This window comes from Coregonus clupeaformis, chromosome 24, assembly GCF_020615455.1.
Source record: "Coregonus clupeaformis isolate EN_2021a chromosome 24, ASM2061545v1, whole genome shotgun sequence".
NCBI classification, from domain to species: Eukaryota; Metazoa; Chordata; class Actinopteri; order Salmoniformes; family Salmonidae; genus Coregonus; species Coregonus clupeaformis.
Window position 1 is genome coordinate 18596481 of NC_059215.1, and position 60948 is coordinate 18657428.

Sequence of the window (60948 nt, forward strand, 5' to 3'; positions counted from 1 at the left end):
TTCACTCACTCAGCTGCCATTTGCTTTGATTCCCATCCTCACTTTCACCAGTTTGTCATCCCTCATGACTGAATTTGCCAGTGGATTGTATGTATACCGGGAATATGGTGAAAACTATAAAATGTTAGCTACATTAAATTGTATATTTTAAAGAACATCATATGATAATATGAGAAGATTAAACGTATAATTTTTTTCATACGATTGATTTCTGTTGCTATCGCCATTCTTTCAGATTTTGGAAGATTGGGGGAGGAGTTGTGATCTTGTTGGTGTGTTGTATCAACATGTACTTTGTAGTCATCTATGTGACCGCTCTGGACAGCGTGTGGCTGTATGTGCTGGCTGCTTTTCTTTGTATAGGATATTTGGGATTTGTAGGTTACCTGGTAGGTATTTATTTAAGTTAAGGCTGTTTTCTTTATTACTGATAGCTTTGTGTAGTCATTTTTAAAGGTTTTTCACACTTTGATTTCTATGTCCTTACGAAGCATACCAAACTAAAATGGTTATTTAGAGGACCACTTTAATCTTCATCCATTGAGTCGGTTATTAACCATTTGACAAACTTTGCGTGAGGACAGTTCTATGTTTAGGAATGCCGTCCTGGCAGTAGAATGATTATACATTGTACTGAATCGCTCTCACACCCCTTTCTCCCCTCTGTCTCTCCGTCCCTCCCTCTCTCTAGGCGTGGTTATGTCTGATAGCACTAGGGGCGTCCTGTCTGGATGTCACCGGCAGGGTCAGGAATGACACCACAGTTCTGATACAGCAGCAAGCAGTGTTTGACTCCTGAGCGTGTGTCTGTGTGTGTCAGTGTGTCTGTGTGTAGCTATGACATTTGTGTGTGCCTTTCTCGTGTAGCTATGACATTTCTAGTGACTCCTGTGTGTTTTTGTGTGTGTGTTTGTGTGTGTGTGTGTGTGTGTGTGTGTGTGTGTGTGTGTGTGTGTGGCTATGCAAGGAGCCTTGGGATATTTTAAGGTGCTACTGTACAGGTTGTACACATTTTTTTAATTGACATTTTTAAAGTTTATACAGACAAGACATCAAACCCATCCCAACCCCCCCATGCTCCAACAGAGCCCCACCCCAATACCAGAATTTAATTAAACAGGCATGACATAGAATTAGAAGTGATATAATCAAATAAGGAAAATATATAATCAAACAAAAAGGAAAGAAAAGTAGTGATACAAATTCTTATTTAGGTTAGTTAGTGGAGTTATTATATTATCTGTGTCCATGACTTCTACAAAAGATAGGAAAGGTTGCCAGATATACAAATTGTATGATTTTTCTATTTTTCTTTTTACTTGAAATGACTGTAAAGTTTTGTAAGGATATTTCACTTTATGACAATTGTTCTTTAATGAATATGCATAAGTAAAGAACATTTATTAAGTAAATGTAATGATTAATTTATCTTTGTATGTATTGCATTTTAAGTTAATTGACATATTAATGGTAATAGGACTTGCTTTGTGATGAATCTAGAAAAGGATCGGGAAATGGTACTGTAAATGTCAATATATTATTTATTCACTTAGTGACTGAATTACATCTTGAAATTGTTAACTCAAATAGATGCTCCTATTTTTTTATGTGGTGGTCAGTGAGATCTACCATGGAAAAATGGTTTCATAACATATGTGGCTTGACAGAAGCCTAGCATTCCTCAACTCCTGAAACCATTTTTCCATGTTAGATCTCATTGACCATCACATCAACAATAGGACCATCTATTTGAGTTTGGGTTTGATGTGCTAGGGGATCCGTGTGTTTGCCCTCTATCTGTTTTGTCTGTATAATCTTTAAAAATATCAAATAAAAAAACCTTTATTACATTTTGGTATCGTACAATTTGTGCAGTAGCACTTTCAGGTAGCCTGGCGGGTAGGAGCGTTGGGCCAGTAACCGAAAGGTTGCTGGATCGAATCCCCGAGCTGACAATCTGTTGTTCTGAGCAAGGCAGTTAACCCACTGTTCCCCGGGCGCCGATGACGTGGATGTCGATTAAGGCAGCCCCCCGCACCTCTCTGATTCAGAGGGGTTGGGTTAAATGCGAAAGATAATTGCATAGCCTCAAACGCACAGGTTTCATAACGCATGTGCTTGACAGAAACCGAGCATTCCTCAACTCCGCCACAGGAAGGCACTGTCGACTCAAACTCACGGTAATGTTTAAAAGTACTAGACTACCAGCACTGTAGTCTGAACAACAAACATTCAATGCCATGAATTTTTACATATTGTGAAAGTGCATCACTATTTTTTTAAATCTGTAGATCCACCATGTTCATCTTATTTCACCTCGAATATAAGTCTTGATTGCTTCTGGATGCAATTGCTACCATTATGTATGCATCAAGTTCACATGCATAGCTCATGTTTTTGATTGGAATTATTATGCTGGTATGCACAATTATGTCATTACATTTCTTTTAGAAGACTGATAGAGTCACTGTTATAAGAGTTTAGCATATTTCAGTCCGCAAGTGCCATACTGTGACTATAAAATAGAGCGCCAAACAGGTTTTCTTTGCATTGTGGTGGCTGGGAACGTTTTCCTGTCATGGAGGCAGCAACCTTATGTAAGGAGGAGGGAGTTTTTGTTTTTCTCTATGAGCCAATCTTTCCCTGCATAGGCCTCTCTTACAGCCTGTCCAGCAGGCCCCTTTCCTGGAAACATAGCCCAGCAGAGGCCACAAAGGGGCAGGGGAGGGAGGAGGGAGGGGAGGGGAGGGGGGCTTCCAGCAAATCACATGATTGTAGACCTAAAGTCCCAGTCCTACATAAAGCTCAGATGTGATCAATCTCCATAGTCTCCATAGCCAAGTATGGAGGGGGCAGACATTGGACATGTATGCTAGATTTACAGAGTCTGATTGGAGATATGCAATAATTGTATGTTAATGTTTATTCTGAACAGTGTATTCTCAAATGAATATTGTATTATTATTGTGTTACATTTAATTATTTTTAAACAGAATTTAATAAGATTAAGTTTGATGGTGAATAGATCATTATCTGCACATTTGTATTGTTTTGTACAAAGATTGATGGATCTCTGATGCTCTGACCTTGCTCTTTTCAGTTAACTAAGATTGGAACTAAAGAATTAGATAGAATATTTCAAATTACTTTGTCTAATTATTTATTTAAAAAAAGCTTTGCTTGGAACTTCTCATCATGTTTATAACACAATTTTATAACATAAAATGTTAATCTCAATTATCTTTCAGTGATTATTTGGGAAATCAATTGCTGCTGGGCTGTTTTGCAACATCATGTAGGCTACTTGTATATTAGTTGCAGTATTAGTGTGACACCATAATGGTTAATTTGTAATCTACATAATTTGAGTAAAACTAATAATAAAAACACATTATTTAAAGCAAGGTCGCATGATGATTTGAATTACCCTTAGCTTTTTTTCATTGTCCTTAATCCTCTCTCCCTGCTCCACTTCTAATGTTTGTTGAGTGAATTTTTGTCAGGTCTCACCAAGTTGTGAAGTTTGTTTCCTACAGGAAGAACACTACTCTCTTTCACTAGTTAACAATTGGGTTTCATCTTTTTAAATAAAGATGCCAAATTGATGATAGATACACTACTGCTGCTAAAAATGGAAACGATAGCATGTAATCTGAGTGTTTGAACCTGAGCTCTTCCATTACTGGACACTGAACAGTACTTATACCTGTTGTGCCCTTGTGTGTCACTTTGCAATTCATAGTCTAAACAGGGCCTCAGCATCAGCTGCCCTTCTCTCTCTTTCTCCATCTTCCTCAGTCCCTCTCTCTGTCTCTTTCTCAGTCCCTCTCTCTGTCTCTTTCTCAGTCCCTCTCTGTCTTTCTTTCTCTCTCTCTCTCTCTCTCTCTCTCTCTCTCTCTCTCTCTCTCTCTCTCTCTCTCTCTCTCTCTCTCTCTCTCTCTCTCTCTCTCTCTCTCTCTCTCTCTCTCTCTCTCTCTCTCTCTCTCTCTCTCTCTCTCTCTCTCTCTCTCTCTCTCTCTCTCTCTCTCTCTCTCTCTCTCTCTCTCTCTCTCTCAGCTCTTATAGCTTGGAGGAATGCAAAGACAACATGACCAGGAGAGAGCCACTTTAAAGGCAGACAGACAAGAAGCACCACCAGAAAATAAGCACAGATAAACAATTTCAAGTTTCATTCGTGTAATCAGTGGCCTCATTTTTTACGTTGAGCCTCATGACATTTTCCAGGTCATCCAGTTGATGCTAATTTGACATACATTCACAATGCATCTGTGTTGCTGTGTAAAAACAGTCTGAACGCAGGAATGCAAACAGCTGTGCCATTCTTGTTTATGCCTTGGTTTTGTGGTTCGGGTTTTGATCCGGATCCATGATTCTGGCAGTAGGGCCACAGAGTTTCTCTCTCTCTGCTCCAGTGTTGTTAGTTGGGTTAGTCATAAAGAAACATCATCTTCCGTCTTTTGCCTCCTCTGCTCAGTGCTCCTGTTAGGACACACAGGTTGGCTTCCAAAACATCCCGCAACCAAAAGAGATGCAGAATTCCCAAATTACCAGCCAAAAGAGATGCAGAATTCCCACATTACCAGCCAAAAGAGATGCAGAAATATCAAATTCCCAGCCAAAAGAGATGTAGAATTCCCAAATTCCCAGCCAAAAGAGATATAGAATTCACAAATTCCCAGCCAAAAGAGATGTAGAATTCCCAAATTCCCAGCCAAAAGAGATGTAGAATTCCCAAATTCCCAACCAAAAGAGATGCAGAATTCCCTGATTTATGTCCCTCTCTCATTTCATCAATATGTTATCTTATTTCCATTTATTCCCACTCACAGTATACACCTGACTCACATCACACAGAGTCAGTCGCAGCTTAATGCGCTCAGCCCTTACTGCACTACAGGGGTTCTGAAATTCACCCTCTGTTGCTGTTGAAGGTGTTATTGTTACACCTCAGCATCTCAGCGTCAAAAGCATTTAAAAATGATAAGAAACACATTTGTTCATCCATTTCAGTGTGTTCTGTGGAGCTGGTGAAATTTATTTTTAGACAACAATCAAAAATGGAAACAGTGCAACTCAGGAGGTACAGTGCATTCAGAAAGAATTCAGACCCCTTCACTTTTCCACAATTTGTTACGTTACAGCCTTATTCTAAAATGTATTACATATTTTTTTCCCCTGATCAATCTACACACAATGCCCCATAATGACAAAGTGAAAACAGTTTTTTATTTTTTATTTTAGCAAATGTATTAAAAATAAAAAACAGAAATACTTTATTTACATAAGTATTCAGACCCTTTGCTATGAGACTCGAAATTGAGCTCAGGTGCATGCTGTTTCAATTGATCATCTGTAAGATGTTTCTACAACTTGATTGGAGTCCACCTGTGGTAAATTAAATTGATTGGACATAATTTGGAAAGGCACACACCTGTCTATATAAGGTCCCACAGTTGACAGTGTATGTCAGAGCAAAAACCAAGCCATGAGGTCGAAGGAATTGTCCATAGAGCATTGAGACAGGATGGAAGAAGTGGAAGAAGTTTGAAAGCACCAAGATTCTTCCTAGAGCTGGCCACCCGGCTAAACTGAGCAATCGGGGGAGAAAGGCCTTGGTCAGGGAGGTGACCAAGAACCTGACGGTCACTCTAGAGTTCCTCTGTGGAGATCTTCCAGAAGGACAACCATCTCTGCAGCACTCCACCAATCAGGCCTTTATGGTAGAGAGACCAGACGGAAGCCACTCCTCAGTAAAAGGCACATGACAGCCCGCTTGGAGTTTGCCAAAAGGCACCTAAAGGACTCTCAGACCATGAGAAACAAGATTCTCTGCTCTGATGAAACCAAGATTGAACTCTTTGGCCTGAATGCCAAGCGTCACGTCTGCAGGAAGCCAGGCACCGCTCATCACCTGGCCAATACCATCCCTACAGTGAAGCATGGTGGTGACAGCATCATGCTGTGGGGATGTTTTTCAGCGGCAGGGACTGGGAGGCAAGTCAGGATCAAGGGCAGGGACGGCTTGTTCAATAGGGCGATATGGGCGACGCACTGCCAAACGGGAAAAGGAAGGGATTTTTTTTCTAATCAATTATATCACGGCAACAGCAGTTATCAGTGTTCACGTCTGATCTGCCAGCCACTAAATGTCAAATCAGGCTAAAGTCGTGCTTCAAATGGCCCGCCCGTTTTTGGGGCGTTTCAGTCAAGTTGAAAATCGCCCAGAAGTCTCTCATAGCCTGTCATGTAAAATCTATTTTTTCACATTTCAAAGCTTTCAATACATTCTCTATGGGTGTCTGTGGGCTTGCACTTACGGCGCTTTCGTCATACGTGACGTAGCGTTGAACGTAACTAAGACAATGGCGCTAGAAGCGTCTCTGTTGCGACCTGCAGTGCGGCGTTATTTTATGTTTTTAATTTGTAGACTTAGTTTACAAACATTCTGCCAACCATGGATTTCCAGTGGTTGGTTTTGGACTGATCTTGTTGATCGTGTACATACCCGCTACTGAACGGACTAAATAATGAAAACGCTGCTGGCAGCTGAATCCCAATACAGCTGGGAGACTTGGCTGGATGAGTCCCGGACAGAGAAGTGGAGCCGGCCACCTTCACCCTGGTCAGACCGCGATCCTGGTAAGAGAGCGACTCTGTACCCCGACATTGAACTGCTTTCTGTGTCATTGCGACCTTACTATCAATTCAATTCAATTTAAGGGCTTTATTGGCATGGGAAACGTGTGTTAACATTGCCAAAGCAAGGGAAGTAGATAGTAAACAAAAGTGAAATAAACAATAAATATTAACAGTAAACATTACACTCAGAAGTTTCAAAAAATAAAGACATTTCAAATGTCATATTATGTATATATACAGTGTTGTTACAATGTGCAAATAGTTAAAAGTACAAATGGGAAAATAAATAAACATAAATATGGGTTGTATTTACAATGGTGTTTGTTCTTCACTGGTTGCCCTTTTCTTGTGGCAACAGGTCACAAATCTTGCAGCTGTGATGGCACACTGTGGTTTTTCACCCAGTAGATAAGGGAGTTTATCAAAATTGGGTTTGTTTTCGAATTCTTTGTGGATCGCTGTAATCTGAGGGAAATATGTGTCTCTAATATGGTCATACATTTGGCAGGAGGTTAGGAAGTGCAGCTCAGTTTCCACCTCATTTTGTGGGCAGTGTGCACATAGCCTGTCTTCTCTTGAGAGCCAGGTCTGCCTACGGCGGCCTTTCTCAATAGCAAGGCTATGGTCACTGAGTCTGTACATAGTCAAAGCTTTCATTAAGTTTGGGTCAGTCACAGTGGTCAGGTATTCTGCCACTGTGTACTCTCTGTTTAGGGCCAAATAGCATTCTAGTTTGCTCTGTTTTTTGTTTGTTCTTTCCAATGTGTCAAGTAATTCTCTTTTTGTTTTCTCATGATTTGGTTGGGTCTAATTGTGTTGTTGTTGTTGTTGTTGTTGTCCTGGGGCTGTGTGGGGTCTGTTTGTGTTTGTGAACAGAGGCCCAGGACAAGCTTACTTAGGGGACTCTTCTCCAAGTTCATCTCTCTGTAGGTGATGGCTTTGTTATGGAAGGTTTGGGAATCGCTTCCTTTTAAGTGGTTACTATCTGCCCCGTGAGTTCCCCCAATTGTTTGTTACCGTTGTGTACTGTTGATAATCACAAGTTTACTGGAGAACTGAGACCAAGTAGAGACTTTGGACAGGGTGGATATGGTATAATAAAGGCAGTTTATTCAGAGGTAAAGATATCTGGAATCGCGTGCACGGACTCGTGCACGTGTGTAGGTCACCTAAATCATCAGAAAAATTGCCCCTCCTGAGAATTTTTTCAGGAGCCGCCACTGATCAAGGGAAAGATGAACGAAGCAAAGTACAGAGAGATCAAATCAAATCAAATCAAATGTTATTGGCCACATGCGCTGAATACAACAGGTGCAGACATTACAGTGAAATGCTTACTTACAGCCCTTAACCAACAGTGCATTTATTTTTTTATAAAAAAGTAAAATAAAAAAACAACAAAAAAGTGTTGAGAAAAAAAGAGCAGAAGTAAAATAAAAATAACAGTAGGGAGGCTATATATACAGGGGGGTATCGGTGCAGAGTCAATGTGCGGGGGCACCGGCTAGTTGAGGTAGTTGAAGTAATATGTACATGTGGGTAGAGTTAAAGTGACTATGCATAAATAATTAACAGAGTAGCAGCAGCGTAAAAAGATGGGGTGGGGGGGGCAGTGCAAATAGTCCGGGTAGCCATGATTAGCTGTTCAGGAGTCTTATGGCTTGGGGGTAGAAGCTGTTGAGAAGTCTTTTGGACCTAGACTTGGCACTCCGGTACCACTTGCCGTGCGGTAGCAGAGAGAACAGTCTATGACTAGGGTGGCTGGAGTCTTTGACAATTTTGAGGGTCTTCCTCTGACATCGCCTGGTATAGAGGTCCTGGATGGCAGGAAGCTTGGCCCCAGTGATGTACTGGGCCGTACGCACTACTCTCTGTAGTGCCTTGCGGTCGGAGGCCAAGCAGTTGCCATACCAGGCGGTGATGCAACCAGTCAGGATGCTCTCGATGGTGCGGTTGTATAATTTTTTGAGGATCTGAGGACCCATGCCAAATCTTTTCAGTCTCCTGAGGGGGAATAGGCTTGGTGTGTTTGGACCATGATAGTTTGTTGGTGATGTGGACACCAAGGAACTTGAAGCTCTCATCCTGTTCCACTACAGCCCCGTCGATGAGAATGGGGGCGTGCTCAGTCCTCTTTTTTTTCCTGTAGTCCACAATCATCTCCTTTGTCTTGGTCACGTTGAGGGAGAGGTTGTTATCCTGGCACCACACGGCCAGGTCTCTGACCTCCTCCCTATAGGCTGTCTCATCGTTGTCTGTGATCAGGCCTACCACTGTTGTGTCGTTTCAAACATAATGATGGTGTTGGTGTCGTGCCTGGCCATGCAGTCATGGGTGAACAGGGATTACAGGAGGGGACTGAGCACGCACACCTGATGGGCCCCCGTGTTGAGGATCAGTGTGGCAGATGTGTTGTTACCTACCCTTACCACCTGGGGGCAGCCCGTCAGGAAGTCCAGGATCCAGTTGCAGAGGGAGGTGTTTAGTCCCAGGATCCTTAGCTTAGTGATGAGCTTTGAGGGCACTATGGTGTTGAATGCTGAGCTGTAGTCAATGAGTAGCATTTTCACGTAGGTGTTCCCCTTGTCCAGGTGGGAAAGGGCAGTGTGGAGTGCAATAGAGATTGCATCATCTGTGGATCTGTTGGGGCGGTATGCAAATTGGAGTGGGTCTAGGGTTTCTGGGATAATGGTGTTGATGTGAGCCATGACCAGCCTTTCAAAGCACTTCATGGCTACAGACGTCAGTGCTACGGGTCGGTAGTCATTTAGGCAGGTTATTTTAGTGTCCTTGGGAACGGGGACTATGGTGGTCTGCTTGAAACATGTTGGTATTACAGACTAAGTCAGGGACATGTTGAAAATGTCAGTGAAGACACTTGCCAGTTGGTCAGCACATGCTCGGAGTACATGTCCTGGTAATCCGTCTGGCTCTGCGGCCTTGTGAATGTTGACCTGCTTAAAAGTCTTACTCACATCGGCTACGGAGAGCGTGATCACATAGTCATCCAGAACAGCTGGTGCTCTCATGCATGCTTCAGTGTTGCTTGCCTCGAAGCGAGCATAGAGGTGGTTTAGCTCGTCTGGATCCTTGATGAAAACCTGTTCCAGCACCCTGGACCTCAGACTGGGGCGAAGGTTCACCTTCCAACAGGACAACGACCCTAAGCACACAGCCAAGACAACGCAGCAGTGGCTTCGGGACAAGTCTCTGAATGTCCTTGAGTGGCCCAGCCAGAGCCCGGACTTGAACCCGATCAGATGCTCCACATCCAACCTGACAGAGCTTGAGAGGATCTGCAGAGAATAATGGGAGAAACTCCCCAAATACAGGTGTGCCAAGCTTGTAGCGTCATACCCAAGAAGACTTGAGGCTGTATACGCTGCCAAAGGTGCTTCAACAAAGTACTGAGTAAAGGGTCTGAATACTTATGTAATGTGATATTTCCGTTTTTTATTTTGAATACATTTGCAAACATGTCTAAAAACCTGTTTTTGCTTTGTCATTATGGGGTATTGTGTGTATATTGGTGAGGAAAACAAACAATTGAATCCATTTTAGAATAAGGCTGTAACGTAAAACAAAATGTGGAAAAAGTGAAGCGGTCTGAATACTTTCTGAATGCACTGTATGTGATGTGTGCAGCACTGCATTTTAACTGCATTTTACAATAAAGACTTAATTTGCTACCTCTTCCTACATCTGTATATGATGAAGTGTTGTCATGTTGGAGTGCTGGAAAATTACAACAAATCAACTAAACAGATGACCATTAGTTATGATGGACATAAACATTATATTTAGCAACAAATGTACATTTATTTGTAAGGAAACAATCTACTGTGGATAAACTGTGGATAAACTTGAATGATTAAGTTCGAAGTGCAGTTTTTTTCTTTGTCATTACTGCAATTACTGAAGTCCTTTGTATCTCAATTAACTAAAGATTTATAATATTATCAATGACAATATCAATGAAAACATTATTATTATATTATTATAATGATGATATATTGAAGAAGAAAAGTGCCTAATTTAGTAATCCAATGTATTACAATCATAAATGCTTATTCAGTCGTAACAAAACCAGCGCTGGAACATATTTCTGGTGTGGAGTGTGCAGAATAGAGAGGAATGCCTTTGCAACTCCCACTTTTCAAAGATCCAATCCAAAACGAGCAACGGTTTCAAGGCGCCCTTGGTGTCCCATTCGAAGAAAAACAAAGCCCCGAAAAAAACAAATACATCTCACATTTAAAATCGAATTCTATTCATAACCATTTCTCTTTTTGAGAAATATGTCCGCCGATGTAATCTGTTTTCTTTTCATCCTCTCGGTAATAGCATTTTGACGGTGTTGTTTATCTGTAGTAAGGGGAACTTGAAACCGCCCCCTTGCCCCATTTCCTCGGTTGTTTTTCTTCTTTCGCATGTATTCTCCATGTTGTTGGAGCGAAAAGTGAGGTCTTCGCAGAGACAGGAAGGGGCCGTTCGGTTCAGAAATATACTAGTGATAAAGTAAACTGAGACGCGCAGCCGAGGGAAACGCAAAAGACGAAAACATATCCAAGCGCCCTGCCCCTCCCAGAAGAAGCAAGAAATAAAGATGCATTGTTGGTGATGAATTGTAGCGTCTTCCAGATCCAACAAAGCCACGGATGACAGTTATCAGGGCAATCATTTAGTAACTTGTCAATATAACCTAATGAAGGCTGCTTATCTCTGTTTGGGGAACGGATTGGATTTTGAGGGCTCTGTGCTTGTCAGATGGAAAGTTCTATCATCACTCAAGTGCAGAAAGAAGACATTCAATTGTCACCGAAAACAGGTAAGAATAGGATATGTCCCCGTTTTTATTGTTTGTTCTGATTAAACATGGGTTTAATTATAATTGTATAGTTATGATATGGAGGAGGTTCGTTAAGTAATCAAATGCAAGCACTCTAACGTTGACGTAAACATGTTCCCAGCGCGTCCATTTGACAGTTCCAACGTCGCCGATATTGCGCGCGACATTCTAGAGCTCACTGCTCTTCTTGACGGTCGGCTATGTACACATTAAATTTGCGTATAAATAGACTACGGTGAATATCAATATTATATTTCATGATGATTCAAGCCGCCACATGCAACTGATGCCGAACATGGCTTAGTTTTCAAAGGTGTTATGGAACACCTGCATAATTGGAAAGGGAAAACCCCTCTGGTACAAACACATTTTTGACAATGCAAGAGTAAAGGCTATTTGAAAAAAATGTATTTTGTCATCACGAATGCAAGGTTGCCAAGAATATTCAGTCAGTGTAAACAATTCAAATCAATATTTATTTCCCATTTTACGCAAATGATTGGACTTTCAAGGCCATCAAATGATTCAGTAATGTTGATGCTACAGTATTTATATGGATCAAAACAAGGCTACAACATCCAATGCCATCATTCTAAACATTTAGGCATATGATTATTAGCTAATAATTATAATTTCATTAATTGACAGACGAATAATTTCGCGTGTAAAATGTTCAACCAAACCACCCCCGTATTTAGCCTACCCTGTGTTTATCATTTGGGATATATCTTATCTTCCAGCTGTTGTATGTCGCCGTTCCATATATTACTTTGTCACATCTGTCTCTAGGCTGCCATACACACAGCACAGCCATGTCTTGTTTTTGTTCGCAGGCTCAGGCTAGAGACACATCAAGGCAGATCAATGCGCGCCAGTGTGGCACACTATCCGAATGTCATTATAAAAATACCACACCACAGGCCTATACAATACAAAGATTGGCAGGTGTATGATATACAATTTGCTGTTGGAAAATAAACCGAAAACCGTTGCGGATGAGAAGCAGAACCGTAGAAATGCCAGGTGCCGCGGTCGATATTGACAGTGGAATGCACAAGCACACCCCTCAGCACACGCCCTCCTCCCTCCGCCGCCCATTGTAAAGCGCGGTTTCAAAGATTCGTTGTTTTCGTGCTTCTGGCAGTCCGGTTTGAATTAAGGGGACGGGTACTGCTGTATGGTTATGGTTGATTTACAATACCAGATTATGTGTGATAGGATAACCCTGCTGCTCCTATGTTTGCTCAACAGATACAAATCTAATAGATTATTATAGATTGTTTCTTTTCTAATTTATTCGAATTTTGTTTTGATGTATTCAGAAATAGGCTATCCTACCCTTTAAAATGGCATTTTGGCACTAGCATGTTATGTTTGTGTTGATACATGATATCCACAACATCAATAATTGTAAAAATTACATGTAACCTGCTGGGTAATATGCCTATACATGTCAGCCCTAAACAATTTCGGTAACACTTTATTTGACAGGTACCTACATAAGGGAGACTTCATAACACATTCATAACGCATCCATAAACAATACATGAGCATTTCATAAATGCATATGCCAACAACCACATGAATTAGGGATGGACATTTTAATTTTTTTGACCTTTCAAGTACTAGCATGATTTCTTTTCGAGTACTCCAATGGAAAAAATTATCTATTTTTAGAACACAAGGCCTGCACTGGAAAAACATATGTGTACATTTATCTATAGGCCAATGCCAACAGTGTGCAACAATGCCTCATTTATCATAACCATTACAGATAACAAATCCTAATTGCCATATTCAGTCAATAAAAAAGCAAGTGCCATTTAAGATTAATTTATTGAAACCATACTATCAACTGGTTATATTATATCGCGGAACACAATCGTTTTAAAAAGACACACATATTGTATTGTAAAGAAAACATGTTATATAACAAATTACAGAATATTTTTCCAAATGAAAAAAGTTGTCAGTGTAAGGTGATGCGCATTTCGAGTCTGGAAAAGTTATTCTCAAAGAGTGATCATTTGAAATGGGGCTGAATTTGGCAAGTTGAAAGACAATTTTTTCAGGGTTACAATTCAAAATCTGTCTTTTCGATATACAGATGTTCAATTTAGTTTATTATGCCTATTCTTTGGAATTATTTTAATGGATTAACAATTTCACATTGAACACTGCATGGTGATGAGTGCTTAATGATTCTGGTGATAATATGCTCTTTGTCTTTATCAAACTAATGTTTTTGCATATTTTCAGTGTGGAACCTGTCTATGTTTAGGGGGGTTATAGCCTAGGCTAACTCATTTTAAAAGGAATCAAGTAGATGGGACACAATTATTCCTAATCTGCAGCTTGTTGTTGGAACACATATTTTCCTACATCAATCAACCAGTCCATTTTGAATTTGTGATAAAACTGTCACCATTTGGCAAGGAATATAGCTTGTGTATCCCATCAGTTAGATATGTTTTTATAGGCAGTTATTTCTGTAGGCCTAACGGGAGCTTGTGTATCCCATCAGTTAGATATGTTTTGTACGGGCAGTATGGTTGTATGGGCAGTGTGTACGGGCAGTGTGGTTCCTGGTGCTCGCTCCCGTGAGCGGCGCCGCTGGCTCTGCTCTCGAGGCACCAAAATATTAAATTAGCTGAAGTCTTGACCGGCCGACACACATGGTTGACCAATGAGCAGAGTTCATCTTGTCAACCAATGTTTTAATAACAACATTCGAGCTGACAACAACCAGGACCGCTGGTCTCTACACAGGTAGGCAGATTTTCTCCCGGTTCAATTGCCGTTTACCGTGGCCCGTCCGTAAGTGCCTTTATGAAGTCCTTATGTAGGTACCCTTCACATAGTGTTACCACAAATGCTTTAAGTAACATACATTTAATTATTTACTGCTTTTAACCTGTTACCCGTGGCATATCTGTTTCCTGTGACCCAGGGAGGGGCTATTCTATATATTCTATTCTATATGTGTTGAACGATGTCACCCAGGCCAGGGCCTAGGGTCCTGTATCTTTATATAGATAGACCATGGTTGTTTACAGGAGTGGAATTGGAAAGAAATCACTCTGTAAACTCACCATGTAAAATCCTATAGAATTCCTAGAGGAATTCACCTTAAAACACGTTAAAATTATTACATGTCAAAATGATTTCTATTGAGTTCCCATATGTTCTTCCCCAACTCCTTGGTTATGTACACTATATGTACAAAAGTATTCAGCTATTTCAGCCACACCCGTTGCTGACAGGTGTATAAAATTGAGCAAACAGCCATGCAATCTCTATAGCCAAACATTGGCAGTAGAATGGCCTTACTGAAGAGCTCAGTGACTTTCAACGTGGCACCATCATAGGATGCCACCTTTCCAACAAGTCAGTTCATCAAATATCTGCCCTGCTAGAGCTACCCCGGTCAACTGTAAGTGCTGTTATTGTGAAGTGGAAATGTCTAGGAGCAACAATGGCTCAGCTGTGAAGTGGTAGACCACACAAGCTCACAGAAAGGGATCGGCGAGTGCTTAGGCGCGTAGCGTGTAAAAATCAACTGTCCTCGGTTGCAACACAGCACAATAACTGTTAGTCGGGAGCTTCATGACCAGGTGTCGGTTGGAGTGGTGTAAAGCTTGCCGCCATTGGACTCTGGAGGAGTGGAAACGCGTTCTCTGGCGGGATGAATCACGCTTCACCATCTGGCAGTCCGACGGACTAATCTGGGTTTGGCGGATGCCAGGAGAACGCTACCTGCCTGAATTCATAGTGCCAACTGTAAAGTTTAATGGAGGAGGAATAATGATCTGGGGCTGTTTTTCATGGTTCGGGCAAGGCCCCTTGGTTCCAGTGAAGGGAAATCTTAACGCTACAGCATACAATGACATTCTAGACGATTCTGTGCTTCCAACTTTGTGGAATCAGTTTGGGGAAGGCCCTTTCCTGTTTCAGCATGACAATGCCCCCGTGCACAAAGTGAGGTCCATACAGAAATGGTTTGTCGAGATCGGTGTGAGAGAACTTGACTGGCCTGCACAGAGCCCTGACCTCAACCCCATCAAACAACTTTGGGATTAATTGGAACGCAGAGAGTGAGACAGGCCTAATCGCCCAACATCAGTGCCCGACCTCTCTAATGCTCTTGTGGCTGAATGGAAGCAAATACCTGCAGAAATGTTCCAACATCTAGTGGAAAGCCTTTCCAGAAGAGTGGAGGCTGTTATAGCAGCAAAGGGTTAATGCCCATGATTTTGGAATGAGATGTTCAACGAGCAGGTGTCCACATACTTTTGTAGTGCATCATCATTCCTATGGCTGCAGACACCCCCCCAAAGATGTAACAAAGAGAATGAGGGAAGGTGGGAAATTAAAAGTTAGGATCAAGGGTGGAGGTTATGAATCAAGAGACTCATAATAACTAACACTCCTTCACAAAATATGACAAGCATGTTGAGCATGTTCAAATGTGTGAACAAGGCTCCTGAAGATTTGCATTGAAACAATCACCTTTTTTCTTTTTGAATCCGTTGTTTAAAATGAATCCCTTTGATATCTTTAGTCAGTACAGCCATCAGTGTTCTGTATATCAGAGCCATCCATGCATTTGATTTTTATATGAACCCTCATACATGCATATCCAACCAAAGAATAGATGCTATTTGCCTCCTGTGGTGGAACCTTTGTGAACTATGACACATTTTTACATTGACTGATCAAAAGGGGCTTGGAGCATTGAGGTGTGACTGGCTTCAGCTCACTCCATACCAGCCAGAGATCTTGTTCCAGGAGAGTCAGTGAAACGGTTGGAATGTTTTCTGTCTGTGTTTTTTTTCTACAGCAGAAGGTTCTGACTGTGTCCCAAATGGCACACTACTCCCTATATAGTGCACTACTTTTGACAAGGGCCCTGTAGGGAATAGGGTGCCATTTGAGACACAGTCACTGCCTGGTGAAGAGTGTGGGTTTTCCCGCCCTCTCTGTGATTATATAACATGTACCAGCCTCTTCCAGCTTCCAGCAGCAGCAACCTCATTAAAGGCCAATTTTTATTTGTGTTTGAGTGTGTGTGTGTGTCACGGAATCAGCCGAGGCTGCTCCTCCTCCTTGCTCGGGCAGGCTTCGGCGTTCGTCGTCCCCAGAGTACTAGCTGCCACCGATCTATGTTTCGGTGTTTGACTTGTTTTGTCCTGATTGTGTACACCTGTTCCCCATTATGTTGTATTGTATTCCCTATTTAACCCTCTGTCGTTCATTGTGTGTTGTGTGTTATTGTATTCGTCATCGGCAGTGTTCGTGTGCGGGTTGTTTTTCCTCCTATTGTGGAGATTGTTTTCTACTCTGGTTACCTTCGAGTAAAGTACGTTTCCAGTAAGCTCTGTGTCCTGCGTTTGACTTCGCCTACCGCATTTCACCGTCGCATTCTGACAGTGTGTGTGTGTGTGCGCAACTGTGCGTGTGTCCGTACGTGCGTGTGCAGGCTGGCTGGCATCCCTGTAGTGTAGAGGGAAGCCTTTCGTGAAGGGAGCACGGAGTTAGTTCTACATGTGTGCAGTAACTATGTCTCTCAAAATGGGGGAAATCCTCCTTACTACTTTATGGGAAAATCTTGTGAAATTCACATTATACATTTCCCTAACCCCATGCATCTACAGATGTAGGATCTTAATTTGAGCCAATTTGCTACAGCAGGAAAATAATCCTGCAGCAACAGGAAATGTGGATTATAATTCATGGACATTTTTGTAAGGGTTGATACATTTTTCGTATCGTAAGGGAAAATCAAGTCTGAAATGCATTGCAGAAAAGTTATCCTGCAACAGGGTGAACAAAACATCTGTACCTGGATTATAAGAACCTTCATTGCAGGTTGAATCACCATAATGTGTTGGTGAATAGCATTTTCATTTGGGACAAAGCCATATATCACTCAGAGTTTGGATCAAAAGCTTGGTTGTGTCATAGGCCTACAGCATTCTTCCTTTTGGTCTTGTGACAGGCGAGGTGAGCAGGTCTTCTCCGAAGAAGCCTAGGAGCTGTAACATCTTCAAAGCACTCTTCTGTTGCCTCAGAGGAGCACAGGATGCCCCAAAACCACCATCACCTTCACAAGATGCCTTGCTGGAGCCACAGGACAATGGGGATGTTGTCAAGGTAACAGAATATATTCCTCTCAACATCTCAGCAGCATTGTTGTTGTAATTATCCATATCGAAAATAGAGCGTATGGGCTGTAGTTTACTGTATTTCAACCAAGTGTGGGACTATTATGTAGCCTAAAAAGTGTCATTTTCCATTTTGTTATGTTTGCTAAGCTTGTTTGGACCGTTTCCTCAGATTCAAAATAATTGTTTTTGCCACAAAGTTTCACACATTGTAATTTGCCCAGTCATAGAGTTTTTTTACAGGACATGAATCCCGTGTGTACAGTTTAGCAAAGTATTTTTAAACCCAAATAACTGTCAGGCTTAGCTCAGTTCTTATTTATTTTACAACTGTCAACTTCCTCATCATGTGTTTAACAACTCTGCCATAATTATTACAGGAAAGTAATATCTTTATATAAGACAATAACTACACAAGTGATTGATAGCTTTCCTATCTTGAGCAATACCCTGTGAGAATGTGTGGGATTATTGCCCGTTGATGTTATGACAGCATGATGCAATATAAAATGGCTTCTGCACCTGTTGGGAACATCTTGAACACTATAACCATGACTGTTGGCAGATACAGAGTAGTTTAGGTCTGTTCATATTGATCTCATATGATGATAAGACAGCTGAGTGCCTTGCAATCCACTAAGGCTAAACAGAGGTGCAGTGGGCCTACAAAGAGTGGATAATGTGATGTGCATGTCAGTTCATGTTGGAGACATTAGATATGTACAGTATTTGGTACCTGGTGTTTCGTAACCGAAGTTTACAGAAGCATGACAAGGTGTGTGTTGCCCACTGGCCACTAGTGAGGCTGTCAGTTGTAGGGGCGCTAGCACCATGTGAAGGCGTCCACATGCGTCCCATCCCAAACAGTTCCTGCATATATTATGACAACATTTTGTGATGTTTTAGTTCGTTTTGGTCTTCGCCAAGGGTTTTTTCAGCTGTTCGTGCACACAAAAAGTTTTCCTGACGCAAGCCGAAGTTCAGTAGCCGAAGTCTATGCCCCTTCGTCGGTAATTGGTCAACCGTAGGAATTCTTCAATTAATTTTTTTGTTGTCATTCAACGAGAGACGACTCGTTTTCATGCAAATATTTTCACTTGAGAAATACTGCACCAAACATCTTAGTTAGATGTAAAATTGCATGACAGACCTCCTCGGCAAACACGTAAAAATGAATTACATATATCTGGAGTTATCTTAATTCGGACTATATTGAAGAACTGGCTTTGGCATCTCAAGAGGGACAAACAATACTATTGCCTCTTTTTTGTTCACGTTGCTAAATGTCCTCCAGGCAGCACTGGAGCAATGAGGAAGCTGTAGCTGATGTGAAGCATGGGTATTGTTTGGGTCTCTGAATTGAATCTGATATTCTATTCTTACAGTATTATTACACTGTTAGAGCTCTTTTACCCCTACGTACATATTACCTCAACTACCTCGTACCCCTGCACATTAACACTGTACCGGTATTCCTTGTATATAGCCTCGTTATTGTTCATTTATTGTGTTCGTATTTCCTTTTTAAATTTAGCACATTTTTCTTACTTTTTAACTCTGCATTGTTGGGAAAGGGCTCGTAAGTAAGCATTTCACATTAAAGTCTACACCTGTTGTATTCCGCGCATGTGACAAATAAAATTGATTTAATTTCAACTGCAGTTATTCTCTGTGCTTGTAGAGTGAGGCACTGTGTTTATGAAGCATAAGAAAAGCCTAGTAAAAAGGGCAAGATGTGTTGTTCTCCATGAATGCTCTGCACAGTCATGTACTGTACTCTGTAGTACTGGCTAAAGATAGTGACCGTGTATGTCCCCTGTCTTCTCCTCCACCACAGCTGTCATCAGGGCCCAGCCTGCTGCCTGAGATGACACCCCAGGACCAGGGGAAGATATGTGTGGTCATAGACCTGGATGAGACACTGGTACATAGCTCATTCAAGGTAGCTACCGCTTTTTCACCCACTCACTGTTACATGTGGTTTTGTAAGGGGTGTTTGTATCAAATGCTAAGTTAAAAGAGGACATTTCATGAAGTGAATTATAATTTTGAATGACATGACATTTTTTGTGTATTGTTTGATTTATGGAATGATTTATAGTTTAGCAATTTGATCCTATGTAATTACATACAGTATGACTGTAAAGCCCAGGAGCATCATAACAACAATCTTCCACGGTGTTCCTTCTCTCCCTCAGCCTATCAGTAATGCAGATTTCATAGTGCCTGTGGAGATTGAGGGGACCACACACCAGGTACAATCTCTCATCTGGATATGTTATCTGTGTGCTTGTAGAGGTGGTTGGGTATTGTATGCGTATGTTATGTTCGGTGTTTGCCAGGGTTAAAATGGGATGGGTCTCAGGACAGATGTTTGTTATGAGCGCTATATGAGCCCTCTACTGGACAAAAGTGGAATGGGAAAGGAAGTAAACAGTTCAATACAGCTTAGTCAGTTCACCTTTCAGAAGATTTTGCTCACCAGAGGTAATATTTGAACTCTATGTATTGAAATGTACTGGAGCCTGCTGTACATGCAAAACGACATGCACTTCAGGTCAACATGAGTACTGTTGTGGTGTTTGGGATTCTTCTCCATGGGCCTCTGCATGGTTCAAGTAATCCAGGATAGGCTGGTTAACACCTGCACGGCCTATTCTTGATTACTTGTTTCAGGAACCGGCCACCAGCAACTGAGATGGACACAAAATGGACACAGCAGAGAAAGAAGAGTTAATGTTTGCTTCCAAATATTTTCTTCTAGATACTTTATTACTGTTCAATTATAAAGCAATTGCTGAAATACTACGTAACAAGTATAAATGTCTGTGTTACTAAACAGGTAAAAGAGCAACTTAATGTAAAGTGTTACCAAAGCTTCATGCCAGGTGTTTGTTTTCAGGTATATGTGCTGAAGAGGCCATATGTGGATGAGTTTCTACAACGAATGGGAGAGCTGTTTGAGTGTATTCTGTTCACTGCCAGTCTTGCCAAGGTAAGCTGAAAATACCTTCTAATGAAACCTTATCTTGTCGTGACATTTGCCCTGTTTTTTTGTTGTTCTTAATGAAAAAACCTATTGTATTCTAGTTTAGAAAGTCTTTAAAAGTTTTTCTCTTTCACAATCCTCCGTAGCCTTTTCCCCATGCACAAGGTGACCTTTGTAGTACCAAAGCCTGCTTTGTAGATTTGCATATTATGAGCTAGCATACATTGCATAATGTAACCCATAGTTACATTATTAGTAGCATGAGTGCCTTGATGACACCTTGTTAGTCCTGACCAAACTCCCTTTCCTTCTTCCTCTTGCCATTTCCTCCCTTCCCTGGTCCCCGTCTTCTTCCTTTTCTCCCTCTTCCTTGCCCGCCCCCAGTATGCAGATCCAGTGACTGACCTGTTGGATCAGTGCGGGGTATTCCGGGCACGGTTGTTCCGGGAGTCCTGTGTGTTCCACCAGGGATGCTACGTCAAAGACCTCAGCCTGCTGGGCCGAGAGCTCCATAAGACCCTCATCCTAGACAACTCTCCTGCCTCCTACATCTTCCACCCAGAGAATGCTGTGAGTTTGAGTTTCATTCAACTTCTGTCAACTCAAATGTGAACTCTTTCAGGATTCAAAGTGATTATTAATATGATACTAGTTCTGATTCTACTGAATTCTGATTCTATTCTATTCACTTTTTTGAAGTTTAACCTTATATTCCACTTAACTTTTGGATTTAGTACAGTTATATACGACAAGAAAATACAGTTGTCAATACCTCAACACTGCAAAGAAAGCATTAGTAAGTGAGTGAATGGTTTCTCTGATGCTCCCTCAGGTTCCTGTGGTGTCCTGGTTTGATGATGTGGAGGATGTTGAGCTGCTCCACCTGCTGCCTGTGTTTGAGGACCTGAGTCAGGCTGAGGATGTCTACACCAGACTGGGGGAGCTACGAGCACCATGATGGAGGACCCTGCTGACGAGCACTTCATGACATTCTAACGCCATTTCTCTGACTAGGAGCATCTGACTGTCTGTCAACCACTGTCTGATAGTTCTGAGCGAGAACTGCCAAAGTACTGTAGAGTACTACAGTCACTCCAAATGAATATGAATAAAGTGGTTATTTTTGCCAAATCAGAAGCCTGCATGGCCTGATCTGACTCAGGACACTTGTATCTTTGTGCCTTTTTCCTAAACAAACACAAAAACCAAGCAGCTCAAACTGTTTTTATTTGTATTTTGTAAAGTTTTTTCTTCCATTCTCACTATGCAATCCTCTTCTGTAGTCACGATGAACTACAGTGCTACTTGTTATACGGTTCACACAGTCAAATCCAGAATGCCAACAGAATGTATCCTTACATTTTCCTAGATATATGACCAGTTAGTATATGCTCACGTACTAGACGTTTAATTGATACGTAAGTATTTGCATTATTTACTGTAAAATGGCTAACAAAGCAAAATGCCACTCCATTAAGTACTGAATATATTAGAATAAATAACGTCTTCATCAAGTTTTGGAGACTTTATATACATTATAGCAATGTATTTTTCTGAATACCATTAATAGCATGCATACAGTGATGTTATAAAGCTTTAAAAAGCTTATTGATTTATCATTTGGGACCACATTTTGTAAGATGGATTTCTTTCTAGTCACTTGAAGGCAGACACACTGGATGCCATGGTGGTAGGCTACTCAGCACAAGTATATTATATTGTCGCTCTTAGAATATTTGGTCCAGTCTAACACATATGTTTTTCTGTTTTTCTTGGATTACTAAATGACAAAATTGCACTTGTTGTTTTTATAAGTAAGACTGTGACAACTGTACCTTTCAAATGCAGTTAGAGACATCGTGCACAGTAATGCCATACTGAATGTGGTCAAATACTGTATTTAAAAAAGGATATGTAGTTGTGGTACTCTTAATTCTGAAATGATATGTTTTTTTTCATATACATATATATTACAATTTGTGTATAAATTTGTATATTATTTGCCCACTGCAAGTGAGGGTATAAAAACAACAATATTCAAAACATCTGCCAAATTATAATTTGTGCCAAGAGTTTTTGGGTTGTGTAAACAAGTTAATCAAACACCACTGATTATTTTCCTCCAAAGAGTGCCTTTCAAACACAACTCTTAACCTTCCAATGCCTCCTCATATCATCATAGATGATGACATTGGTTTATCCAAAAAGCAATAACCAAGTTCAGGGGGTAGATCAATGACAAATAACTAGCAAAATCTGGATTATTTTATGTGGGTACAATCAAGTTTGTTTTTATAATGTTAAATGTTATTTTTATTGTGTAGCTACATGTTGACCACTTAAGAAATTTGAATGAATGTTTAACAATCCTAATGAATAACCAAAGCTATCTGGTTGTTGATATTGTGTAGATTAAGTTGTCCTCATTGATATTGCTATAATCAAACAAAATAAAGCAAAATGTAAATTGTAAATCAGTAACACATATAGGCCTATACATTGTTTTTAGTGCAAGGGCAAAAACCAAAACGTCCCCAGGACCGAGTTTGGGATACGCTGTAGCTACTTTTAATAATATTGGACTATTTTTAAAGAAATACATGTCTTTTGTAGCCAACCTGGTCAAATTTTGCCAAATAAAAGTTGGATTATATTTCCTTGTCGGTGTGTGTTTTTGTGGAAATAGTCAATAGTTTTGTATAAGGAATTTACGATATTTTCATCATTTGGGGCGTAGAATAAAGGTCAATGCTATCTGGAATCATTGGGACGTCCATACCCTAAACCCGAACCTAAACAATTTTAACGTCAACTTCGATGCGGGGATGGACGTCCCAAGGATTCCGGATTTCACCGACTATAGAATAAATTGTCAATGAGATTTACTTCATTTTTTGCAATGTGATGATGTCACTACGTAGCGACGCTCGATCGAATGACACGTACAGTTAGTAAACAAGGATAGCCATAAAGTTTTTGTCGAAGGAAAGAAAAGACAAGGAATAAAGCTAGCTGGCTAACGTTAGTGCCAAGTACGTTTATGGTATGTATTACTATTTTCTTCGTTAACATTTTATGCTGTTTTAGCTAACGTAACTATTTGAGTTTAAATTCTGTCTAAGTAACGTTAGCTAGCTAGTGTAGTTAGTTAACGTTAACTAACGCACAGTCTCGTTGGTAACTTTACATGAATCTTTGTCATTTCCTTGTTTTTAGATCTGCCAAGATCTCAGAAACCTGACACAATATGAACGTGTTTGACCGCAGCATCAAATTGGATGTTCTCCTCAAGTTCTCCCAAATGTAAGCAGAATGCAGATAATAATGCTCTGTATAATGCAGCGCCATACCAAGGATAATTACAACTAACCCAAGATAGTTAATCTGTTGTTTTCAATGGGAACAAATGAAACATAGTGGATAGAACAAGTAAGGACCTGGGCAGAGCCAAGCACGAACTAGCATGTATTTGCATTTTTATTTTCTTTAGCAAAAAAATCATTCTGTGGAGTGCGTGTGTAATAACTCAATTCGCCCTTACACTCCTTCCAAAGAACGCAATTTTTAGAAACTTTGACATGGGTCACGTCTACAAAACAGAACTGTATTGAGATCTGGCTTTACTTTGATGAGAAAATCAGCAGAATGCCAGCCCAGTTCCATCTCGCTCCATACTCTCCCACTGCCAGCCACTGACTGGGCTTCCTCTCCTCACCATATTTGATGGGGAATGGAAATTCCAACTGGATGCTTCAGATTTATACATCCGGTGAAACCTTGTTCTATCTTTCCATACTTATAGTAGCTAGCTAAGTTACTGAGATGACATGGTTAACACAATGCTTTTCCCAGTTCCCAATCTACCCAGTTACACCTGAAGAATGTCTACTCCAGCTTGGCAGTTTGCATGTTCGTGGCTGCAGCAGGCTCCTATGTCCATGTTGTCACACGGCTCTTTCAGGTAAACAGCAAGCACACCACCCGATAATAATAGACAAACATTGGTAAATACAGTAACGTTCAGATAGATTTTAGGCAATGGTGAAGCTATAACTACTAAAAAATACTACTGGCTTTATCCTATTCCACTAGGGTGGTTTGCTGACTCTTCTGGGTTCCCTGGGCATGGTGGTTTGGTTGTCCATGACGCCACACAACCCAGAGACTGAGAAGAAGAGACTGGCTATCCTTGCAGGGTTTGCTTTCTTCACAGGTAAATTCAGGGCTCAAGACAGACAATTTTGTCTCTTATTGACTGTTAATTTGTCAGTCATTGGGGGAAAAAAACTAATTGTTATAAAACAGGTTGTTTGGATCCTGGATGCTGATTGGTTGATAGCAGGGAGTTAGTTATTCACCACAATCCCCGGGTAATGCCAGTTAACAGTTCAATGTAAATGATCAATGGGCATCCACTGTCCATTGCAATTCACAGCCAGGCAATTCATGAACTTAATCTCCCCTGAAGTCAAATTGACTTTTTCTTTCTCACCAGGTGTTGGTCTTGGACCGGCAATGGACTTTGTCATCACCATTAACCCAAGGTAGAACATCTAGGCCTATGTGCTATTAAATATTGTTGGAAATAATTTCTTAGGACTATTTGTTATTCAATTGAGTCAAGAAGACTTTGTCCTTAAATTGTGTCTTTGTCTGTCTGGTCTCTCTCTAGCATCATTGTGACAGCCTTCCTTGGAACCTCAATCATCTTCGTCTGCTTCACTCTCAGTGCCCTGTACGCCAAGCGTAGGAGCTACCTCTTCCTAGGAGGTACAAAGATGTTCTACGCTATTCAGTAGCATAGTTATCTGTTCTGGTCATATCTTAACTAACTTGAATAAACCCTTTTGCTCCTTGAGGAGCACAAGTCATTCACAAATGTCACAGAATTCGTGTTAATTTAGTCAAGATATAACCCCCCAAAAATATCTTGAAACAATGTGTTCGTTTTCTTCTCAGGTACTCTGATGTCTGGCGTATCCATCTTGTTCCTGGTGTCTGTGGTGAACATGTTCTTTGGATCAGCGATACTCTTCAAGGTAGCCTAAATATTTATAGAGCCATCTCTCACGACTTGGATGTGAAGTGATTCCACTCATACATTTGGAAGTGTGTAATATAATTGTGTGAGGAGGTCTCACTCAGCAAGGTGACTCAGATGTAACATGGCTCTTCTCTTCACTAACAGGCTCACATGTACCTGGGGCTGGTCATTATGTGTGGCTTTGTTCTGTTCGACACTCAGCTCATCATTGAGAAAGCAGAGAACGGAGACAAGGACTACATCTGGTAAAGCTTTATAATATTCCACCAAATAAGCAGTTGTAAAACGTTTTACTTGCTGGTGTATTAGAATGAAATATATATTTTAAATGAAGTAATTGTTTTTCTTTTGAAAGGCATTGCGTGGACCTGTTCCTCGACTTTGTGACCATTTTCAGAAAACTCATGATTCTTCTTGCCATGAATGAGAAGGTAATGTTTTATTTTCCCCAAAGACAGAATATTAATCTCATGTAATGTTGACTTTTTCTCATACTAGCACATTTCACAATATGCAAATGGTGATATTTGATATTTTCAGGACAAGAAGAAAGAGAAGTAGATCCAGTTGAAGTTTCAAATAAAAAATGAACTGTGACAAGGAACACAACCAGTGTCTGCAGTACTATTTGTCATTCTTGGTTACTTTTTGTGCTTTGATTTGTGCTTGCAAAAGGAAGTTATGATAAGGTTGTATTTTAGGCCACTGCTGCAGTGATAATGCTTGTCCTGTAGGGAGAGTAGTTGTATGAAGGCCTACATAAGCAGAACTGAACTCTTTTTGTGCCATAAAAAAAACAAATAAAAGGTTTTCAGCAGGCTGTTTGATCTTTTGGAGATTAATCAGTTTTATTTTAAGTTCTATTTATTTTTTATGCTATTCCCCCAATCTGTTTAGTTTAGGGAAGGGATGTGACCTTACGTCCTGACCTGTGATGTCTTTATCAAATCAAATGTCATTTGTCACATGCGCTGAATACAACAAGAAGTCGTGACTCGGTACCGGTACCCCCTGTATATAGCCTCGTTATTATTTTGTGTTACTTTTTACTTTATTTAGTAAATATTTTACAGTGAAATGCTTACTTAACCAACAATGAATGCAGTTCAAGAAATAGTTAAGAAAATATTTACTAAATAAACTAAAGTAAAAAATAATAAAGTACCAATAAAAGAACAATAACGAGGCTATATACAGGGGGTACCGGTACAGAGTCACAACTCCTCCTTTTCCTCTTATTTACTTCTAAACAATCTATTGGTAACGTTTTAGTAATTCGGCTGACCTTTCATGAAGATTTACAATTGCACTTTATGGTCAGATTGAGCTTGTGTGGCACAAAAAGGACTGCTCAAGGCTGTAGAATAGATGGATCAACTGCCGATGCGTTCTCTTGCAAGATATGTGCCAAATGATGTTGATATTTTCGTTATCTGTATAGGCCTACTGTGAAAACATACTTTACCAGTGAATCTAATTTGATACATTTATTCAAATAAGTGTTAAATTATCAACCAAATGCAGTTTTCTTCATTGCAGTACTTGCATGCAAACACGCAGATATATTTACATTTGTCATTTAGCAGACGCTCTTATCCAGAGCGACTTACAGTTAGTGAGTGCATACATTTTCATACTGGCCCCCCGTGGGAAACGAACCCACAACCCTGGCGTTGCAAGCGCCATGCTCTACCAACTGAGCTACACGGGGCCATGTATATGGTGTAATTTTCTTTTATTTGTGCGTCAGTGAGAACACATGAACAAGAAATAATCATAAAAACCTTTTAAAAATAATGTTGACATCTTAGCTGTTCAAGGTTATGACATCCAAAGTTAAACAATCTATTTTAGTCAGATGACTGCATTTACACACAAAAAATATAAAAAATTGACAATTCCAAATGTGCAGTTGATTTAACATAACAATAAAATAAATACATAATTAATTGGACAATAATGTAGCCATGTCTCTTTTCAGTATTATTGCTGGCATATTACCTTCAAAGAATGGTCAGCTAAACTAAATTTCTTAGCAGTTAGAGAAAAAATCTTAACACCATCAACAAATCATTTTATACATCAAATTAAAATGTATTCAATAGTGGGGGAAAAAATAACATTTTAAGAGCTCAAGATGAAGGAATCAGTACATTAGTGTGAACTGATAAAGAAAATAGAATTATTTATTGGTATTATATTGGTAATGAGTCCTTGCATGATCAGTGTTTCAGCGCCCTGTAGTCTAATAAATACAGTAAGATATTTTGGTGAGGGTTGGGGTAAGACTGATGAACAAGGCATATTCAATTTCAACATAAGATTTTATTTTTTGTGTGGGAATGTTCGATATTGTCATCTTATCTGTGTATTTCCTAGTACTGAGCGATTAACCGAAATGTCAGTTATTTTTCGTTTTTAAACTAATTGACTGACGTCCGTTCAATTATTTGCATCCATTTAGTTTTTTTTTCTGAGCTCAATGCGCAGTTTCTCTAGAGATAAATCAGATCAAGCCCGAACTGTGCGATGTAGTAGGGAGTTGTAGTTTCCAACAGGTCAATATTCTACACAATTTAGCGCAGAAAACGTGGTAATTAACTACAATGACCATAATCCATTAGGCGGCTACTTGTTCGGTCCGTGTTTCTTTTATGCCCGCTACCTTGGGTTAGTGTGAGGCAGACAGAAGAATGCGCGATCGAGATGGATGGGGATAGAGAGCACTTGCTTCGTGAGGTATCAGTACCTGACAATATATGATCTAAGTGATTGATAGTTGGTATTCAGCAGTCATAAAAAGTATGCCTTATTTATTTTGAAGAACTACTAAAATAGGGATTTTGTCAGACAGCATAGGCAGCAGCTCAATATAGATGAGATTACTTGGAATGGAATAATAAAGTAATCATAAAACAAATGTAATATACACAACTGAAATATTTTAAAGTAATGTGAATAAATGGTTAATAAGTGATAAGCAGTAAGGGGCAGTCACTGACAAATGTAAATGTAACTACCATCATTGGACTTTAATTGTTTTATTCTGTGTTACAGTATTCAACCCACATAGTGCATTTAATGCAAAAAAATAAATAACAAATCGAAAACAGTGATTATTTTTTAATAATTGAACCGAAAAACCCTAATCGCTCAACACACTATTTCCATAATCCTACAATGATATAAATAACTATTTTGGTTAGCAGTGTGTTCAGTTTGTCCAATTCTTTCCTGTCATAAAACAGTATTATTGTGAATAGTCTATCCTTTGGGTTGTAGTTATCCTGAGGAGAGGTTGGTATTTCCAGTTAACCTTGAAACATAGCTGGTGAGAAAGCATACATGAAAGTTCTAAGGGGACACCATCTTATCACAGTCCATATTCCTCTAATGGTGGTCAGCGTCACATGTACCCTTTTCACACTACTGAGACAAACTGACAAGGGTCGGACCAAGCTGTATCCGGCTGGCCTGGTTAATCATCCGCCATAGTAGCTAGAACCATTCTGGAAAGAACAATGTGAAAATAAAATATTGGAGCCCAATATGGTTCAGGTTGGCACGATACTGTGAAATGGGTATATCTTAGCACAGTCCATATTCCATGTTCCACTAAGGTGGGTCAGTCGGTACCATAGTAGGATCTGCAGATCACCTGTCTTTCTGCTCCCCTGTCCCCGTCATCCCTGGCTGCCACAGGAAGAGAGGCTGTCATAGAGAGAGTCACTGAGCGACTCGGGGGTCTCTAGGACCTGGGGGCGGCTGGGGGAGAGGGCCTCCTCAGGCCTCTCCCTCACCAGCTCCAGGCCCGCCTCCCGGCCAAGGCCCATCTCTGGGGCACTGGGCGTACTGCGTATCTTCCCCCGTCGGCTCAGCCCTGTCTGGGCTGGCACCGGCAGACTGCTGGGGTCTATGTTACGAGATCCAGAGGAACCACAGGCCTTCTATAAGGGAGGGAGGGAGGGAGGGTAGGAGGGGAGGGGAGGGGAGGGGTAGGAGGGGAGGGGAGAGTAGGAGGGGAGGGGAGAGTAGGAGGGGAGGGGAGAGTAGGAGGGGGGAGGGGAGGGGAAGGGAGGGGAGTGGAGGGGGAGGGGAGTGGAGGGAGAGGGGAGTGGAGGGAGAGGGGAGTGGAGGGAGAGGGAGACTGTCAATAGTAAAATGTCACAAATCCACAATACATTTTTAATAATCATATTCTAAATTAATTACAAATGCAAAATGGTTAGTCTGACATTATTATCATGTTTTCAACCAACCCCTCTAAATGGGGATCCATAGGGGGCCGTCTCCACCTCTTCTTCCACGGCCAGGTACATCTCAGTGGACCCTGCAGGGGTCTTCAGGTTGGGGAAGGTCCAGGTCTTGGAGCGGGGGGAGAGCATGTGAGCTCCATAGGCTTCTTTGTCTGCAAAGTTACAAAGATCATTTTATTCAGGATTATTCTAAATGAAAGTCCATACATAAAGTACATTGTTAATGTATAAAAGTCATTCAAGGAGAAATTTGCTTTTTTACCAAATCTATTTTTGATGTAAAAATGTACGTGATTGGTGTGTTGTAGAAGGGTCCAGACACTTTTTTTGCAATTTCACTTGTTTTTGAGAAACTTACCCCAACCAGCGATTAATTTCCTCATCCTCGTTGTGCAGTATGGGGGCTCTGAAAAAACATGAACAAATGCTGCAAAAGCACCCAAATACGTCCTTTTAGAAACGGAAATGCGCTCAGTATGGTGATGCAGGTCTTTAGATGTTGTACACATGAAATTGTCATTCCGAACTTTATCCGCAACATTATATTCAATTTTGTGTGACTCAAGCCGTTTCCCCTATTCAGCTGTTCCATCTCAAGAATGACTCCTATCATTATAAAACCTGCCGACAAGGGAGGTGTAATAGTGATGCAAAATGCTGCAGACTATGAAAATGGAATTCTGAGAACTCAGTGATAAAAAATATTATATATATATACACACACACAGTGGGGAAAAAAAGTATTTAGTCAGCAACCAACTGTGCAAGTTCTCCCACTTAAAAAGATGAGAGAGGCCTGTAATTTTCATCATAGGTACACGTCAACTATGACAGACAAAATTAGAATTTTTTTTCCAGAAAATCACATTGTAGGATTTTTTATGAATTTATTTGCAAATTATGGTGGAAAATAAGTATTTGGTCAATAACAAAAGTTTCTCAATACTTTGTTATATACCATTTGTTGGCAATGACACAGGTCAAACGTTTTCTGTAAGTCTTCACAAGGTTTTCACACACTGTTGCTGGTATTTTGGCCCATTCCTCCATGCAGATCTCCTCTAGAGCAGTGATGTTTTGGGGCTGTCGCTGGGCAACACGGACTTTCAACTCCCTCCAAAGATTTTCTACGGGGTTGAGATCTGGAGACTGGCTAGGCCACTCCAGGACCTTGAAATGCTTCTTACGAAGCCACTCCTTCTGTCATGCTGAAAGACCCAGCCACGTTTCATCTTCAATGCCCTTGCTGATGGAAGGAGGTTTTCACTCAAAATCTCACGATACATGGCCCCATTCATTCTTTCCTTTACACGGATCAGTCGTCCTGGTCCCTTTGCAGAAAAACAGCCCCAAAGCATGATGTTTCCACCCCCATGCTTCACAGTAGGTATGGTGTTCTTTGGATGCAACTCAGCATTCTTTGTCCTCCAAACACGACGAGTTGAGTTTTTACCAAAAAGTTCTATTTTGGTTTCATCTGACCATATGACATTCTCCCAATCCTCTTCTGGATCATCCAAATGCACTCTAGCAAACTTCAGACGGGCCTGGACATGTACTGGCTTAAGCAGGGGGACACGTCTGGCACTGCAGGATTTTAGTCCCTGGCGGCGTAGTGTGTTACTGATGGTAGGCTTTGTTACTTTGGTCCCAGCTCTCTGCAGGTCATTCACTAGGTCCCCCCGTGTGGTTCTGGGATTTTTGCTCACCGTTCTTGTGATCATTTTGACCCCACGGGTTGAGATCTTGCGTGGAGCCCCAGATCGAGGGAGATTATCAGTGGTTTTGTATGTCTTCCATTTCCTAATAATTGCTCCCACAGTTGATTTCTTCAAAATAGCTGCTTACCTATTGCAGATTCAGTCTTCCCAGCCTGGTGCAGGTCTACAATTTTGTTTCTGGTGTCCTTTAACAGCTCTTTGGTCTTGGCCATAGTGGAGTTTGGAGTGTGACTGTTTGAGGTTGTGGACAGGTGTCTTTTATACTGATAACAAGTTTAAACAGGTGCCATTAATACAGGTAACAAGTGGAGGACAGATGAGCCTCTTAAAGAAGAAGTTACAGGTCTGTGAGAGCCAGAAATCTTGCTTGTTTGTAGGTGACCAAATACTTATTTTCCACCATAATTTGCAAATAAATTCATTAAAAATCCTACAATGTGATTTTCTGGATTTTTTTTTCTCAATTTGTCTGTCATAGTTGACGTGTACCTATGATGAAAATTACAGGACTCATCTTTTTAAGTGGGAGAACTTGCACAATTGGTGGCTGACTAAATACTTTTTTCCCCCACTGTATATATATATTACTTTTTTTTAAATACATACAAAAATGTGACGCTTGGCATTCAGGACAAAGAGTTCAATCTTGGTTTCATCAGACCAGAGAATCTTGTTTCTCATGGTCAGAGCCCTTTAGGTGCCTTTTGGCAAACTCCAAGCGGGCTGTCATGTGCCTTTTACTGAGGAGTGGCTTCCGTCTGGTCTCGCTACCATAAAGGCCTGATTGGTGGAGTGCTGCAGAGATGGTTGTCCTTCTAGAAGGTTCTCCCATATCCACAGAGGAACTCTGGAGCTCTGTCAGAGTGACCATCGGGTTCTTGGTCACCTTCCTGACCAAGGCCCTTCTCCCCCGATTGTTCAGTTTGGCAGGGCGGCCAGCTCTAGGAAGAATGATGGAGGCCACTGTGTTCTTGGGGACCTTTTTTGGTACCCTTCCCCAGATCTGTGCCTCGACACAATCCTGTCGTCTCGGAGCTCCACGGACAATTCTTTCGACCTCATGGCTTGGTTTTTGCTCTGACATGCACTGTCAACTGTGGGACCTTATATAGACAGGTGTGTGCCTTTCCAAATCATGTCCAATCAATTGAATTTACCACAGGTGGACTCCAATCAAGTTGTAAAAACATTTTACAGATGATCAATTGAAACAGCATGCACCTGAGCTCAATTTCGAGTCTCATAGCAAAGGGTCTGAATACTTATGTAAATAAGGTAAAAAGCTGTTTCCACTTTGTCATTATGGGGTATTGTGTGTAGATTGAGAAGAAAATAATAATGTAATCCATTTTAGAATAAGGCTGTAACGTAACAACATGTGGAAAAAGTGAAGGGGTCTGAATACTTTCCGAATGTACAGTATATCTAGGAATGTTTGAAAAACAGGTGGTGATGAATCCAGAAACTTTCTCCCCATTATTTTCCTCATTCTGAGATATATTTGGATGATATTTCCTGATCTATGCAGGGACCCAGGAAGAACTCAGTTTTCTTGATGTGATGGTTATTAAGGACAAAACCTCCCTCTCTACAGATCTCTACAGGAAAACTACGGAGAGGAACACCCTCCTTAAAGGTGACCGCTTCCATCCACGTCCACTCATTAAAAGTCTCCCTGTAAATCAATTCAGCCAAATTATTAGGATATGTAGCTCTGATGCTTCTTACCAGAAACAGACACAGCCCTTCAAAACGATAATTGGCATGTTTTACCCAACTGTCTTTATACCCTTCAACCAAAAGTAAAAGAAAAAGCTGAACGTGTCCCCTCATGCTTCAACCAATACTCACCCTTGGGGAAGGCATTTAAGGACATTATCAGGAGGCACTGGTAAATTGTTGACACTGACCCACAACTGAAACCCATCTTTAAACAACCCCCATGTATGGTCTTTAAAAGAACCCCAAATGTGAGAGACATTGTGGTCAAATCTGATCACACACACAAGAGAAAAGGGAAACCTTGTCCAAGAAGGTCCTAGAGGGAAATTACAAATGTGGCTAATGTGCTCAATGTGACTCACCCACCCCGCACACAACAAAGATTTAAGATCAGTGTCCTTGTGGTCGGTCCTACATAGGGAAAACCTGCAGACCGGGATCTGTGACCACCGCAGCAATATACGGACAGGTGAGACAAAAAACCCTGTTGCTGTTCATTTTGTACAAGCTGGACATCCTATGAGCTCTCTGAGATGCATTGGAATAGAAATAGTCAAGATATCGTGCAGCGGAGGGGATATTGAGAGGATACTACTTCAAAAGGGAATATTTTCTGTAAATACTGTATTTATCACATTCCTCATGTATGGTTATATACAATGAGCTCCATAATTCATTGGACAGTGACAATTTTTTTGTTATTTTGGTTCTGTACTCTAGCACTTTCAGTTTGAAAGGATACAATGACAATGAGGGTGAAGTGCAGACTGTCAGCTTTAATTTGAGGGTATTTTCATACATATCGGATGAACCGTTTAGAAACTATAGAAGCTTTTGTACATGGTCCCCCCCATTTTCGGGCATCAAAAAACATTGGACAGTTTAACATAATGTAGAATAAAGTAATCATTGTTAATATTTGGTCGCATATCCTTTGCATGCAATGACTGCTTGAAGTCTGCGATGCATCGACATCACCAGACGCTGGGTATCTTCCCTGGTGATGCTCTGCCAGGCCTGTACTGCAGCAAATCTTCAGTTCCTGCTTGTTTCGAGGACTTATTGCCTTCAGTCTCCTCTTCAGCATGTAAAATGCATGTTCAATTGGATTCAGATCCGGTGATCGACTCGGCCAGTCAAGGATTTTCCACCTTTTGGCCATCAAAAACCCCTTCGTTGCTCTAGCAGTATGTTTACGTCCAATGAGTTTGGAGGCATTTGGTTTTATCTGAGCAGATAAAATACACTGCTCAAAAAAATAAAGGGAACACTTAAACAACACATCCTAGATCTGAATGAATGAAATAATCTTATTAAATACTTTTTTCTTTACATAGTTGAATGTGCTGACAACAAAATCACACAAAAATTATCAATGGAAATCAAATTAATCAACCCATGGAGGTCTGGATTTGGAGTCACCCTCAAAATGTAAGTGGAAAACCACACTACAGGCTGATCCAACTTTGATGTAATGTCCTTAAAACAAGTCAAAATGAGGCTCAGTAGTGTGTGTGGCCTCCACGTGCCTGTATGACCTCCCTACAACGCCTGGGCATGCTCCTGATGAGGTGGCGGATGGTCTCCTGAGGGATCTCCTCCCAGACCTGGACTAAAGCATCCGCCAACTCCTGGACAGTCTGTGGTGCGACGTGGCGTTGGTGGATGGAGCGAGACATGATGTCCCAGGTGCTCAATTGGATTCAGGTCTGGGGAACGGGCGGGCCAGTCCATAGCATCAATGCCTTCCTCTTGCAGGAACTGCTGACACACTCCAGCCACATGAGGTCTAGCATTGTCTTGCATTAGGAAGAACCCAGGGCCAACCGCACCAGCATATGGTCTCACAAGGGGTCTGAGGATCTCATCTCGTTACCTAATGGCAGTCAGGCTACCTCTGGCTACCTCTGGCCCCCAAAGAAATGCCACCCCACACCATGACTGACCCACCGCCAAACCGGTCATGCTGGAGGATGTTGCAGGCAGCAGAACGTTCTCCACGGCGTCTCCAGACTCTGTCACGTCTGTCACATGTGCTCAGTGTGAACCTGCTTTCATCTGTGAAGAGCACAGGGCGCCAGTGGCGAACTTGCCAATCTTGGTGTTCTCTGGCAAATGCCAAACATCCTGCACGGTGTTGGGCTGTAAGCACAACCCCCACCTGTGGACGTCGGGCCCTCATACCACCCTCATGGAGTCTGTTTCTGACCGTTTGAGCAGACACATGCACATTTGTGGCCTGCTGGAGGTCATTTTGCAGGGCTCTGGCAGTGCTCCTCCTGCTCCTCCTTGCACAAAGTCGAAGGTAGCGGTCCTGCTGCTGGGTTGTTGCCCTCCTACGGCCTCATCCATGTCTCCTGATGTACTGGCCTGTCTCCTGGTAGCGCCTCCATGCTCTGGACACTACGCTGACAGACACAGCAAACCTTCTTGCCACAGCTCGCATTGATGTGCCATCCTGGATGAGCTGCACTACCTGAGCCACTTGTGTGGGTTGTAGACTCCGTCTCATGCTACCACTAGAGTTAAAGCACCGCCAGCATTCAAAAGTGACCAAAACATCAGCCAGGAAGCATAGGAACTGAGAAGTGGTCTGTGGTCACCAACTGCAGAACCACTTCTTTATTGGGGGTGTCTTGCTAATTGCCTATAATTTCCACCTGTTGTCTATTCCATTTGCACAACAGCATGTGAAATTTATTGTCAATCAGTGTTGCTTCCTAAGTGGACAGTTTGATTTCACAGAAGTGTGATTGACTTGGAGTTACATTGTGTTGTTTAAGTGTTCCCTTAATTTTTTTGAGCAGTGTATTTCTGTAGACTTCAGAATTAATTGTTCTACTTCTGTCTGCAGTCACATCATCGATGAAGACAAGTGAGCCTGTTCCACTGGCAGCCATACAGGCCCAAGCCATAACACCCCCTCCACCATGTTTCACGGATGAGGTGGTATGCTTTGGATCATGGGCATTTATTTTTTTTCTCCACACTTTCCTCTTTCCATCACTCTGGTACATGTTGTCTCATCTGTCCACAATACTTTTTTCCAGAACTCTTGGGGCTCTTTTAGGTGCTTTTTAGCAAACTGTAATCTCGCCTTTCTGTTCTTCAGGCTTATCAGTGGTTTGCATCTTGTAGTGTACCCTCTGTAGTCCTGCTGGTGTAGTCTTCTACGTATAGTAGACTTTGACACATCTACACCTGCATCCAGGAGAGTGTTTTTGATCTGTTGGGCTGTTGTCAGGGGGGTTTTCTTCACCATAGAGAGTATTCTCCGGTCATCCACTACAGTGGTCTTCCTCGGTCTACCGGGTCTTTTGACATAATTGAGTTCACCGGTTGTTTTTTTCTTGTTAATGATGAACCAAACTGTTGACTTGGGCATGGCCAGGGTTTTTGCAATGTTCCTGATTGATTGATTTTCATTTCTGAGCCTTATGACGGCCAGCTTCATTTGCATTGACACTGCTGTCTTCCTCATGTTGTCACACCCCAACAACAACCTCCAAAGGCAATAGCAAAGTCTAGAATCAATACTATTCATCAACAGCTCTCCTGCATTCACTAACGACACAATTGAATACACCTGCCTAACGACACACATCTGTGAAGCTAATTTAACAAATACTTGTAGTACCTTAAAATGGGGGACCATGTACAAAAGGTGCTGTCATTTCTAAACAGTTCATCCGATATGTATGAAAATGCTAGAGTACAGAACCAAAATAACCAAAAAATTTTACTGTCCAATGAATTATGGAGCTCACTGTATTTGTATATATTGAATGTTGATATTGTGAACCGATATTATATATTTCTACCTCCTGTTTCAGGAAGTAATGTCACTGAGCACTGCCCCTATATATAGGACCTTCCACCTGGGGTATGGATGCCTGATGAAGACCTAAGGGTCAAAACATTGTAACAAAATCACCTGGGAGCATGAACAGCAGTGTGCAGCGTTTTCATTTGTATTTTTTATTCTCTGTGTAGCCTGCTGCTAGAATGGACAGCGAGGTATCGCTCGAGTCGCAACAAAATTGAATATATCGTTGCGGATAAAACTCGGAATGACACAATTTCACTATACTGAGAGCTTTTCAGTTTCTTAAAGGATGTATTTGGGTATTTTTGCAGCATTTGTTCATGTTTTTTCAGAGCCCCCATACTGCACAACGAGGATCAGGAAGTTAATCGCTGTTTTGGGTATGTTTCTCAAAAACAAGTGAAATCGTATGGAAAAAAAGTTTCTGGCCCCTTCTATAACATGCCATTTACATCAAAAATAGAGATTTGGTTGTAAAAAAGCTCCAGTTTTTTTCTCTTACCGGTAATTATACTGAATCATCGATACGTATTACGGGTATATGTTTGATTTTGAGTATTGTGTGATATACAGTATTTGATTGAGTAACGTTATTGTGATTCATTTCATATTGTGATATACAGTATTTGATATTATGAACTGTGATGTATACAGTATTTCTCAGTACTGTACCTTCATGAATGACCCCAGCTGTTTGCCTGGACATGCCTTTCCCCTCCAGTACAGACCCGTACATTACCGGGGCAGTCATCTCTCTGTGAGGTTGATAGCACTGCTCCATTGATGAGGGCTCTCTGTCCAGGGTCCTAGCCCTCCTCCCTGCCCGGCCAGGAGAACCAGAGGAGCAATGCTCAGCTCCAGCCCCCCTCACCTTAGACAGGCTTCTCCCAGGTGTACCACCACAGTAGTCAGGCAGAGGGAAGGTGCCAATGCCACTGTCCAGGGTGTAGGTGGAAGCACCAGAGGCTAGGAGAGAACAGGGACAATCAGTTTATGTCCCTTCATGTCTCACAGGCTGATTCAATTCAAAACCTTCTCGAATTAGATTATTGATTAGATTATTTGATTTGTTAAGGTTTAACACAATCTGAGAAATACTGAATGCCTCCATAAAATGATTAATCTGATCAGTTTTCTTACCTGCGAAGTGATGAGAGTGAACTGGGTCAGCTAAATTCTCATCTGAGGGGACATTGCTGATCAGATGTTCTGAACCCTGAGTAAATAAAAAACAGTTCTCAAAACGCACTCACAGAATAAAGTGGAAATACTAATCTTCACTTGTACCTTCTCCATTCACACACACACACACACACACAGTAAAGAAAAAATACTAATTGTAATGAATCTGTAGCTTACCTTCTGCATGTCCTCTCCGCTGGTGGTGGTGTGGCTGCTGAACGGTCTGGAGGTCTTACAGTCAAAGGAGAGGCGTCTCTGAGCCACACTGATGCCACTGAAGTCCTTCCCATCCACCCTTTAGTCACACAGACACAACACAGAGGTAGGATGTTGTTCAAAAAGAGGATAGGCAACACAAACATTTGACCTTTTTAGATTAAGCTTGATTAAAGACGTACTCTGGCGATAAAAAAAATAATAACTTTTCCTGTTAGAAATACAGTAATGTATGAGTGTATGTTTTGAGCAAAATAGTGCAAACTTAATGGAGTAAGCCATTCAAGGAGTTAGTCTGATGGTGCCCTCTGATGTCGTCGGCCTCCCCCCTTGCTTGAGGCACAATAGAGGAGCAATAGAGAACAAAAGAGGAAAAGCCCCCACCCCCCACTTGTGCATATCAGAGGACACTTTGACCACCTATTGAAATGTGTCATTTATTAAGTAAATCAGGTGATAAATGAGCAGAAAAAGAGACTGGAGTACGACTTCAGATAGTGCTTGGCGATAGTTACTTAAAAAAATTACTTAAGTTGTTTTACTTCAAACAAAAGCAATACAAAACCATCCTAAACATAGAATCCCATAGCTTATATCTATTCATCACCTGTTCAGTAGCTGCTGCATGAAGTTGTCTGAGCGCGCTCCCCTGTACATCACAGCCAGCTGGCCCTGTGATTGGTCCATCACCACCTCACAGGAGTGGCCCCTCCCAGACCGGTCCATCCCGACCCCCCCAACCCCGTTCACGTAGGCCCTTTCCTCCTCCAGAGCTCTCCTCAGACCCTCCGCCTTCTCCATCAGCATAGAGATATTCAGGCTCTCCACCCCCACCCCCTCTCCTTTAGACTTAGACCCAGCCATTTTGGAAGGGATATTCAGCCTCCACTCTCCACCCTTCTTCTCATCTTTGACCTTAGGTGGTGTGTCTGGTTTGCGGCTGAGAGCTGGGAGTTTGCTTTTCTTCAGGCCGAACCAGCTGGCGATCCCGTTAGAGGCCTTCAGTTTGACCTCAGTAACCTGTTCAAAGTCTTTATTTATCGAATTGCTGACAGCAAACACTCTGAAATACTTTATACTAACACATACAAAAATTCCAGCTCCAGATTGAATTAATTAGACATGTCACTAATAAATAATGCATAAGAAAAACAACATTATTTCACAGAAAAAACAAACATTTATACCTGTCCTCTGTCCTGTTCTGCCAGCTTCAGCATGTTCTCCTCGATACCCTTCATCACCTTCTCTTCGATGGCTGACGTGGGGCCAAGTGTGGGGCTGGGGACAATAGGGTCAAGGTGTCTCTTCTCCTCCTCCTGATGCGGTTCTGACGTTGGCATTGGGAGCGGGGGAGGAAGGCTGTCACCGTACACTGTGGTGTTTCTCTTCTTGTTTGTGTTGAGTTTGCTTCTGTCCTCTGACTTGGAGGAGTACCGTGGGACCAGGGCCGGGGCCTCCAGGGTGGGCTTCCCAGTTCCAGCTGAGGGAGCCAGGCCCTGGCACGGTTTAGACGGGGACTTAGGAGGGACCTTGCTGGGGCTGCTGGTGCTGTGAGGGATGCTGGGTGCAGGTTGTTTACCATGGTAAGACAGGTTCAGAGAAGCCGGGCATTTCATGTTGTTGCGTAAAACTATGGGAGTGTCAGTGTTTGGCGACGGGAGGCCCAGTTTACCTTTGGGGCTGTCCATCTTAGCCACACCCACTCTGGATGAGAGCATCTCCAGCTCCGCCTTGCCGACTGAAGAGCCAAAGAGAGACTTAGCTGCTGGATCGTAGGACTGACAGGCACCTGGGAACTTCAAAGCAACACTACCAGGAATACCTTTATGCTTACCGTCCAGAGAGTCTGTATATTTTGAGTGTCTCTGCTCCTCTAAATTACCATCCACAGGCCTCTCCGCTGTCTTACTCCCGTCATCGTTAAAAGAGACTATACTCTCATCACTCGGAGGCTCTGGCTTGTCTACTGGCAGCAGCACATTGACTTGTAAATCCTCAGAGCTCCTCAGCTTGCCAAGTGCAGCCAGCCTGTCTTTGAATGTGTGACTAGACTCGGCTGGCTGCCTCCCAGGAGATGCTACCCCAGAAGGCCTTTTGGGAATGGACGAGGGATCATGTCTCTTGGCTGGGAGAGCTGGAGGCTGGGACTGGGAGAGATCAGAGTTCTGCATGGTGGCCTCTCTAGTATCCTGGTCCTGTGATCCTCTGTCTTTCATGCTGGCGTAGTGAGCTGGGCTGCCCTGAGACTGAGCTGCTCTGAGGGCAAAGGGGTTGGGCAGACTGTGGTGGCCGTGCCAGACTGGGCTCTCTGGGTTGCCATCCTGATCAGACGCAGATGAGGAGGAGGAGGAAGAGGAGGAGGAGTCCGAAGCAGGGGACAAATGTTGCTGCTGGAGACTCAGGACATTCTCTTTCTGTAGTAGTGAATTAATTTGCTTCCTGTCACTTTCTGTTATGGTATGAGAGAAAGATGATATGTTTACGTTCTCTGGGACCTTGGATTCTTCTACCTGAGCCGAGGTGGAGAGTTCCGACATGTTCTCATAGTACGGGACCTTCTGCAAAGAGGCCCTTGGTGTGTGCGAAGTGCCAGAGGCCAGTGGATCAGGGACACCATTGCTGGCCTTGAGGGCCGAGAGGCTTCTGTAGCAAAGCTCCTTGGCTGGAGGGGAGCAGGCGTCCTCAGGCTGGGGCGGGGAGGTGGGGGCTGAGGCTGAGTGCGTGGTGGCTTGGTAGGATTCGGACCTGGCGGGTGGAGGGGGAGGCTGCCTGGTCCTCTCTGTGGTGGCGGCTCTGCGTGAGGGGACAGGGGAGTGGTACACCTCATAGTTGTTAGTGCGGCAGGGGATCTTCGATGTGCGGGTGAGCTGGGGGCTCAGACGGACAGGGCTGGCCCCTGCCTGGGTCCTCTCTGCCATTGTTGGGATCTTTAGGAACTTGAGGATCTTGGACGGGGAATTGATGGCAGCGGCTTTGACATCGCTGAGACAGGATGAAGGGATGGGGCTGAGGGCCACGTTGGCTCTCCCAGAGAGAGCCCCCTCCTCTGCTGGGCCACTGTCCTTCTCTGGAATAACTACATCACTCAACACGTTATCACTGTCATTGGAAGAGAGGAGAAACCCATTGGTTTCCAGCTCACAGTATGCTATCTGAGGATTGTCCTTCACTCCAGGGACAGGCAGCTGGGAGGTAAACAAACTACTATCCTCATCAGACTTCCCTTTAAGACAGCTCTCCTCCTCTGTGTCCTGGACCTGCCCAGTCTTTAATCCCGCCTCTGGGCCCTGATTGGCTGGACTAGTCTGATCTACAACTGTGACTGACAAGTAAGAGTTTGGACCTGCTGGTTGCTGGTGATCATTCATTGTCAGTTGTTTCTCCACTGATGTGCTCTTGATGTGGCATTCACTGATAGCAGCTGTGGTGGATATGCCTTTGACATGGTTCGGGGTCAAGTTGAGCTTTGCAGTACTACCACAAACATGGTTACATTTGACTGGACTGTCTGTGCTCTTTTTGAGGTGCGTAGGACATAACTGCCCTTCACCATTCATGTGCTGCTGTTGTTGCGTGTTGGAGTCTGAGCAGGAGCAGAGTGTCTGGTGCTTCTTACATAGGTCTCCAGCAGCCAGCACAGCCTCTGTGGACATCAGGACCTGGCTGTAGTCACAGAAGGTGATGCTGCCTGCAGAGGGGTGGAACTTGAGGGGGTCTGTCTCTTCCATCTTGCGGAGGACCTCCAGAATGTGTGCTTTCTTCTTGAAGAATGGGGACAGGGCCTCCATGGATGCAGCTGGGCCTCGGGGGGGAGTTGCTGGGGCCTGTGGCAGTGTGCGGTGGAACCCATTTCCCTGTGGAGAGAAAGATTGTCAGGTTGTTATTATGGGAGTGTGTTCTCAATAACCTAACTGGTTAAATAAAGGTAATTAACAAGATTGAAATCACTTCATTCAATAACACTTCAAGACTGCAGCCTCATTGTTTAACAGAGATTAGAAAGTCCAGGTCTCTTGAATACAATAGTGAAATAGAAAGAAAATGCCATTTCATCTGAGAAACCTTGGACCCCACAGAGTATGTCATGACTGCTAACGTAACCCAGACAGTGTTTGACTCCATAGGAGTCTACAGCCATGTCTCAGGATTAAGTGCTAACAGTGCTCTGTCCTCACCTTGGCTTGTGCTTCGCTCTGTGACACCACCTGCTTGTCAGAGACATTGTGCAGCAGCTGTGTATTGTACACTGGGAGGGGTCCCGGCTGCACCTGTAACAAGATATTCAATGCAATCATGTACACCACTTTAAGCACAGCATTGTTATATGAATCTATACATTACAACAACATGAAGCAAGAGGTATAACAGCTGAGAGATTCATTTCAAATACTCAGCAGAAGCCCTGAGACATGGGTGTAGATAGAGCCTCTAATGCCGTAGTAGTCTACAGCCTCTAAAGCCGTAGTAGTCTACAGCCTCTAAAGCCGTAGTAGTCTACAGCCTCTAATGCCGCAGGAGTCTACAGCCGCTAATGCCGCAGGAGTCTACAGCCGCAGGAGTCTACAGCCTCTAATGCCGCAGGAGTCTACAGCCTCTAATGCCGCAGGAGTCTACAGCCTCTAAAGCCGCAGGAGTCTACAGCCTCTAAAGCCGCAGGAGTCTACAGCCTCTAAAGCCGTAGGAGTCTACAGCCTCTAATGCCGCAGGAGTCTACAGCCTCTAATGCCGCAGGAGTCTACAGCCTCTAAAGCCGCAGGAGTCTACAGCCTCTAAAGCCGCAGGAGTCTACAGCCTCTAAAGCCGCAGGAGTCTACAGCCTCTAAAGCCGCAGGAGTCTACAGCCTCTAAAGCCGCAGGAGTCTACAGCCTCTAAAGCCGCAGGAGTCTACAGCCTCTAAAGCCGCAGGAGTCTCCAGCCTCTAAAGCCGCAGGAGTCTACAGCCTCTAAAGCCGCAGGAGTCTACAGCCTCTAAAGCCGCAGTAGTCTACAGCCTCTAAAGCCGTAGGAGTCTACAGCCTCTAATGCCGCAGGAGTCTACAGCCTCTAAAGCCGCAGGAGTCTACAGTATCTAATGCCATAGGAGTCTACAGCCATGTCTCAGGGCAAATGGTGACGCTGCTTTATACCTGGTCGTGAGAGCTTGACTGGTTGGGTAGCTTCTGTTGGAAGAGCTCACACAACACTCTGTTCTGTCTCTCCAGGTCAAACACATGCATCTTCAGCTTGATGCACTCCTCTCGCAGATCCTACAAAGACACACAGAACACACACACAATGTATAGCACGATGACCAAGTTAACCACGATGACAACCCATGCCTTACTGCTGGTGGTTCAAAATTGTGTTTTGGCAATGGTGGATTGTTTGTTGTGAATTACCTTTTGGTTGAGCAGGGCTTGGACCACATGGTTGGCCACCTCATCCAGACATCTCTCATATGCTTCTCTTTGACTCTCATTGGCCAACACAAGAGCTGAGTTTTCTGCCTGGCAACAGGAAGACAATAGATTATTCATAAATGTAAATGTTTAATGTTAAAATATTTTTCTAAAATGTGAAAACATAAATAAATACGCTGAATGTGTTGAAATTATATAATATTTAAAACATGATATAATTTGATATGTCTTGTATTCATTCAAGTGTGATGGTGGTTGACTCACCTCCAGCTCTCTGAGTCGGTCCATCAGTTCTCCGCTGTTCTCCTCTTCCTCCAGGTAGTCCTCAACGTCCCCCTCCTCTTCCTCCAGGTAGTCCTCAACGTCCCCCTCTTCTGACTCCAGGTTTTCATCACACATCCTTGGTTCTGTCTCATCAGACATGGTTCTCATCTGGAACACAAGAAGGTGGTTCCTAATGTTACAATCGTCTCACAAAACAACAATGCACTACGTAACCAAAAGCATAAGTCTACCTTTGCCTTGAGACATGGCTGTAGACTCCTATGGCATCTAACAGCTAGGCACCATAGGAGACATAACAGCCTCATCTCAGGGCAATAGTCTACCCCAAATAACAGGGAGTGTCCACAGATAAAGACATTCTCTTCTGAGAATGGAACAGTAAATCCCTCTAGTGTCAGGTTCTTGACGATGGAGAGATGTAACACTATTCTGCCACGTTAGACTGGATGTGTTGGATCAGATAAATGTATAACTGATGTATCCATCTGTTTGCTGGCTTTAGGTAGATAACTGAGGTGTTAGGGTTCAGGGACAGCTGTAAGTAGAGGGGAAGGTATATAGATGTACCCCTGGGCTTCTCAGGAGCATTAAATAGTGTCAGGGAAAAGACGGACCTAATTCATTACTGAAATCCTGCCAAGTCATCCCCTTCAACGAGCGCTAAACAGACCGTGCTAGACAGGTCACGTAAAGTAAACCATACAGTAGGTAACAAACACAAACATACTGTAGGGATGAGTCCATTCTAGAACATACTGTCAGGATGAGTCCATTGTACAACAAACATACTGTAGGGATAAGTCCATTCTACAACAAACATACTGTCGGAATGAGTCCATTCTAGAACATACAGTGGGGATGAGTCCATTCTAGAACATACTGTAGGGATGAGTCTATTATAAGTCTATGGAATGAGTGCTGTGAAGTGCGAATTGAAAACACCCCAGAGGTATTACCGGTACTGAATAATATTATTGGCCCATCCTCAACCTCACAGCCAGTCTGAGATCTCAGCAGCCCTATCTAAACGGATGTATTGAGCTGTAATCGACTCAGCAGCCAGGCCAATTGTGCATGTAATGGAGGGCTGATCATTGTCTCTCATCCTATGGAGGTGGAAGGAAGCAGCAGATATTAGCTGCAAGTTTAATCTTGAACACTGTCAGAGCGTTAAGGATGGGTTATAAAGGGGTTTTAAATACCAGCTATTCTTCACTTCATGCACATTACAGCTTCAAGCACTGCAAGCGGTAGGCATCTGTGTATTCTTTAAAAATATATAGTTTATTTATTCATTAACAAGATAACAGGACAAAAGGTCATACACATCCTCTTCCACCTACAGTGCCTTCAGAAAGTATTTACACCCCTTTACTTTTTCTAGATTTTTTCCACAACAGCCTGAATTCAAAAAGAATGTTGGCTGATTTTGCATCCCTGGCCTACACACAGTACCCCATAATGTGTGTGTGAGTGGAATTCCGTTTTTAGAAATTTGTACAGATTACTTAAAAATGAAAAGCTGAAATGTCTTTGTTATGGCAAGCCTAAATAAGTTCATGGGTAAAAATGTGCTTAACAATTCACATAATAAGTTGCATGGACTCCCTCAGTGTACAAAACCAGTGTTTAACATGATTTTTGAATGACTACCTCATCTCTATACCCCACACAAACAATTACCTGTAAGGTCCCTCAGCCAAGCAATGCATTTCAAACACAGATTCAACCACAAAGACCAGGGAGGTTTTTCAATGCCTCGCAAAGAAGGGCACATATTGGTAGATTAAAATAAAAAAAAAACTGACGATCCCTTTGAGCAGTTATTAATTACACTTTGGATGGTGTATCAATACACAAATTCACTACAAAGATCCCGCTCAGGGATTTCACCATGACTTTAGATATGGCTACCTCCTCTCTCTCTCTCTCTCTCTCTCTCTCTCTCTCTCTCTCTCTCTCTCTCTCTCTCTCTCTCTCTCTCTCTCTCTCTCTCTCTCTCTCTCTCTCTCTCTCTCTCTCTCTCTCTCTCTCTCTCTCTCTCTCTCTCTCTCTCTCTCTCTCTCTCTCTCTCTCTCTCTCTCTCTCTCTCTCTCTCTCTCTCTCTCTCTCTCTCTCTCTCTCTCTCTCTCTCTCTCTCTCTCTCTCTCTCTCTCTCTCTCTCTCTCTCTCTCTCTCTCTCTCTCTCTCTCTCTCTCTCTCTCTCTCTCTCTCTCTCTCTCTCTCTCTCTCTCTCTCTCTCTCTCTCTCTCTCTCTCTCTCTCTCTCTCTCTCTCTCTCTCTCTCTCTCTCTCTCTCTCTCTCTCTCTCTCTCTCTCTCTCTCCTCTCTCTCTCTCTCTCTCTCTCTCTCTCTCTCTCTCTCTCTCTCTCTCTCTCTCTCTCTCTCTCTCTCTCTCTCTCTCTCTCTCTCTCTCTCTCTCTCTCTCTCTACCACCTCTCTCTCTCTCTCTCTCTCTCTCTCTCTCTCTACTCTCTCTCTCTCCCTCCCCCATCACCCCCCACCCGACCAATTCAACTGATATTGATTGCATAACATCCTACCTCTGATCACAGCTGATACAATCAAATTCTAGACAGGGGTCGTAGAGAGCACAGAGGGCAGTGTGCTGAAGGACTGCATTGTCATTATGGTGCTTAAGCCACTGACCAGCCTCAGTGTGCCCAAACAGAGGACCATTCACAGGGAGAGCAGATCAGTGTGTTTGCCTAGAGACTGCTGTGCCAGGCAGGGAGCGAGGGGTGGGGGGAGGGAGCGAAGGAGGGATGGGGGGAGGGAGGAAGAGAGCGAGCGAGAGATAGGGAGGGGAGAGATTCCCTGCTACAGAAATGGGCTGATATGAGACAGAGCCATAGAGGAGGAGGACGGCCATATTGCCTGCTTCCTATTTTCCCCATTCATCCCATTCTAGAATGACTCAGGGGAAATGTACATGTCACCCAAACAATTTACGATATCCCCGGATACAAATAAGACATGCTTTATTACAATCTGCAGTCTGTGATAATTATGAATCATATTGTACATACTTCCTTCATCTCCTGCTTCTCTCTGCATTGTGAGATAAAGAGAACACTGACTGTGATTAGAATATTTACTAGCTACTGTAGATAATGGGTGTCTGCCCGTGAGATACATAGAACGGAACAGTCACCCCTCATCCCTTTAGTGCCTGATCACTAATAACCCTGATATTTCTTCTGTTGACTGACATACAGGAGGATCTATAAAAAGAAAATAGTATTTTACACCAATGACATATCTAAACACAGTACTTCCCTCTGTTTCCTATTCAAATGCCACAAAAATAAAGTGAGGACACTGACAATGGCTAAAAGGACACGAAGAGGAAGCAGAGAGTGAAATACACAGATAAGAAAGAGGAACCCTGAACACCATAAGGTAGACAATGCTATTTCAGCAGCACTGCTCTTTTTCAATGATGTTTCCACCTCCACTGCTCTTTCCCAAAAATACTTCCATAGAAAACAAAGAGTACATGAAGTGCAATGACACACAGTTTCCCAGTTTAAAAGGTAGAGAACACGATATATCACGTAATCTCTGGCCTGGAACACATAACACTTTTGTTTTCTCTAAAAACGGCTGTAAAATGGATACCTGCTATAAAAAAGTATGCTTGAGGACATTTGATGTGCTTTTATTAGGAGACAGAAATCTGTAACATTATACCCTAAGAAAACAAATGTGTCATGCTCCAGAAATAAATAGCCAAGCAGGGGGTCTCCCAAAGGTATTATCCACCCAGAAGCTATTGCTAGGGAGGTCAGTTTTCATGGGTGGATCATACAAAAAGACAAAGAACATAGAAAAGAACTGTCGACTAGAATAGAGTCTTCTAGAACAGACACTCACCTGTGATGTCAGCTCTCCTTAGAGCAGAGCACTCAGTCCTATTCCTCTGTGTGTAAGTCACCTCTCTATCTGGTCTTCTCCCAATGTCAGAGCCAAACAGCTGGGGAAAAACAAAATGACATCTTGTTATTATCATCATCTTCTCTATTCTTCCTTTCTCTCATCCTTCCTTTTCCACCACTCACAGTATTCAGTCAGGTTTGCTGACATCGAACGTTATTTTTATACAGTCTATGACATCAAGGCCATCTTTCTCCATCTTGATTTCCCAGATGCACACTCAGAAAAACATCACATCCCTCATCTCCAGAGAGGCGCTTCAAAGTGCTTTTAGCATGTGTGGACCTTAGAGAAATAGCATGTCACTGTCCTTATCAGGACCCGTATTCATAAAGTGTCTCAGACTGTTGATCTAGGATCAGTTCTGCCTTTTGAATTAAAATGAATAAGATTATATGGACAGAGGGATCCTAGATCAGCACTTCAAAGGTGCTTTGTGAATACGGACCCAGAGCAATGTCATGTCACCACTCACCATCAGGACTGGGCCTGGTTCTGGTATGGACTTCCTGTCCTCTCAGACAGACCAGGAAGCTGAGAGGACACTGCAACAAGACCACAATCTGCCTCTCTCGCTCTCATCTTTCCTTCTTTTCATCTCTGAGTCTTGAGTCATTGTAAAGTGTAATGAAAGAAAGATGGATGAATAATTCAGCAGAGAGACCCAGTAGCATTTAAGAAGTCCCCTTTCATGTTCCAGTGATAATGCCATGTCATGCAGGCTGCAGACACGCCATATTAAAATCACTGTATTGAACCTCCATGTAACCAGTCTGCAATCTGGGATTCCCCATTACTGTCCTGTCATCGGTAATTATGTTCCGTTTCCACAAGACTTGCCCTCATAGCTAAATGGGAGCACGCTCAGACGCTCACTGCAATAGGTTGAGTCCCATGTGGCACCCTATTCCCTATGTAGTGTGCTATATAGGAAATAGGGTGTCATTTGGGAGGTTACCTTGTCCTCATACTGTAGCTAGCTAAAAAGGAGCGTGCTCAGTCACTGCCATAGGCTTCAAATTCAGAGTCAGTCTAGTCTGGCTGCGTTCCTTCAGACTAGATGAGTTCGATAAAGAGCTACAGTATTAACTCTTCACTCCCAAGCAGCCCACAGGGAAACCAGGGCTGATCCTTTAGATCTTGTCAACTTCCAATGTGATTAGCAGTATTTAGCATCTGCCTTTCCCACTTTGGGTTTCCAGCTGCAGATCAACCAGAGCAGAGCAGTCAGAACACACCTGCTCCATGTGTGAAAATCCTGATCTGTGATCTATCCATTGTTGTGTGACAAAACAAAAAAAACCACTGGTGTTAGAGATTATTCTTATGATCCACTTGCCAAATAGTTTTATTGGGTGCACACACCTGATCACATTCAAGAGATTGTGAAAAATTGCACTTATTGAGCAATGATTTTCTTGAAAATGTGTTTTGCCTATGGAGGCTGGCAAAATTGATATTTATATCATGCTGTGTGTGTGAGGTAATCTGAATGGAGCTCAGAGTTCAAAGTGGCTCGATCTGGTGTGATGCCACGAGGAATGAGCCGACTAGCAGACTATACTCTATATTCATGGAATGAGGGCAAGGCTACAGTATAAATCAAAGACAACTCAGCAGAGCCAAAACCCTTCAAGCTCCTTAAATCACGTCAGACAGTCACACACTTGGGGATTTGGCTGCTGCCGGGCGGAGGATATCTCAGGTTATATCAAACAGCATTCTTCTCATCTGCCAATCTGGGATGGCACAGATTGAAGTTCTCTTGGCGTGAACAATCAAAAGTGTGTCAACAGGAGATGTAAACAACATTGAAGACTCAGACAGACAAATTGAACAGGATCTTAAAAAGAGAAACCACGCCTCCTAGGAATAAGTCTGAATAAACATAACTATCACCACCGTCAGTAGCCTAAAATACAGTATGTCACTGTAGATACACATTTAAACAGTGACATAGTACATAGATCATATTCAGACTATTGGATTCATTTGTTACTGTGGCTTCTGATGTTAAGACAAAATAAAAGTGAGACGAATTATCCAACAACAACATTTTGACTGAAGGTACAGGGGAGAGATAGAGAGGGAATAACTGATCGGGGGAGGGGAGAACAAGTGGGAGGAGGGACGATTCCCAAAAGAACCCAGAGGTTGGATCAATGCCATGTCTGAGACTAATCAAACTGAGTGGTGCAGGTCTCTCTGGGATATTTCTAAATCTTTGCCAGGCAACCCCACCCTCCGTCCTCCCTACAGGAGCTGCATTATAAGACTGCCAGTCCCGATACAGCGAGACTGGGGAGGCTGTCATAATTGGGCACACTGAACAGCAAACCACATTTGTGTACACATGCTGCCCCTCCTCTCCTATGATCTATAAAACAAACTAGATCAACCCCAATCAAAATGCCTCTATGTTGGGTTGAACAATGAAATTACTAACATGGTTCTGGGTGCTTAGTGTTGCTCCAAAAATGTAGTCCACTGATGCTACAATAACAGTGTCATATGTGTATCATAATAACAAAGGTTATATAGACCTGCCTGTGGGCGTCTGTTCTCTGCTTCCCAGGTCCATCTGTCCTCTCAGTCTCCACAGCTAATACGTCATATGGTGTGGTTCTGTCACCTCACCTGTCACAACTACTCTACATCTCATATCTACACAATCAATCAATGAAATCTAAACACAGCCATAACGGCACAAAAGAGACAAATAGTCTAGACTACATTGTCAGTCATAACAATAAAAACGTTTCACTCTATATGTTCGGATTTTCACATCTGCTTGTCCGAAAATGCCCACCCAGTCTCACCTTGCTTCGTATCCTAGCATCCGCTCAAAGCATCCGAGAGAGCCCCAGTCTAAAGAAAACCAGTCGGAAAACAAAGCCCCACAATGAAACTTGAAGAAAGGATTTATCCACAAGGTGATGTCCTCTCCTCTAATAAGTAACTGTTTCCTCTAAACTACTGATAGAAAAGGCCCGTCCTCGTGCATGTGAATTATGTGCATCTCTCTCTGCCTGCTCTGTGCTGTGCTGTCTGCCTGCAGTGGCTGCCATATCTCCCATTGTTCCAGGACGAGTGAGGAGGCAGGCTTCCTGCCCCAATAGACCCTGCCTACTACAACAACTGTGGACTTGCCCCCACCTCTCTCCTCCTCCTCCTCCTCCTCCTCCTCCTACAACTACTGCTTCTGCTAAACATTAACCCTGCAGCTGCTGGTCAGGCAAGGCCATAAAGGAGCGAGAAATAAGGAAAATAAAAGAAAAGGGGTTCTGTTTCCAAAGAAACCCCACTATGTAACCGTGGACACAGAGAGGATATCCAACAGTCTGGCTAGTTCAATTGCTTGTATAAAGAACATGAGTTCTGTGCTAAGAGGATTTCATAATGAATCAGACCACTAATGAGGAGAGGATAGCCTCCCCTATTACCAGTATTAATATGCAACAGAGGGAAAGACACCAATTAATTAATTAATAACCATACATGAACAACCAATACATGAGCTAATAATTACAATATTCTGTTTGATTTGTAATAGCATTTTTCATTTGTGAATTGATTAAGCACTAAGCAGCTAATGACTCTTTCAAATAACACCTTTAATAAATGCCTTATACCAGTAGGCCTAATTGTTTAGTATTTTCTAGTAAATATCACATATTATTACTAAAAAGAAAGTTGTGCGTATCCTTTCTTTATTGACCCTAATTGACTTGACATAGAGGCCTGAGCTGAATGTACTGTACTTCAGACTTCCGGAACGCAAAATAAAAAGCCCTTTGGTTCTTTCTTGAACGTCAGTGTTCGCAGGCTCTCTCACTCTTGGAACTTAGATTTGACCTAAGCAGCTTGCCAGTGGTGCCACATTCTGACAAAAGCTTTTAAACCTCTGCCGATTCAACTGTGGCATTGGATAAAAATCATTGTATTGCCACATATTGTATTGAGAACAATTCAGACATACCTATAGCACTAGGTTGAGGTGTATCCTCCTTCCTGCTATCAAAGAGAAAGAATCAATGCAGGGCAACCATAGAGACAGAAATCTCTGTCTGTCCACCTAGTGGATGGAAGCGAGAATAAACAGTTTCCATCTCCATCCAGAGCCATATAAATTGTGGATGAATCTGGCTGGAGACCATTAATGCATCCCAAATGGCACCCTCTTCCCTATATAGTGAACTACTTAGGGAATAGGACGCTATTTGGGACAAAGGCAATGCCTCTGCTCTGTCAGTCATTAATCCACATGGGCATCTATCTCTATGGGATGGATGTAATGAATGGAACATTCACAGAACCAGTCCACTCAAAGAGAGTCAGATCAGCTACCATGACCTGAATGAGTGAGAGCAGGTCACATGGTACCCTGGGAGGGAATGAAGGGCCCATTGTCACCCTTACAACATCCACTTTCACTTGTTGGAGGATCATGACCCACAAATGGAATACTCAATACTAATGTTTTGTTATAATGTTACTGATAGAGTTAGCGACTGTAAGCTATAGGTAGAGTAAAAACAGAGTACTGGTAGCTAAGGATCTCACATTTCATAACATAGTTTACCAGTAAGCACTGATAAAAATAAATAAAAAACTGCAGCAACAGTACATTGTCACATTCTGATTGAGTCACTAGTGACACAAGGCACCTTACAGAAGTGTGAAGACACAGCAGGACATTTGACTTAAGCACAATGCAAACAGTATGAAAACCAAGTCCATTCCATAAGACTGGCTTTTTCCATAAAAATACAAAATCCTCAAGGTTCTATCTGCCCTGGACCTGCATGACTAAAAAGCACAAAAATACACCAACTGCATCCAACGTTCAAATCCAAAGTGCAAATCAATATATCCCTAACACAAAGAAATGCAGCTATGCATTGACAGTTGGTCTATCTGACTGACACATTCTTCTTCCTCGTTGAGCGGTTGGTTGGTTGGTTGATGTGCAAAGCAAACCTCACTGCTGTCAAAGGGGATTAGGGTTTTAAATGATACTCCTGGGGTAAAAACCCTATTGAGAGGCAGACAGTTTAGTGGTCTGTAATAGGCACAGCTTCATGGGAGGTGAAGCTAATCCAGCTATAAGAAATATGACACTGGCTGCTTCTGTGCTCTGCTGGGAGATTCACACACGTGTGCGCGTGTAGACACAAGTACAAACGCATACACACACACACAATCATGCACAAGTGCACGCGCGCACACGTACACACACATGCACACTCTACTGGGAGATGGGTAGGCTGGGTCCACAGCTGGGGCTATAAAATGGGAATGGTGGCCTCTATGGTAATTTGCATGAAGCTGCAGCAAAGCCTTAGCTAGGACCATGAAGTCAAGAATCGTACTATCCATTCCAGAGACATCACCGGCATGTACTGTAGCTTCTGTATTGCTGATTTGAACTATTCATGGGGCGCATACAAAGACATTCCTTTAAAATGCATAAAAGGACCAGATCTGGCACAGAAAAACGTTATCATTCAGTAGCCATGACGATAACAATAAATTCCTTCCAGGTAAAAATATTTGATGAATGTTCTCAATAGAAATGGAATGTTTTGTTCTTCTTACATTTCACTAAACATTAAACTTAGTCATTCAAAACATGTCTTGCCTATTTTTACAGACAGGTTTTCTACAGCTGTAAATACTACAGTGATAACAGGAGTCCCCTTGCCGACAACCGGAGTCCCCTTGCCGACAACCGGAGTCCCCTTGCCGACAACCAGAGTCCCCTTGCCGACAACCAGAGTCCCCTTGCCGACAACCAGAGTCCCCTTGCCGACAACCAGAGTCCCCTTGCCGACAACCAGAGTCCCCTTGCCGACAACCAGAGTCCCCTTGCCGGCAACCAGAGTCCCCTTGCCGGCAACCAGAGTCCCCTTGCCGGCAACCAGAGTCCCCTTGCCGGCAACCAGAGTCCCCTTGCCGGCAACCAGAGTCCCCTTGCCGGCAACCAGAGTCCCCTTGCCGGCAACCAGAGTCCCCTTGCCGGCAACCAGAGTCCCCTTGCCGACAACCAGAGTCCCCTTGCCGACAACCAGAGTCCCCTTGCCGACAACCAGAGTCCCCTTGCCGACAACCAGAGTCCCCTTGCCGACAACCAGAGTCCCCTTGCCGACAACCAGAGTCCCCTTGCCGACAACCAGAGTCCCCTTGCCGACAACCAGAGTCCCCTTGCCGACAACCAGAGTCCCCTTGCCGACAACCAGAGTCCCCTTGCCGACAACCAGAGTCCCCTTGCCGACAACCAGAGTCCCCTTGCCGACAACCAGAGTCCCCTTGCCGACAACCAGAGTCCCCTTGCCGACAACCAGAGTCCCCTTGCCGACAACCAGAGTCCCCTTGCCGACAACCAGAGTCCCCTTGCCGACAACCAGAGTCCCCTTGCCGACAACTAGAGTACTCTTGCCAACATGAGGAGAGCAGGGCAGTGAAGACTGGGTCATGCCCAGTAGGGTATAACATAGAAAAACTGTTTGAAGCAGAAAATGAATATTACACTTAGAAAAAAAGGTTCTGATTAGAACCAAAGAGGGTTATCTGCTTGCTTCATACACTGAGTATACCAAACATTAGGAACACCTAATACACAAGTATCGAAAGCGTTCCACAGGGATGTTGGCCCATGTTGACTCCAATGCTTCACACAGTTGTGTCAAGTTGGCTGTATGTCCTTTAGGTGGTGGACTATTCTTGATACACACAGGAAACTGTTAAGCATGAAAAACCCAGCAGCGATGCAGTTCTTGACAAACCAGTGCACCTCGCACCTACTACCATACCCCGTTCAAAGGCAGTTAAATCTTTTGTCTTGCCCAATCACCCTCTGAATGGCACACATACACATTCCATGTCTAAATTGTATCAAGGCTTAAAAATCCTTCTTTAACCTGTCTCCTCCCCTTCATATACACTGACTGAAGTGGATTTAACAAGTGACATCAATAAGGGATCATAACTTTCACCTGGCCAGTCTATATCATGTTCTTAATGTTTTGTATACTCAGTGTATATGGCACCCTTAAGGTTCTATATAGAACTGAAATTTGGTTCAGTGAAGAAGAAACCCTGAGGTTCTGATCAAAGAACCCTTTGGTTCTATCCAGAACCTTTTTTTCTAAGAGTGTAGCTTTTCTTATTGAACAAATTCAGGTAATAACTCACTGTTTCACCAGCTCAAAACATTTTTGTTTCTGTGTTGTACCTACTGGACACAACCCTGGACCTCTGCAATGTTCCACAATGTTTGCCTACTGATTGTGGTCCTGGCTATAGAAGAGCAGGGTGGTTCTCAGGGCCAGAGATGTGCAGGGACCATTAACATGTGGGCAGGCACACAGCCAGCCGCTAACATCTGGACACCAGGCAACGTGGACACGTCCTAAATGGCACCCTATTCCCTATATAGTGCACTACTTTTGACTAGGGTCCATAGGCCTCTAGTCAAAAGTAGTACACTATGTTGAGAATAGGGTGCCGTTTGAGACGCATCCCGTGTCAGTCAGTACAGACGCCCATGCTGAATCCAAGCATGTTCTCACATCCAAACATCCACATCCTTTGTCCTCAAAGGCCAGACCCAGAAAGACTTATTCATAGAATAAAATATATATAATTGATGTCCATTGACGTTATGAAGAGGTTACTATATGGTTGGAAACTCTATAAATCTTTTATTTTGACGGTCTGAGATGACCAAGAGCCATCTGTCTTTTATCAAAACAATTTATCATACAGATGCCAGAGGGTAGCTAGCTATATATAAATGTCCATGGTATGTCCAAGTATCTTCATGTGTTTCTAGTGAATTGAGAGATCAGACTGATGGTAGGGGTTTTAAGTAGGAGAGCCTGAATTTTAAACAAGGCATATCCTAAGCTTCCTAAGCTGCTTGTAGGAGTGATAGGGCACCATCCTAATAATACACCATTTTAAGCACAAAGGAGCACTCTATTTTGGATGGGAATACAGGAGTGCATTCATATTTGTATTTTATTTCACAATGCAGCCAATTTCTCAGAATAATAGCACTCTGTGATTTTTGGAGACCATGCTGCAAACAAGTTGTAGCATTTGACATACAGGTTTTACCAAATTTCTGTCACTTTCTGTGGGCACTATCCCTCCATGCTCTTTCAGATCAAGATGTAAATTTGACCAATCACGACCAACAATTTATCCTGTCATTGGCCAAACCGGATGTGTGCCACTGACCTGGTCTGTTTGAATTGATTAAAGCAGCTACATTGCAAGGCATATATCCCCTGGCTGAAGCGACGACTTGGATGTTTGTTACTGCTGCTATGTGGAGTAGTGTTTTAACCAACTGCAATGTTTGTGTAACCGCAGATTCCACTTCAGGGTGGATTTTGAATGAGTTTTAGTCCTTTACACTTTCAGGAACACTCACATTAGAGGAATGAATTGTTGCAGTATAGGCCTATATCTAATTATACAGTGCCTTGCAAAAGTATTCATCCCCCTTGGCGTTTTTCCTATTTTGCTGCATTACAACCTGTAATTTAAATGGATTTTTAATTTGGATTTCATGTAATGGAAATACACAAAACAGTCCAAATTGGTGAAGTGAAAAAAATAACTTGTTTCAAAAAATTATACAAAATAAATAACGGAAAAGTGGTGTGTTCATATGTATTCACCCCCTTTGCTATGAAGCCCCTAAATAAGATCTGGTGCAACCAATTACCTTCAGAAGTCACATAATTAGTTAAATAAAGTCCACCTGTGTGCAATCTAAGTGTCACATGATCTCAGTATATATACACATGTTCTGAAAGGCCCCAGAGTCTGCAACACCACTAAGCAAGGGGCACCAGCAAGCAAGCGGCACCATGAAGACAAAGGAGCTCTCCAAACAGGTCAGGGACAAAGTTGTGGAAAAGTACAGATCAGGGTTGGGTTATAAAAAAATATCAGAAACTTTGAACATCCCACGAAGCACCATTAAATCCATTATTAAAAAATGGAAAGAATATGGCACCACAACAAACCTGCCAAGAGAGGGCTGCCCACCAAAACTCACGGACCAGGCAAGCAGGGCATTAATCAGAGGCAACAAAGAGACCAGAGATAACCCTGAAGGAGCTGCAAAGCTCCACAGCGGAGATTGGAGTATCTGTCCATAGGACTACTTTAAGCCGTACACTCCACAGAGCTGGGCTTTACGGAAGAGTGGCCAGAAAAAAGATATTGCTTAAAGAAAAAAATAAGCAAACACGTTTGGTGTTCGCCAAAAGGCATGTGGGAGACTCCCCAAACATATGGAAGAAGGTACTCTGGTCAGAAGAGACTAAAATTGAGCTTTTTGGCCATCAAGGAAAACACTATGTCTGGCGCAAACCGAACACCTCTCATCACCCGGAGAACACCATCCCCACCATGAAGCGTGGTGGCAGCATCATGCTGTGGGGATGTTTTTCCATCAGCAGGGACTGGGAAACTGGTCAGAATTGAAGGAATGATGGATGGCGCTAAATACAGGGAAATTCTTGAGGGAAACCTGTTTCAGTCTTCCAGAGATTTGAGACTGGGACGGAGGTTCACCTTCCAGCAGGACAATGACCCTAAGCATACTGCTAAAGCAAAACTTGAGTGGTTTAAGGGGAAACATTTAAATGTCTTGGAATGGCCTAGCCCAGACCTCAATCCAATTGAGAATCTGTGGTATGACTTAAAGATTGCTGTACACCAGCGGAACCCATCCAACTTGAAGAATGGACAAAAATCCCAGTGGCTAGATGTGCCAAGCGTATAGAGATATACCCCAAGAGACTTGCAGCTGTAATTGCTACAAAAGGTGGCTCTACTAAGTATTGACTTTGGGGGGGTGAATAGTTATGCACGCTCAAGGCTTCTGTTTTTTGGTCTTATTTCTTGTTTGTTTCACAAAAAAATATTTTGCATCTTCAAAGTGGTAGGCATGTTGTGTATATCAAATTATTAAAAAAATATATATATATATATACACATTTTAATTCCAGGTTATAAGGCAACAAAATAGGAAAAATGCCAAGGTGGGGTGAATTCTTTCACAAGCCACTGTATCTATATATCTAAGCCCAAAAGGCTATTACTGTCATTTTATACCAAACAATTGATTTGATACAGTTTATATTAGGAGAGAAATACAAGGGGAAGAGTTAATGACCCCTAAATAAATGTTCTGTCTTTAGCAGAACATTCCAGTCGACTGACACACAGGCACACAAACACACACACCAACTCTTCTGATTCAGTGGTTTGTGGGTTTTTTTTAAAGAAAAGGAGAAACAAAAGGCTGCTGGGGATAGCAATGCAGATTAGGAAAATGTTCTTTCATCTGAATATCTGCAGTGTGTTTGGAAACACGTAGTGATATCTCAGAGAGATCTTGGTCCTGCCTCCTGCTGTGAGCTCTGTCATTTCGTTCCAGCTCCACAGGGTAATTTATGAATATTTGTACATGCTAATGTGATGCTGCTCCAGAAGCGCCTCGGCTGGTGCGGCTGCATAACCATGGTAACTACCTGCATGCAGCAGACGGTGGGGGTGCAGAGGGAATTAGAGGGAAAAACTGATAAAAGACGAGACGGGAGTGGGGTTAGTCTGGCTGACACCTAACTCGAAGTCACTTGGGTCGCATCAGCCAGGCTAGAGAGGGGTAGCCCTGCCCAGCACATCTTCAAAGGATGGTGATAATGCATATGCACCGAGGGGAAGCAGCAGGTTTAAGAGAGATAGGCCTCCTATGGCCTAGTGACACTGTGACCTATCTGTGACCCGTCTGTGGAAGGCATTCAATAACAGCACTGTAGAAGTGTGTCTTAATGGAGCCCTGTGCAGACATAACTGTTATGTTATCATTGGGCTCCCGAGTGGCGCAGTGGTCCAAGGCACTGCATCTCAGTGCTTGAAGCGTCACTACAGACCCCCTGGTTCGATTCCAGGCTGTATCACAACCGGCCGTGATTGGGAGTCCCATAGGGCGGCGCACAATTGGCCCAGCATCGTCCGGGTTTGGCCGGTGTAGGCCGTCATTGTAAATAAGAATTTGTTCTTAACTGACTTGCTTAGTTAAATAAAGGTAAAATAAAATAAAAAAATTACTCTAATCCAGGGCACTCCAACCCTGTTCCTAGAAAGCTACCGTCCTGTAGGTTTTCACTCCAACCCTAATTTAGCGAACCCGATTTTAATAATTGCTGGTTGACAAGCTGAATCAGGTTAGTTACACTAGAGCAATCAACACAACTAGGAACAACATAGTGATCGCTAGGGAATTAATTACTTTGACTTTACAGAGGTTCTAAAATAAAAAAAAATAATAATAATAATAATTAGGCCTACTCCATGCATAGGAGCCCTAGGATTTGTCAAACACTAAGTCTACCTCTAGTCTAGGTCTAAAATGTTATGTCTGATGTCTTCTGTGAGTATTTGGATATTGTATTGATTTTCAAATGTCAGCATGATTCTGTCAGACTCAGAACACAATGGATACATGGAAGCTTGATGATCAAAGCCAAATAAACATGTTTTGATCATGTACTACTATATCAGATTTAACATGATTTGCATGTTTTAGAACAGTCTGTAGCAATGAAGGGAAGTATATCATTCGTTTTTATCTCAATGGATCCAATATCCATCATGTTTTAGGTTTGTAAATCATTCTAAAAATCTCTGCAATAGTCCTGCTCTTATAACATGATGACATAGCAACTGTGTCTCACAGACATATGTGGGACACAAAAGGCATGCAACACATCTGTAAACAATTAGAGCCAGGGTGAGGGAATACTTCTACCGCCCATTACACTTGAATTGGTCACCGCTGTTCATGGTGTAAGTGAGCACATCATTTTGGCAACTATGCTTAATAGTCTAATGGCCTACATTCCAAACTGCACTGAAATCTAGGGGTTTCCCATGGTTTTCCCATAGTCAAGGTGGTGTGTTAACCCAAAGGTGAAATGCTATCCCAAACTGAATTGCAAGATCAATTCATTCAAATGTGACTTGAACCCACTCGCACTCACAGAAGACAGACACTTCAACATAGACCGCCTGCGTATGATTTTTGAGTTGCATGTTTTCTTTCGGTTTATTTTTCTGAAAAGCTCAAACAAATCTTCAAAGTATGTCGGCATTTAGACTAATTTCATTATATTTCAGATCAATAACACGACTGCCTATTTGACCCATTTCGCTTGTGTCACCTTGGTGCGACAACACACGCGCGAGTCGAATCGATACATTGTAATCAAACTCACCTCATTTGTAGGTTAGGTGGTTACCGCTGAAAACTGACCATTCAGTAATGTATAGGCCTAAATATATTAAATGCCTACTTTATACATTAACCTTTATTTAAGACGGTGCATTGAGAGACCATCCGTCTTGTCTTGGACCGGTTTGTCGTTTCGTCTCCATTGGTGTATTCATTACGCCGATTCTGTTGCAACAGAAACCGTTTACCCCAAACGGAAAACGTTACAACGAAAACGAGAGTTTCTATTGGACAAATTCAGGTAGGCCCTTCCTGTTTCGTTCCGTTTGGTTCTTAAACGGTAAACTGTTTCCGTTACAAGAGGTAATGAATACACCCCAGGCTGCCTCTTGGCTTGTTTGCAGCGTTTCGTGTCTCGGACTGGGTAAGGGAAAAGTGATGTCATCGAATGAAATTGT

At 42.6% G+C, this 60948-nt stretch overlaps 3 protein-coding genes across 6 annotated transcripts; 2 read left to right on the plus strand and 1 right to left on the minus strand.

The window, feature by feature from the left end:
• Positions 1–10838: 10838 nt before the first annotated feature.
• Positions 10839–23294, plus strand: LOC121537938 (carboxy-terminal domain RNA polymerase II polypeptide A small phosphatase 2-like). The gene is made up of 7 exons (XM_041845607.2): positions 10839–11467; positions 17487–17641; positions 19490–19594; positions 19851–19907; positions 20555–20647; positions 21026–21211; positions 21474–23294. The coding sequence occupies exons 1-7, from the start codon at positions 11407–11409 to the stop codon at positions 21597–21599; spliced, it is 783 nt and encodes a 260-aa protein (XP_041701541.1). The 5' UTR covers positions 10839–11406; the 3' UTR covers positions 21600–23294.
• Positions 23295–23560: 266 nt separating this feature from the next.
• On the plus strand, positions 23561–26294 carry LOC121537407 (probable Bax inhibitor 1). Its single transcript, XM_041845045.2, has 10 exons — positions 23561–23684; positions 23858–23944; positions 24494–24602; positions 24734–24854; positions 25137–25185; positions 25314–25411; positions 25601–25680; positions 25830–25930; positions 26041–26116; positions 26226–26294. The coding sequence occupies exons 2-10, from the start codon at positions 23889–23891 to the stop codon at positions 26244–26246; spliced, it is 711 nt and encodes a 236-aa protein (XP_041700979.1). The 5' UTR covers positions 23561–23684; positions 23858–23888; the 3' UTR covers positions 26247–26294.
• Positions 26295–27403: 1109 nt separating this feature from the next.
• On the minus strand, positions 27404–60685 carry LOC121537939 (nck-associated protein 5-like). Of its 4 annotated transcripts, XM_045207080.1 has the most exons (15): positions 51051–51328; positions 48707–48837; positions 48172–48271; positions 44276–44443; positions 43991–44098; positions 43739–43858; positions 42787–42879; positions 39796–42465; positions 39216–39628; positions 38570–38687; positions 38351–38426; positions 37883–38176; positions 30300–30347; positions 29945–30093; positions 27404–29632 (listed from the first exon to the last, which is right to left on the minus strand). In XM_045207080.1, exons 4-15 carry the CDS (start codon positions 44441–44443, stop codon positions 29369–29371), a joined length of 4521 nt encoding a protein of 1506 aa, XP_045063015.1. In that variant the 5' UTR covers positions 48172–48271; positions 48707–48837; positions 51051–51328; the 3' UTR covers positions 27404–29368. The 4 variants fall into 4 exon arrangements, with proteins under 4 accessions (XP_045063015.1, XP_041701542.2, XP_045063014.1 ...); XM_041845608.2 differs by lacking the exons at positions 48707–48837; positions 51051–51328 and adding an exon at positions 60534–60685; XM_045207079.1 differs by lacking the exon at positions 48707–48837.
• Between the last annotated feature and the right edge of the window lie 263 nt (positions 60686–60948).

Excerpts from the sequence above, each read along its gene's own strand:
- LOC121537939 (XM_041845608.2), bottom strand. The coding sequence starts at position 44,443 with ATGAGAACCATGTCTGATGAGACAGAACCAAGGATGTGTGATGAAAAC. Across the intron at positions 42,466-42,786 it reads AGAGCGAAGCACAAGCCAAG|GGAAATGGGTTCCACCGCAC; the intron begins GTGAGGACAGAG and ends TTCTCTCCACAG. Across the intron at positions 29,633-29,944 it reads ATGGATCCCCATTTAGAGGG|AAGGCCTGTGGTTCCTCTGG; the intron begins GTTGGTTGAAAA and ends CCTCCCTTATAG.
- LOC121537407 (XM_041845045.2), top strand. The coding sequence starts at position 23,889 with ATGAACGTGTTTGACCGCAGCATCAAATTGGATGTTCTCCTCAAGTTC. Across the intron at positions 24,603-24,733 it reads TTGTCACACGGCTCTTTCAG|GGTGGTTTGCTGACTCTTCT; the intron begins GTAAACAGCAAG and ends CTATTCCACTAG. Across the intron at positions 26,117-26,225 it reads TTCTTGCCATGAATGAGAAG|GACAAGAAGAAAGAGAAGTA; the intron begins GTAATGTTTTAT and ends TGATATTTTCAG.
- LOC121537938 (XM_041845607.2), top strand. The coding sequence starts at position 11,407 with ATGGAAAGTTCTATCATCACTCAAGTGCAGAAAGAAGACATTCAATTG. Across the intron at positions 11,468-17,486 it reads TCAATTGTCACCGAAAACAG|GCGAGGTGAGCAGGTCTTCT; the intron begins GTAAGAATAGGA and ends GTCTTGTGACAG. Across the intron at positions 19,908-20,554 it reads TTGAGGGGACCACACACCAG|GTATATGTGCTGAAGAGGCC; the intron begins GTACAATCTCTC and ends GTTTGTTTTCAG.